The sequence below is a fragment of the Meles meles genome, chromosome 16 (genome assembly GCF_922984935.1).
Source record: "Meles meles chromosome 16, mMelMel3.1 paternal haplotype, whole genome shotgun sequence".
Taxonomy (NCBI): domain Eukaryota; kingdom Metazoa; phylum Chordata; class Mammalia; order Carnivora; family Mustelidae; genus Meles; species Meles meles.
This window is the reverse complement of record NC_060081.1, coordinates 82,088,281-82,154,834: the sequence shown is the minus strand read 5'-3', so window position 1 is coordinate 82,154,834 and position 66,554 is coordinate 82,088,281. Positions and strand designations below refer to the sequence as shown.

At 62.9% G+C, this 66,554-nt stretch overlaps 4 protein-coding genes, 1 long non-coding RNA gene and 1 pseudogene across 9 annotated transcripts in view; 3 read left to right on the top strand and 3 right to left on the bottom strand.

Annotated features, from left to right (window-relative positions):
- Positions 1–3,487, bottom strand: part of ARFGAP1 (ADP ribosylation factor GTPase activating protein 1) — a 12,500-nt gene extending 9,013 nt beyond the window's left edge. For 2 of the 4 annotated variants that reach the window (XM_045980970.1, XM_045980971.1), the window contains exons 1-3: positions 3,363–3,487; positions 469–532; positions 189–298 (exon numbers count right to left, since the gene is read on the bottom strand). In XM_045980970.1, the coding sequence (XP_045836926.1) occupies positions 189–298; positions 469–528 (170 nt within the window). In that variant the 5' untranslated portion in view covers positions 529–532; positions 3,363–3,487. The remainder of the gene's footprint in view (positions 1–188; positions 299–468; positions 533–3,362) is intronic. The other 2 variants (XM_045980972.1, XM_045980973.1) reach the window with 1 other exon arrangement.
- A 16,886-nt stretch (positions 3,488–20,373) lies between these two features.
- Positions 20,374–22,876, top strand: NKAIN4 (sodium/potassium transporting ATPase interacting 4). Its single transcript, XM_045980596.1, has 3 exons — positions 20,374–21,635; positions 21,946–22,179; positions 22,829–22,876. Exons 1-3 carry the CDS (start codon positions 20,685–20,687, stop codon positions 22,874–22,876), a joined length of 1,233 nt encoding a protein of 410 aa, XP_045836552.1. The 5' UTR covers positions 20,374–20,684.
- Positions 22,877–30,931: 8,055 nt separating this feature from the next.
- Positions 30,932–34,633, top strand: LOC123927266 (annotated as a pseudogene).
- Positions 34,634–35,413: 780 nt separating this feature from the next.
- BIRC7 (baculoviral IAP repeat containing 7) lies at positions 35,414–40,691 on the bottom strand. Its single transcript, XM_045980189.1, is given in 9 exon segments — positions 35,414–35,728; positions 36,468–36,686; positions 36,854–36,925; positions 37,173–37,247; positions 37,250–37,363; positions 38,117–38,183; positions 38,277–38,358; positions 38,651–38,750; positions 39,394–40,691. Coding segments are annotated over 8 exon segments (1,071 nt in total). The 5' UTR covers positions 39,761–40,691; the 3' UTR covers positions 35,414–35,728; positions 36,468–36,492.
- Positions 40,692–43,994: 3,303 nt separating this feature from the next.
- LOC123926386 lies at positions 43,995–45,678 on the bottom strand. Its single transcript, XR_006815236.1, has 3 exons — positions 44,792–45,678; positions 44,222–44,270; positions 43,995–44,112 (listed from the first exon to the last, which is right to left on the bottom strand). It is a non-coding gene; the product is annotated as an uncharacterized LOC123926386 (long non-coding RNA).
- A 3,758-nt stretch (positions 45,679–49,436) lies between these two features.
- Positions 49,437–61,164, top strand: YTHDF1 (YTH N6-methyladenosine RNA binding protein 1). 2 transcript variants are annotated; one of them, XM_045981038.1, is made up of 5 exons: positions 49,437–49,705; positions 49,870–49,894; positions 50,861–50,940; positions 56,643–58,157; positions 59,973–61,164. In XM_045981038.1, exons 1-5 carry the CDS (start codon positions 49,679–49,681, stop codon positions 59,997–59,999), a joined length of 1,674 nt encoding a protein of 557 aa, XP_045836994.1. In that variant the 5' UTR covers positions 49,437–49,678; the 3' UTR covers positions 60,000–61,164. The 2 variants fall into 2 exon arrangements, with proteins under 2 accessions (XP_045836994.1, XP_045836995.1); XM_045981039.1 differs by lacking the exon at positions 49,870–49,894.
- Positions 61,165–66,554: the final 5,390 nt, after the last annotated feature.

Here is a 66,554-nt window from a genome sequence, read left to right as displayed (position 1 = left end):
AGAGGCCAGAGCACCAACCTACTGATCAGCACTGGGCGTCCGAGAGCCCCTCCCCAAGCAGGCCGTGACTCTGGCGCACGCGCTGCCCGCGACACCCCTGTGGGCACGCCGAGCTGACACAGCAGCACATGTCAGCCCGTCACCGTGTCCGACAGGAGGACCTCAAGGCACGGGGGCAGGGCACTGACCTGAGGTGCACCCCAAGCCCGCGGTGCTTCCCTGAGCACTCCAGGCAGATCCAGATGCCATAGGTCACGCTGACCCACTGAGGGTTGAAGGCGCCACACTCGAAACACACCTGCGGGGACAGCCATGTGTGACTCACCCAGGCACTCGGGGCCCAGGGACCCCAAAGACCTGACAGGTAGCCCCAAGAGGGAGCAGAGGAGAGGCTGGACCCAGACTAAGGGCAACAGGGAGAGATCTCAGTGGTCTGCTGAGTCTCAAAGCACCCGAGCCGACGCTTACGTTGTTTTCATCCTGCACTCGGACTTCTTTCAGAACTTTCCTCGTTCTGGGGCTGGCCATGATGCTGCAAAGAAGAAACACAAAGTTGTAAAACTCACCAGTAGGCTACTTCACAAGAAAACGAAGGAGTGCAAACACACGACCACACGGAGCTTCAGGGAAATCCCACGCGGCAGCCTGGAAGCTGTGGGGTCACGCCGCAGCTCACTACAGGCAGCACCGGGGAACCGCTCACGGAAGGAAGCTGCCCAGGCGCCTGGGGGCTCAGTCGTTGCGCGTCTGCCTTCGACTCAGGGCGTGATCCCACCGTCCTGGGACCGAGCCCCGCATCGGGCTCCCTGCTCGGCTGGAGGCCTGTTTCTCCCTCTGCCACTCCCCCTGCTTGTGCTCCCTCTCTCGCTGTGCCTCTCTGTCAAATAAGTAAAATCTTAAGAAAAAAAAAAGAAGAAGGAATCTGCCCTCCGTGTGCTAAGAAAAACCCAGAGCCATCTGGGTTCCATCTTGGTTCCAGCCAAAGGCAATGCGGAAGTTAAGAACCTCGTCACTACTGGTGTCCCCTTGGTGCAGGCCTGCACCACCCGCACAGCACAGCTTCGAAGACGTCCCAGTGCGTGACGAAGCCTGCAGCAAGGGGTGGTCTTTCTACAGTGTCCGCAGACTGGCCGCTCAACCGACTGCCCACCCGAGAGGCCGACACGTCGGACTGGGGCCGATGAGCTTCGAGGACAGGGAAGCCCCATTCTCGGCCATTACGCCTTCCTCCCACTCCGCAGCCTGGGGCACGGGGCCCAAGTGGTAGCCCCGACCGCTAAGTACAGAGGCTGGCCTGTGCGAGAGTCTGCAGGACGGCCTCTGCGGGGCCATGCTGGAGGGGGAGGGGCAGACGGCGTGAGCACAGCAGGGCGCGCCTGCCACCATGCCTCACAGGGACACTGCTGGGGCACCACAGCCCCTCACTCGGGCCGAAGAGAAACCCCACTTCTGTCCTTACAGAGCTCCCAGTTTTGGCAAAGCTCAAGTTCAACCACCAGCCCACTAGATTCACAACCAGGAAAACCGACACAGCGGACTGAAGCTGGAGGAGGGGGTGGGAGGCAGCACGGCGTGTCCTGTGCACACGGCCTCCACACGGCCCTGGGCCCCAGGCCACTCTACCGCCACCAACACACAACCCCGCACGTGCCCCTTGGGACCCTGCCCTTCCCTCACTGGTGAACGGAGCCCGTGAGCTGCGGCCCCTGGCTCTCGTGGCAACACGCGCCCGCTGCACAACACGTGGGGACCCTGTAAGTGGCTCAGAACTGGAAGCCCACCCGGCTGCTGGACACCTCGCGCGGCCAGCCTGTCCGCGGAGTGAAGCCGGCGCTCCCTGCTGACGCGCAGCGTGAACATTGCCAGAGGCTCTCTGCGCTGCACCCCACCTGCGACCTCAGGACACAGAAGGAAGTCACGGGCAGAAGCCCCGACTCTCCGCACTACCAAACTTTCTCCGTCTGGAAGGCCAGGACTCCTGCGTTCATCAGGGCCCACTCTGAAGCCGGCTGGAGGAAAGGACACATAAACGTCGGTTCGGTTTTCTACAGCTGAGGGACAAAACCCGGAGCTCACCTGCACCTCCTCTGTGCCCTGCAGTTTTCTGTGCTACGTGTGACCGTCCACCCAAACCACCGGATCTGCTGGGCAAACACCCGAACACAACACCCTGGCCAGACGCGGTCAAGCGGGATACTTTCATCACACTGAGGTCTATGTCCGCACGCGAAAGGCATCAACAGGTGCACACGCCCGTGGAGAGACACCGGGCTGGATCTGAATTCACAAAGCCCCCCGCACACGCTCATCTCCCGGCGGCCACCGGAGAGCCCCCCGTGGGCTGGCGTGTGGGCCCCGCTGTCTCTGGGGAAAACTGTGCCTTCCCTCAGAGGGTCACATCCCGGTCAAAGGGCGCCGGCAAGCAGAAGTCAGACGGGGCTGAGCAGGCTCGGAAGTTCTGACCCCGTAAAATGCAATCAGGCAGACCTGATGTTTGCAGAACGAGCCACAAAGTAACGTGTGGAAAGGAAACGCCCTGGGGACCGGCTTCGGACTCAGCACCCTCCACCCCTCCGAGACGCTGCCTTTGAGACCCCAACACGCATCTTCACTTTCAAAACCACAGATAACGGTTCATCTCGAAAAACCATCCGAGGACTCTTCAGCGCGAGAAACCGAGATGGAGGAACGCGCCTCCGGCGAGGGCACAGAACTTCAGCAGCCCCGGAGCCCGACGAGGGCATTTCTCGGTTCACCGCCTAAGCCCCTTGTCGACGGCGCTCTGTGCGCGCCTGGGCTGGGCACCGGGGGTGGCGGCCGGGCCGCGCGGGTGCCAGGGCTGCCCCAGGCGGGAGGGTGTCGGAAACCGCGGGGCCCCGAGAGCACCGCCCTCCTGCGCGGACGCACCGAGCTGCGGGGAGCCTGGGCGGGCGCGTCCCGGAAAGCGGGCCCGGCAGCCCGGCAGCCCTGGCCAGCACGGCGGGCGCACGGTCGCGGCCCGGGAGCGGCAGGAGGCTCTGGCCTGCCCGGGGCGCGCACCGGGCCCTCCCCGCGCGCTGGTCTGCGGGGACCCGACCGGGGACCGAAAAGGGCCGCTCGAGCCGCTGCCTCGGCCGACGGGGTCGCCCACCGCCCCCGCCGGACCGAGCCCTCGCTTCCCAGGGCGGGAGCCCCTCAGCCTGCAGCCCCGGGCCGTCCGTCTGGTCGCTGCGCCCCTTCCGCGGGAGGCAGGGGAGCCGCGCGGGGCCGCGGCCGCCAGACGCTTCCAGGCACCGAGGTGGGGGCGGCCGCCGAGGGAGAGGCCGGGGGCCCGGGCGGGGGTGTCCGCCCCAGCGGGCCGGGGGCCTCGGGCACGCGCTTACCCGGCAGGGCCCGGACTCGAGCCCGCGCGCCGAGGTCCGCCGGGGTGCGCCGGGGTCCGCGGGGGTCGGCCGGGCTCGGGCGCGCCGCAAGCTGCTCCGGGGACGCGCGCCGGCCGCCCGCCCCGCCGCCACCAGCTTCCGGCTACGTTGCGCCTCGCGGGGCATCACGGAAAGCCGGGGGTGGGGCGGGCGGCGGGGGCGGGACTTCCGCCTTCGCGCGGCGGCGGGAGCGCGGGGGCCTGTGTCGCGGCGGGGACTGGGGGGACTGGGGGGACCGGGGCGGGCGGGGGGCGGGGCCGGCGGGCGCGGAGGCGGCACTTGCTGCCGAGGGCACGGCTCCGGGCCGGCTGGGTCACCGGGGGCGGATCAGGAAGGCGCGGCGGGGACCGGGCTCCCGGGGCGGGGGAGCGGGCCGAGTCCGGCGGCGGTGGGGGCGACCCGGCAGGGGAGGGACCGCCGCCCCCCACCGCACGCATCCCTGAGCGGGGCCGAGCCCTGGGGGCAGGCCGCCGGCAGGGCGGGGCGCGGGGACGAAGTTCGCGGGGCTGCGCGGCGCGGCGGGGGTCGCGGGGGCGGACGGTCCGTTCCGGTGCAGCGGCGGGAGCGGCCTCGCGGTTCGTGCTTGCGGAGCAGCGCGGGCGCCTCGTACCGACCGGCCGCGCCCCTCCCTCGGCGCCGTGTTTTCCGATTCGTGGCGGCGCGGCGGTCGGCGGGTGAGCCTCGTGCCTGCGACGGCCCCCGCTTGGCCGGGCCTGCCGCCCTTGGACGGTGTGGACGCCGGGAAGGAAGCGGCCTCGAAACCCGGGCGCCGTCTCGGGCGCACTGTGGGCTTGTCTCGCTGCGCGCCCGGGATTTAGGCGGGTGGGTGTCCTCCGGCCTCCGTGCAGCGCTGCCCCGCGGTCCTCCAAACCGGCCTGCTTCTGCCCGCGGAGGGTTCCAGTGCTCCGCAGCCTTGTGGACACTGGGGACTGCCAGTCCCTTCAGCGCAGCCGGCGCGGTGGGCACAGGTGGGGTGTCTCTGTGCTTCCCTCCATCGTTGGCTGAAAGCCGCCCTGCGTGCTCGTCTGAACTTCCACCACTCCCAGCCTGCCTGGTGTCCGGCTGGCCTGAGGACCGTCTTGCGGCCCGAGGGAACCCTCAGGAAGAAGCCACTGGCGTTCGCGGAGGGAATGGGCACCGCTAGGGTCCACACGGTGGCAATGAGACGAGATTTCAGCACAAGAGCCTGTGGTCAGAGCTGCAGGCTCCACAGGTTCACACAGAGAGAGCTGTACGCTGGATTTCCGGTGGGCTTCTCGGAGGAGGTGGGCTGGGAGGGGCAGAGGATGTTGAACAGAAGGAGAAGAGAAGGGAAGGCCCTCCTGGGAGGCAGAACTAGAGCCAGTATTTGATACCCACGGGACCAAACAAGCAGTGAAGGCGCAATGTTCAGGTTCCTGATCACAAAGCAGAAGAGTCAACCACCCGCCTGCCCCCACTCTGGGAGGCCTGGTGCTGTGGTCATCCCCAGAGCAAGGCAGGTCCAAGGAGTCCAGAGGGGTGGCCTTCCAAGGTCGGGGCTAACACTCTCCCTCAGGATGTCTGAAGGCTCTTGCAGTGTCCACACAACAGGAGAAGACACGGACAGCCGCAGAGTCTGGTAGGGGCGTGGCGACGGTGCGGGACGCGGAACCGCGCACTGAACACGTTCTCTGCACTATTCAGATGACTTGTTCCTTTGGAACTGCTGGCATCGGTTAACTGTCAGTCACAGTAATACGGTCGTGCTTGTGGTTTCCTCCCCGGGCTGGGAAGCTCTGGATGGGAACAGAACTGAAGGGAACTCCCGGGCAGTGCAGTGAAAGCCCCACAGAGCTGCAGGGTGTCAGATGACCACATAAGCTGGGCAGAAAGGAAGTCACCGAGGTGGGCAGGAGGGCAGGTCACCTGTGAGGCCGCTGTGGGCCCTGGGCCCAGTCTCCCCAATGATGGAAAGAAGTCTGCGATTCCCCTGCAGGCCAGAAGCCCATACTTCTGAACACTTTCCAGAGGCCAGGCCCTGGGCTTGATCAGGACCTTGAAAGCGGCATAGCCCCCATGCTCTGACGTTAACCCACTGTTCAGATGAAAAAACTGAGGTGTGGGGCACCTGGGCGGCTCAGTCGGTTAAGTGACTGCCTTCCGCTCAGGTCATGATCCGGGAGTCCCGGGATGGAGTTGGGCATCGGGCTCCCTGCTCAGCAGGGAGTCTGCTTCTCTCTTTGGCCCTCCTCCCACGACGTGTTCTCTCTCTTGCAAATAAATAAAATCTTTTTTAAAAAATGAAAAAAGAAACTGAGGTGCAGAACAAAGAAGCCATTTGCTCCAGGTCCAAAAGGCAGTTTAATAGTGACAAGGTGTGCACCTCGCTTTTGTACCACCCTCCTCCAAGTACAAGAAGGCAGGGGTGTGGAGCTGGGCATCCCCAGGGGGTAACCAGGTGTGTCTGGATCAGGACGCCCAGCACCTTGTCTGGTGGCCTTGTCTGGACCCCAGAACGGGGTCTCCACCCAGGGGCCCACAGGAATGGCAGGAAGGAAACAGCTGGAGTTCTGCAGGGCCAGTGAGGTCCATGTGTGTGCACATGCGTAAGTGTACGCGTCTGTTGCGTGTTTGCGTTCGCATGTGTGCGCGTCGTGCACCCGTGTTCGTGGGGCGTGCGTGTTGCCGTGTGTGCACGTGCATGTGTGCCGGTGCCTACGCGCGCTTGTACGCATGTGCACGTTGAGCGAGGGTCCGTGCCCGAGCCCCGTGGGCTCAGGTTCTCCATAGCGAGTCACCCAGTCGCAAAGCGACAACAGGTGAGGCAGGGGGAGACGGCCAGGGCAGGGGCCACAACCAGGGCTTCCTTGAGAGGCAGGTCCCGCTGTGTCCGCGCTGCACAGTTGCCCAGGCTGTGACGCGGTGCCCGACCTCGGCCCGCGGCAGCCGCTGGCGGGCACTCCCAGGCCGCTCGGACCCCAGGAGCCCCGGGCTCAGCCGCATTGGAACTCGGCCGCGGAGCCCGGCGGCAGCCCCAGCCGCAGGCGCACCTCCGCAGCACTCGCGCAGGGGCCCCGGACCAAGGCGAGAGGAAAAGGCTGCCTCACCCTCCCTCGGAGCGCGTCCCGGGTGCAGACCCGCGCGTCCGTGTGTCGGACGCCGCGCGCGGACCAGGCGGTTCCCTCTCGCGGCCGCCGGGAGGCGGTGTGGAGCCGCGCGCGCTCTCGGCCGCACTCCCGCCGCGCGCTCCCGGGCCAGCCCGGACCGGCCTCCGCGAGAGCAACGGCCCCCGGGAAGCTCACTACCTACCTCCGAGGTTCCAACCGCGGGAGTCTGGGGAGGGGCGGGACCAATGCGCGTCCTGGAATGACGTTCTGATCCCATCAACGGGGGTGGGGGGGCCCTCGGGGGCCCCCGGGAGGTGGTGCCGGCTTCGGGGTTGCCAGAGCCCGCGGTATCACTCTCCACTCGGCTTATCTTGGAAACCTAGGTGGGGCCCAGCTGGGGCGCAGGGGTGTTTCCCACGCCTGCCAGGGCGCCTCTGGGCCCGCCGGCCTTCCCCGGCCTCCAGCTTAAGCCCGTCTTGAGGACACCAGGGCCTCAGGCTCCCTGAGAAACGGCCCTTGCTTGTCCCCGGGAACTGCTTGTGAGGAAACATGGCCGGAGGCTGAGGAAGCTGCAGGGGTTCCCGCAAAGGCCTGGGGCCGGGACCCCTGGGCTTGGACACTCGGAGCCTCCCGTGGAGCAGGGCAAGGGGGGGAGGGGTGCGCGGGCCACGCTGTGGCCTCTCAGTGGAGGCCAAGGGGAGGAAGACAAGCCCAGCAGTTTCTCTTCTTACCTCTCCCGTGCTCTCAGTCACCACCTGTGGGTCGCACCTTGTGCCCCTGACCCCAGCCAGGAAGAGCCCCACACCATGGCGGGCCAGTCCCGGGCTCGAGAAGGGGCGGCAAGGCCGTTCCCTGTGGGGGCCGGGCTGCTGCCCTGCAGTGCTCCCTTCTGGCCCCCGGAGTGGGAAGCGTTCAGGGGAGAAGGCAGAGGCTCAGTGTCACACGAGGTCACGCAGCTTGTGCTCAGGGCTGTGGGATGAGACCCGGGTTTATCTGGCACAGAACCACTGTGCCCTTTGTCCCCTGGGCTCACCCACTTCTGTCAGGAATTCTCTCACCGTTTCCTGCCCAGGCACCCCCCCAGGCACCGTGAGTCTCCAGAATAAAGTCCAGTTGTCTGGACTTGGCCTTCCTGGCCTCCCGGGAGCTTGGGCTCTGGTCTGGTGACTGCCGTGCCACCTGTCCCGGAACGCAGGCCTTCCTCCCTGCTCTCTGCTCGTGGGGATCGCACCCACTCCTCTGCGTCCTCCTTCCTGCTCTGCCCGGCCCACGCCCTCCTCCTCTCCCCGTCATCCAGTGTCCCTCACACAGGTGACTGGAGGGAAGCTCCTGAGGCCCAGCTGCTGGGTCCCACTTCGCCACAAAGATCACAACAGGTTCAAACCACTGTGGGCAGGAACGGGCTGAGGCTTGGTGTGTGTGGGGGGGGGGGGGTCCATTCACCCACACGGCCAGGCAGGGACATGCGGAGCTGGAAGGACGCACCCCTTGGCCCAGGATGCTGTGCGGGGCCTCTTGGGTCCCAGGGCTGGCCCCTCCAGCGGGTTTCCCAAACCAGCCTACAAGCAGCACCTCCCTCCGTGGCACTTTTCCCTCATCTGCCTTTGCAGCAGGACCTCATTCTTCCGAAGCGCAGACCCACGGTGGACTTTCTCTAACCGGCCCCGCACTGCAAACCGGGGTTCTGTTTTCACCATGACCGCTTTGTCGCTATTCTGCTTCACCCTCACGGTTCCCTGGACGTCCGTGTACAATGGCCTCTCCGCGGCCGCGTACGTGTTTTTATGGCACACGTCTCTGGATCTGCAAGCCCTGGGGAATTCTGACAGATTCTAGCCAGTCGTTCCCAGAATGTTCGCACCGAGTGCCCTGCCGTGAGCACGCCTGTTTGTCGTGCCCTCTCCCTGCCGCGTTCGCCACGCTGCTCACCTCCGTGCTGCTGGAAGCATACGCACTGTCCTGCTGTGCTGGTGGCCAGACCAAGCGCAGGTGCGTCGGACAGGGTGCATCTCCTCCCTAGGACCCCCTGTCTGTTTTCTGTTCTCCACCAGCAGGTGCTTCCTGGAATGGCTTCATCCTGCATCTGGACAGAACACCATGAGCTTGATTTGGGGCTGCCGGGCTCCTGCTTCTGGCCCGTCGGTGGCAGGACGCCGTCCCCGGGGGGAAGGGCTAGCAGACCCAGCCCCATCAGACTCCCTGGCATTGCCTCTGAATGATGCGCGGGAGGCACTGGGGCCGGGTTCTGAGTGGACCACGGGAGGAGCTGGGGCCGGGGGCACAAGGAAACAGGGGACGCCGGAGCACATGGCTGTGCTGATCTGAGACGCTGTGCGTCACAGCAGAGGTGCCCTGTTCCTGAAAGCCCGGAGCTACCCTCCCACTCCCAACCCAAGGAGCCTGCAGCTGCATGGAAGCACACGTGTCTACACTGGATGAGGAATCACCGCTAAGAGTGTGTTGAGATGGGGCAGCATCTCAGCTTGCTCAGTTCCTGGAGCCAGACAGTAATGACCCCACGCTCTGCCTCAGCCCCTCCCATGCCTATCTTAGTCAAGAATCTTTCTAGATGCTCGTTGCTAGACACAGGAAATCCAACTGCAAATGGTTTAACAACAAAGCAGAATTATTTGTTCATGCAATGAAATGCCCAGTGGTGAATTGGCTTTCAGGCAAGGCTCGATCCAGCTGCTCAACAATACTGTTGAGAACTGGGTTTCTTGCCTGGGTTTATTAGTTTATAAAAACTGGGTTTATTGCCCTGCAGTCCCTTCTTTATCCTAGGGTCCCAAGACCCAGCTTCTAAGGCTGCAAACTCCCTGGTTCACATCCACCTTTGTACCAGCGTCCCAGCAAGAAGCCTGGCATTCCCTTGGATTGGACTACCTTGGGTCATACGTCCACTTCCAGCTAATCAGAGGCCCAGAGGATGGTCTGTCCAGCCTGTGGCATCTGAGCCCCAAGCTCTGGCCCTGGAGCCTCAGGGGGAGGTGGCTTCCCCAGGACCAGAAACCTGAGGAGGCAAGATGTGGGGGAGCGACCAGTCCATGTACCCGCACTGCCATGCAGCCCGCCTCAGGGCCCACTGGGGACCAGGCCAGCTTCCCCCAGGAGAGGGGGAGGCAGGGTGTTATGTTCCCCTCCGGGTGTCTAGGGTGCCGGGTGTCTAGGGTGCCGCGTGAAGTGGGAGGGGACAGCCAGCATGATCCGCAGGCTGGTGGCAGGTGGGCGGGGCTCGGCCTGTTTCCCTGTTTTCTCGAGGCCGAGGCCCGGCTGCCGCTGGAAGGGAGAGAGACTGGTGAGGGCGACAGGTGGATTGCCAGGAGAGGTGGGACCTTGGCCTGGGGAGGGGGAGGAGAGAGCGCGTGGCCTAGATGTGGGCATATCCAGTTTGGGGCACTCAGGGAGGCCCAAGCGGCTGACTTGCAGAACAGGAACAGCACCACGGACCTGGAAGGGAGAGGGAGCACAGGCTGGTGACACCCCAGGAGGGACAAAGAGCCGCGAACTGACCCGCGCCGACCCCGAGGCCAGCAGGACCCGTGAGGTGTGGATCAGGAGCACGAAGTGTGGCCCAGTGCCGAGCGTGCGGCCCGCTCCCCGCGTGCGCTCAGGGAGGCCCGAGAGCCTGCGCTCTTACCTCCCAGGCCGCGCCAGCCGTTGCGGACAGAGCCTGCGGGGGCCAGCCTCCTCTCAGGCGCCGGGGGCTGCCTCTTCCAGCGGCTGGCTAGCGGCAGGGGTGAGGGGGCGCCTACACGGCCCCGCCCCCCAGGCTCCTGCTGCAGTTATACTGGCCTGGAGTCCAATCCCGTCTCTGCCGTTTCTGCGCGTGGGAAAGTCTCTGACACCCTTGAGCCTCCGTGTCCCCATCTGTAAAACGGGGACATCGCCAGGCCCTCCCTCGAAGGTCCTGGGATGGGAGGGAGCCCTACGGCAGCTCTGCTTGGGCCGCTCCTCTGGGCAGGGCCTCCCGCCACTTGTTGCCCTGGGGACAGTGGGAGAGAGAAACAGAAGCTTCTCCAGGGGCCTCTGGAGAATAAATAGAACCAAGGAAGTGAGAGGACACCAGCTGGGGGCGCTTCCTGGGCTGCCGAAGAGAGGGCTGCTGAGTCCTCCCCGACGGCCCCCACACACTGATTCGTGCGACGCTTATGTGCCCCATGCCAGAGCCTCCGCTGCGAGAGACAGACAGACGGAGACAGACAGAGATGAGGAAGGGACAGAGAGCATATGGCAAGACCTGAACAGAGGGCGAGGCCGCTGACCTCAGGAAGGACAGTCCGACAGGCCTCGCAGACCTGCTTTCCTTCTCCCTGTGCTTTTCCTGCTTGTTTAACGAGCTCAACGCTTAAGGAAGGAACCCCAGCGCCCGCCTCTGCCCTGCTTTCTCTCTGCAATCCCCCAGTCGCCGAGAGGAATGACGAGGTCCCCAAGGAGACCCCCCCCCCCCGTGCGTATGCTCTGGGCCATCCCGGAGACTATCCGGGAGCTGCAGACCGGGACGGCATGAGCTCTGTGTCCGGGTCGGGGCAGGTGGCCGGCTCATCCTGTGTGTGACCCTGGGCTGAGGCTGGCCCCCCGAGGCTCCTCTCCCCGAAACAGGAAGCATCACCCGCCCGCGGTCCCTGGAGAGCACCGTAGACGGAGCAGACAGTGGTGTGTGGGGTCCCCAACTCACGTATGAGCCCAGCCGCCCTACCCGAGGGCCTGGGACAATGCGATGGTGGCCCGCAGGCCCGGGGACGTGCATGCTGGGGCCACACTGGGGGACGGACGAGGCAAACTAGACAGCCCCCGGGGATCTGAGCTCCAGACTGGGGTTGGTGTGGCCCAGAAGCCACTGTTGCCCCAGGCCAAGGGAGGAGACCCCAGAGCCCCAGCCACTCCAGGGCCACCGTGTGTCTCTGCGGTGACACACTCTCCAAGCTCGTTGCAGTTCACGATCCCTCTTCCCGGAGGCTGAGGGCTGGGGGGCAGGGAGGCTGTGCCAGGGCCCGAACAGGGATCGCAAGCACCAGTCACCGAGGCCTGCGATCTGCGGCCGGCAGAGCTGTGCGGGACACGGGTGGGGCCGGCCCAAGGTGACAGGCCAGGGAATTGGCCTGCACCATCGGGCCAGAGGGGAAGGAGATGGGTTCCCCAGCAAGGTGGGGGGCGTGTCGCTGCACAGGGAGGTGAAGGAGGAAGTCAGCGGAGGCTGGAGAGGGGTGGGTGTGTGCAAGGCTGTCTCCCCGAATTAACAGCCACCTTGGGGGAGAGATGCCCCATTTGAGGTCTTGTTCATCAAAGGCCCTGAGTCAGGCCCGGGAGCTCCGAGGTGGCGGAGGAGGAGAGATGCGCTCTGACCCGAGGGGCCCGCAGCTCTTGCCTCCGAGCCTTGGGCAGGGACCCGCTGAAGAGCAGGGCTCTGTGCTTCCCAGCAGCAGAAACCCACTGGACCACCCGAAGCCCAGGACCTTTCTCCAGGAAGGACAGGGGAGCCTGGGGAACAGGCTCAGCGCACAGACGAGCAGCTGCTGGCCGCAGGGACCTATGCTCAGCTCAGGACCCGCAGTCCCGTGTGAGTGTCTGACCGGCCACGCTCGGCCCCATGCCGCCCCTGTGTCTGAACGGGCCCGGGAGGGAGGGTCCAAGGTGCACCCCGGGGGCCCCATCAGCGTCTCCCCCTGGGTGCTGGTGCCCTGATGTTGTATGTGCACAGCCCTGTGGCTTCATGGACGCTCCCATCCGTGTGACCCCTGTGAGGACAGGCGACCCCCAACAGGAACCCGGGTGCTGTTGGGAAAGCAGGCCCCAGGTCTGCGTGTCTGCCTCGGAGAGCAGAAGGTGCGGGCTGGACATGGGTTCAGGCTGAGAAGCTCCCAGAAGCAGTGAGGGCATCACCGAGTGCGCGGCTGGGGTTGGAAGGAGGCCACACCCATCTGGGGTGTTTGTGTCTGGATGGAGCCAGGATTCCAAGGATCCTGTGGCTTGGAGGGGGCGTGGCAGCATCTACGGTGGGGACCAGGGAGCGGGAATGTGGCCGGGGACATCGGTGGGGGGGGCAGTGAAGCCCCCATGGGGGAGAGTTTGGCACCTGGAGCACGCCTGAGGAGGCTCCCAGGGGCTCACAGCTTGGGCTCCCCTGCGGGTCAGGGACACGAGCCCACCCACACGGGAAACACGTTGCACGCTGTTGGTGGGGGGGGGGGGGGACTCTCCTTTCTGGGCGGGGGCTGGGCACAAGCAGAGAGGGGCTCCTTCTTTTACTCCTCTGTGATCACGGAGACCAGCCAATGCCGTTAACTCTCAGAGGAAGAGCAGAATGACCACCACCCACTGGCGGCCTTGACCTGGTCAGGAGGCAGGGGCCAAGCTGCCTGCTCTGTGTAGTTCTGGGGATTGGCCTCTGTTCTTCTGGGAGTGTTTGAGGATGGTTAGAAATTTCTCCCAGTTTCATCTGAGAACATTTGCGCACGTGGCAATTTCCGTGACTCTGGGCTTGTGGGAACGTGGCACGTTTTGATAGTGAGGATGAGCCAAGCCCACACAGGCGCCCAGGCCTGGGCGCTTTTCCTGTCGTTTCTGGTGCAGGGCGGGAGGGTTCAAGAGAGCGTCCCGGAGCCTCCGCCCGGCCTCTCCGAGGGCAGCCCTCGAGTCGTAGCCCCAGGAGACATGTTCCTAATGCTCGGAACCTGCGAGTGTGACCTTTCTAGGAAAAAAGATCTTTGTAGATGTGATTGAATTAGGGACCCCAATATGAGATTGTCTTGGGCTCCCCTGGGGGGGGACTTACGTGGTGTCACAAGTGTCCCTGTAAGGGACATGGGGGGCAGAGACATAGAGGAAATGCTTCCTAGGACAGATGGGGAGGGACGCAGCCGCCAGCAGCCACGAGAGCTGGAGGTCCTGGCTGGATCCCCCTTGAGCTCTGGAGGGAGCACAGCCCCACCCACACCTTGATCCTGGACTTCCGGCCTCCAGATCTGTGTGAGAATAAATTTCTCCTGTTTTGAGCCCTGCGGATGGCAGCAAGTGAGCACAGCAGGGTTACGCGGGAGGAAGAGGAAAGCTCGAACGCGGTGCTCGCCTGAAGAGCCCTGCTGCGCGGCAGCTCCCCACCGGACGCCCCCAGGAAGAAATGGCCCCACATGCGTTGGGGGTGTTGACATTTCCAGCCTCGTTCTGAGGACTGAGTCCTTTGGGTGGGTGTCGGGCTCCTGGCCACCCCACAGCCGCTCGCCCCTTGCACAGGCCGGTGGGGTCTGCACGCAGCCCGTCTCTGTGCTTTGGTTACAACTCACTGCAGTGCACTTTCCGGCTGCCCTGATCTGGCAGGGGCAAGGCAGGCCAGGGGCTGGGACAGTTGTGTTCACCTTGGGCGTCCGTGTGGAATGAGGCTCGGCACCATTCGGCTTTCCAGAACTGTAGCGCTCAGCCAGCAGCATGTGGAGTGAGGAGCGAAATCTCACTGCCTCCAGGTGGCTGGGTCCCAACACTGCACGGCATTGCCCACTGTGTGACCGGGCACAGCGCGCTCGTCCAGGGGAGGGGTGACTCTGCGCCCTGGGGGTCCCGCTACCTGCCGCAGCAGGGGGCACACCACCAGTCCCGTGCAGACCCCGCACGTCCGAGCTCAGGGTCCCAGGGGCTTGGGCCGACCCCCAGCCCCTCCGCCGAGGACTCTGGAACAGTGCAGGCTGCCAGCTCTGATACTCTGTGGTGCGGCAGGAGGAGGCTGGCCTGGTCGCACCCTCACCTGGTGTCTGATTCCAGGCGGAAGGGCAGACAGTCGCCGTGATGGCCTCACTCGGTGTGATGCCGTCTGGGCCCGTGCACGGTGCCGCGTGCATCAGGGCTCGATTCCTACGGACACCCGAGCTACACTCCGTCATATGGCCACACCACACTTGTAAAGACCTGTTAACCTGTTCACGGACATGTGGGTTGTTTCCTCTTTGGGCTCTTCCAAGTGACGCTGCTGCAGAAATGGGCGCACACCCTTTCCTCCGGCTGTTCCGTTTCTTCTGAGCTGTAGCGCCCCTGGAAATCGGATCCGGCCACCCTGGTGGGTGTGAAGCAGTCTCCTTGTGGTTTTGACTTGCACATCCGTCTCCAGGCGCTTCTGGGAACTCCAGATTCATCGTGGTCTCCCGCGTGGGCCTGAGGCGGTCCCGTCTCCCGTCTGCAGATGGGACTGGACAGCCTCGCCCGCACATCCTGGTGCAGACAGGAGAACGCATCTGGGAGAGATGTTCTGGGAAGCCATGGAGCCAAGCGCTTGCACGCTGCCAGCTGGTGACCTGGTCTGCCGCCCCGTCCCCAGGAGCATCCGAGACACTTTCCTTTTGATAAACCCGAAACCACACTTCACGGCAGTGAGGGCTGTCCCAGGAGACATTTGTCCATGTCTGGAAACAGTTTCGATTGTCGTGACCGGTGGGGACGCCATGTGTCTAGTGCAAGAGCCCAGGGATGCTGCCGGACTCCCAGAGTGCCCGGGCCCCAGAGCGCAGAGTCACTGTCGCCTCGGCCTGGGATGCTGGTTTTGAGAGGGTCCATCACCTGTAACATTTACCCACCTATGGTTTTCATTGAACATCTTCCTCGGAAGTCCCTAGGGAGGACACCATTCTGGGCATTCTAAAGGTCAAGATTTGTAAAGAAGATCAAAAACCTTGGGTGGCGAGTCCAAGTTTCCCATGTGTGACCCTGTCACTGTGCCCCCCCGCCCAGCCTGCTGAATCATCCCCATCAGGAACTGGACTTCCCGTGGGGGGTGCTTCTAGAGGCCCCTTCTTCTCCCCTGCCCACCCCCACGAAGGCCATCGGATTGAGCTCCAGGGACCCCCATGCCCCACTCTGCCTGCTCCCTCCCTCCCGCCCATCAGCAAACACCCCTGAGAACTTTCTCCCCTCCACCAAACCCCGTCCGTCCTCCCAACCTTTCCATTTACTGGGGTCTGAGAGTCGCCCGCCTCCACAGACCCCGGGTCGGGCTCTGCTGTGGCTTTCTCTCCACTTTGCTCGGGACCCTAGACCTCGGCCTTGCTCTTCTGCTAAGTGGACAGTGGGACCTTTAGCCAATATTTATGGGTGAAAACTCTTGGTGTTTTGTAAATCCCACAGGTGGGGGCAGGGATTGAGGGCACCATGGGAACCTGATTTCAGATCACCCCGTGATCACCGGCCGGTAAAGGGGCCGGCGGCCGGGGGTGCTCAGCGTGTGGGCAGTGAGCACTGGTGCCCCTTTGCCCGGCGGAGCGGCTCAGCCATGGAAGCCATCACCAGCGGGGCTGGCACTCTGGCCCCGGACTGCTGGAGCCAAGAGCAATGGCCTGAGGCTGACGTGTCACCTGCTGCGCTGCCCTGGAGGAGGACCCTCGTCTCCACACCCCACGTGCTCTGCTCGGGAACCACCTGCTGGCTCCCCGTGTAGGACTCACTTCCGGAGGACCAGCCTGGTCACGGCTCACACTGACGGAGAACTCTGGGGCTCCCTATGACTTAGGATAAAAGCAAAGCCTGTACCCCCTCACCTGCCTCCCTTCTCTCATCTGTCCCGACCCTGCTCAGTCCCACCTCCAGGCCTTCGCATGGCCGGGTTGTCCCCCGGCCCTGCCTCAGAGGCACAAGACCTATGCCTCAAGCCTGCGATGCTGGGGGCTCCCTAGTGTCCCTACCCCCAGGCCTGGCCCTGCCCTGGCACAGACACAGTTGGAACAGACTTGGCCCCCCTGTCTCCCCGCATTCTCTGGGCCTGTGAGCCCTTGGTAGACCATCCCACCCTCCTCCTCCTCCTGAGTCCTCAGACCTGGGAGGGGACCTCTGGGCTGTGAACCCTGGCCGTGTTGCACCTGGGGCTCCACGGGAGGAGGTTGATGGGGCAGATGCAGGAGGCGCTGGGTGGGAGGCGACAGGCAGGGGAGGGGAGGGCTGCCGCTTCCGCCGACCGGTCTGGGGCAGGCTCGGGGGCTCCGGTTCTGTCCTCGGGCGGCCGCGCGGCCAGTCGCCGCTCCGAGCGTCCTGACGAGTCGCACCACCGCCGCTTTAAGAAGGGTCCCGCGCCCCTCCCCAGCTCGCGCGAAGCCCGCGGAGGGAAGCAGAAGCAGGGAGAGGCGGCGCCGCTGTTCCTCGGAGCTGGGCCAGGGGGTCGGGGAAGCCGGGACTGAGGGGCGGGGCTGCGGGGTGGGACCCGGCTGGCAGCGGTCCGGAGTCTGTGGGGCCGGGGCCCGGGGGGGGGGGGGGGGGGGGGGCGGCCCGGGAATGGGGGGCGGCGGGGCCGCGGGCAGAGGCGCCCCGCAGCCGGCGCGCGGGGGTGGCTCATGTCCAGACTCCGGCCCGCGCGGACACCGTGGGCTGCTGCTCGGCCGCCGCGCGCTCAGCTTCCTCCGCGCTTTCCAGCTGGTGAGTGGCCGCTCCTGCTCGGTCCCGCGGTCCCAGCGCGCAGGGTGCGGGGAGGGCGGGGGCTCCCGGGGCCGAAGTTCGCCGCGGCCCGGGAAGGGTAGGGAGCCAGCGTCCTGCGCGCGACCCCGCTGGCCCCCGCGGCCAACCTCCGTGCTCCGCTGGGCGTGTGTGCCCGTAGGGAACGGGGCCCGCCGCGGGGACCCGAGCGCCGGAGACAGGCGCCGCCGGGCAGGTGCCGGCGAGCGGCTGGACAGGACCCGGGAGGAGCAGAGCCTCCGGGCGGGGCTCCTGTGCGTGAGCGCGCGCTCCCTTTCCAAAGCCAGCGCCAGGCCCTGGGTGAGCTGCGACGGCCCATTTCTAAGGCCCGAGAGCCTGGGGCGGGGTTGTGCTTGAGAGTCTGCGAGTTCCGGAGCGTACGTTAAGGGTGTGTGAGCGGGGCCCTGTCCCCTTGGGCGCGGGAGGGTGGGGCCCCCTCGCCCCTCCTCTGTCCTGGAGAGATGGGGAGGAGAAAAGACGGGCAGCCGGTGCTCAGAGTCGCACCTGGGACCCTTCTGTGTTGGGGATTAGCTGCTCCCCTGGATCCAGAGCTTTGCCAGAGAACTTGGGCACCCCCCACCCCCCATCCCTGACCCGGCCACGTTTCCATTTTGCCCCAGCGGCTCCCAGTCGTTCCAAAGCCCGAGGCACAGGGTGGGGGTGTGCAGTGCTAAACCGGGGTCCCAGGCCGCAGACCTGGGGAGAAGATGCCCAGGAGCCCTGGGGTGTCCCATCTTGGAAAGGAAATGGTGTTTGTCAAGCCCAGGCTGTGGGCTTCTGGCTCGGCAGGGCAGGGGTCTTCCTCTCCCGGAGGCTCAGAGACCCAGGGAGCATGATGTTTGCAGCAGAAAGCCTGGCATCCTGTCCTTTGGCTGTCCTTTGCATGGGGGTGAGGGTTGGGGCGGAACCGGCAGGGGGCTTTGAAACAACCAGGAGGCCCTGTGGAGCCAGCGCCCACACTGGGCATACGCCGGGCACACGTCCGAGCCGCAGGGTCTGCGTCAGGAGCACAGCCGTGCGCAGCCGCACACCTCCAGTCCGGTCGTGGGCCTGGACCCTGGAGAGCAGGGCCAGCGGTGACCTGGCGCGGGGGCTGGGAGGAGCTGGCAGCCAGCCCAGAGTCTCCCCTGAGTGCGTGGCACTGGCTGGGGGGCTGGGGAGGGGCATGAGCCCCAGCCCCTTGATTAGGGTCATGTGGTCAGGAGAGGCGGCTGGGGCTCAGGACGTCACGTCATTCTGTGTTGAGAACAGGTGGGGCTGGACAGCTGTGCCCGGGAAGGCTGTGGTGTGCACACGCGTGTGCACGGCTCACTCTCCTTGCCTTGCAGGGTCCCCATCACAGCACAGGCCCTCGCGCTTGCACCCCCCACCCCCCCGCAGAGCTTTGCCTCTCTGGCCACCCCGGGGTTTGTGGGGCTGTCCTCCGTGGGGCTGGCCAACAGCTCCCAGTCCCAGTCCCCCACCTCGGCTGAGCAGGGCTGGCTGGGGTCTCAGGAGGCAGGGAGAGGCAGGATCTCTGGCCTCAGACGCCTGTCTCTTTCCTCCAAATCTGTGAAACCAAGGACGTTCTGGGGGCCTCCTCTGGGCACCGGGATCCGAGACGGCTGGGAGCTACTGTCTGCGGGCCGGCATGCTACGCAGGAAGGGCTGGGCCGTGGGCTGGCGCGGGCGACCTCTGGGCAGAGACGGCCCCTCCCGCACCTGAGTTAGCTCCGCAAACACCTGAAGGGCTGTGTGGTGAGCCAGGAGATGGGGGTGCTGGGGGAGGGGGCTTCGTTTCTGCTCATCCTTGTCCCCTGGAAACTCACTGCTGCAGTCTCCATTCTGTACGAGGACTCGTGGCCCTACCGCGCTTCCTTCTCCGAGGGAGTTCTGCTGCCTCTTCCGGGATTCTTTTTGCATTTCTAAGATTTATTTGAGAGAGAGAACCTGAGCAGAGGGAGAGAGACCGGCAGGGGACTCCCCACTGAGGGCTGGATCCCAGGACCCTGAGACCATGACCTGAGCTGAAACCCGGTCAGAACTGAGCCGCCAGGCGCCCCTGCGGGGTAGTTCCTTAATTCTTCCTGGCCTTTGCCAGCCGTGACCGAGTCCTGCTTCAGGTGCTGGGAGGAGGAAGCCCCGAGCCCGATGCTTCCTTTGGTTCCTATTTTTGGGGTGCTGTGAGGGGTGTCCCGGGACCCCTCTGGTGAGGCTGCTGTAAGGACTCCCGCTGACACAGTGTCCGTGACACCCAAGTGCTTTCGGGCTGAGCTGATTTTCAGGTTCTGGTGGCCAGAGGGCACGCGGAGGCAGATGCTCCTTCCCGATGGGTCCCAGAGCCCCCAGGGCATGTTGGGGGAGTGGGGGTGGGGCCCACATTTTGGAAAGATCCGTGCAGGCTCTGGGAGCTCCTGAAGCATGTGTCCTTTCTGACCTGAATTGAAAAGAACCATAAGCGGGGTTGGGGGGGGGGCAGGAGGCCAGGCAGCAGCTGGTGAGCAGCCTGGGCCTTCCGGGGCCACTCTCTGTGGGGAGGACACATGGCTTGGAGGCTCTGCTGAGTGTCCCCCCCTCAGGCGCGGGCTGGTGATGGGGATGGACAGCCTGGGAGGGGACAGACAGACAGACTTGCCTGAGCACACGGTGGCAACATCTGTCCATTGGGCAGCTGGGTCTCTGTGCGCCCTGAGTCAGCCCTCCTCCCCCCTTCCTGGCCTGCTAGTGCCCTCCGACCTCCGTCCCCTTCCTGGAAGGCCACCAAGCAGCAACACCCGTAGTCCCAGGGATGCCCCCTGTGGTCCAAAACCGTGGGCACAGAGGACACAGGGCATGGTCAGGGAGGCCAAAGTTGGACAGCAGGCCCCTCAGACGGGAGGGGACGGGGGCCCATGGTCTTCCCAGAAGCTGCCTGGCCCCTCCTCTTCGCTCTGAGGGTGTCCCTGTGAGGGGATGGGCCCGGCCCACGGGTCCCACGAGCCCACTGGGGTCCCAGACTCCAACTGAAGCCTTCTTAGCCACAGTGACGGTGCTGCACGTCCTTCCATACGTGTACTGACCACTCGAGACCGTGTCGGTTACAGACCCCTCATCCTGTGCAGGACAAGCAGTGGGGAGTCTAGTGACCGGCTGGACCCTGGCCACACCCGCTGGGCATTAGGAGCAAAGTGGGGCCAGAAGGTGGGGGCTTGGCTGGCCCTGGTTCTCCTCAGAGACCGCCTGTGTCTCAGGAGACGATGCCTGTCACCTCCTGGCCTCGGGGGGCTGGTCTGGAGCTGCCCATCCCCCGCGGGCCCGTGGGGCGGGAATTCCGTGGTGTGCAGGAAAGCGGCGCAGAGGGAACATGTGCCCTGAGCCGCTCCCAGTCCCCACGCCCCACTGTCTCCCAGGACGGACCCCGGCCCCTGCAGGGCACACTTGGAGTGTCCCCGGCCAGAGACCTGGAAACAGCTGCCGCCACCCCTTTGGGGCCATACCCGGCAGCTGGCCATGCCCAGGATGCATCCCCGGCCACTGGTTAGGGGGCTGGTCGGAGTCCTGTAGGCAGCCGGGGTCGGGGCAGGACCCGGCGCTCCTGCGGGGGTCAGGGCGTTTGTGAAGTCCACGGAGGCCCCCCCGCTGGGCTTGGTCTGTCCCTCATGGCAGTGAGGAGCAGTGTGGTGCCTGGGACCCGTCCGGCCTGCTTGCTCATGGTTCCAGCTCACCCAGCCTGCGGGAGGGACCGGGCGGGAGGGCTTGCTCAGAGGGGCTCTCCTCTGGGACTCGGCAGGTGGCCCCCACGCAGCCCACGCAGCTGAGCTGGCTCTGGGCCGGGATGCTGTCCCCTCGCTGCCGCCGTCGTTCCTGTCCCCTCCGACCTTTGCTGGACGTGCCTCGTCTCGCATGGGTGGGAAGGTGCTGGCAGCGGTGGGTCTGGCTGCGTGTGCTCCGGGTACGGCCTGGCTTCTCCCGGCGAGGGGCCGGGCCCGCAGATCGGCCGAAGGAGCATGTGGATGCGTGTGCACTTGCTGGGGCGGTGACTGCCCTCAGAGCTGGGGGGTCGCCCCTGCGGGTTCAACATCACGTTCCCGGGGCGCCCAGTGGGCTCGGCGAGGAGCACACCACTGCTGACCCCAGGGTCGTGAGCCCTGCACTGGGCGTGAGGACTACTAACGAAACAGAAAGAAAGCAAGGCCTTAAAAACCATCGAGCTCCCTGGAGGTCTCTGAGTGTCTCTGCTTGTCCTCTGTTGGCCGTGCCTGCAGGACTGGAGAGCGGGAACGGCCACGGTCCGTGCAGTGAGGTGAGAGCCCAGCAGACGGGGAGGGTGCTGACTGGAGCTCCACGGGGCCTCGGCGCCCACTCCTGCCGACAGTGCCCCAGAGTCGCAAGACTTGGCCTCACGCGTCCTGCCCTGGGTTTGTGGCCCACTCTGGGGATGAGGGAATCCGGGGTGGGGGGCGGTGCTTGTCTGAAGACGGCCTGTCCAAGCAGAAGGGACACGCCCAAGGTGAGACTTGAGGGCCAGCTGGATGCGTTCGGAGATTTCTGTTGGAAGACCCAATACCACGCCGGCGCGGGGTGGTGTGGTCGGGTGGGAGATGCAGGCGGAGGCTCTGCCCCCCTCAGGCGCCCCCGCTGCCCCGAGGTCGCTGTCCTGGAGCGGCAGGTGTTCGACTTCCTGGGCGATCAGTGGGCACCCATCCTGGCCACCTTTGTCCACGTCGTCGTGGTCATCCTGGGGCTCTTTGGGACCATCCAGCACTGGCCTCACTCTGTCGTGGTGGTGAGTTTGTCGTGCTCCTGCAGACCCCCACGGGGAGGGGGGGCGGGATGACCAGTGGGAGGGCTCCGGCGGCATCGTGTCCTAGAAGCCACCGGAACATTCCCGGGAGTCCAGGATTCAGCCGCCGCAGCCTGAGCCCTGTCTGGGGCGGGCTTGGGGAAGTCGCCTCCAAACAGAGCGTGCTGGCTGCAGACGTGGGGAGCAGAGTCGCCCCTGCTAGTCCCCTCCCAGGGTGCCCTGGAAAGGCAGGTTGGCCCCCACAAAAGACCCGAGTTCACCTTCTCCACCCCTCCCCGTCTCGACTTTCCAGGACGCTGTGTGGGCAGCTATCTGGGTCACCTGGAACGTCTTCAGTATCTGCTTCTTCCTGGAGGTGGGGGGACTGTCGAAGGCCGGTAAGTCGAGGGCTTGTGGCCGGGCCCCTGAGCATTATACACGGCTGCTTGTGGGTCGCTGTCTCTCCTGTGGCCGGTTCGTGGCCCTGGCCCTGGCCCTGGCCCTGGCTCCCAGGACAGCCCTGGCCCACAGGAGGGACTCAGTAAAGGTTGGGGGAAGACCTGTGATTTGATGGGTAGACGGGGGCTGTGGGCACCACGGGCAGTGGGCTTGGAGGAGGGCTGGGGAGCAAAGAGGTGCCGGGGGGCGTCTCGAGGGGCAGGTTCTTTCAGATGCTGGTAAAGCCCACCGGCCGCTCCCTGGCAGGTGGGCACCACCTCTAAGCCGTGGCCTGCCTGAGTGGCGGTTTGGGGCACTTTGTCCGGAAGGTTTTATTTCACCGTTGCCAGAAGCTGAGAGCCAGGGATGCGGGTCGGGCTGGACCCCGGCTCTGCCATGGGGCAGACTGGCCGTTGCTTTGTGGGCCGCAGCTGGGGCGGCAGAGGAGGGAAGACAGACGTTAGTTCCAAACCTAAACTGACAGTGGCGACCAAGGACACGGAGGAGGGCCGAGAGCACCATGAGAACACGCCCTCAGGGTCTGCCCTGGGCAGGGAGGCCTTCCTGGAGGAGGGGTGTAAGCGGCAGGGGGCCAGGGCCAGCAATGGGAGGCCTTCTTGCAGGGGAGTGACGAGGGGGCCTTGGGGTCCCTGCCTCACTCAGCTGGAGGGCAGGTCACCCCCCCTTCACTGGGCCCACACCGGGCTGTGAGTGGGGAGGGGTCCCTGCTGCTCACCCGGTCCCACCCTCACCCCCAGAACCGCGAGCTCCGGACCTCCAACCTTTCCCTGCACCACTCCTGGTAGTATGAGCATGGCCCGGGCTGCCTGCGTGAGGAGCCACAGGCTGGTCTTGGGTCCCTAGATGGCCAGGCCTTGGTGCCAGGCATCGGCTATGCCCTGGAGCATGGCTACACTGAGGCCCTGCACGGAGACCTGGGGGGGGGGGGGGCGGACAGGGCAGGGGAGGAATTGGGAAAGGGGTGGGAGAGGGGCTTACAGGTAAGGAGTCACCCCCACCCCCATCTGTCCCCCAGGACCCTGGAGCCTCAGTGCGCTGCTCTGCAAAATGGGTTCAGAACGGGCTCCAGGCCCAGGGTGGGCATGAGGGAGGGAGCAGGACCGAGCAGAGGCTCTGTGGGTGCTGTCGGTGGGTCGGGACCAGAAGGAAGGTGTCTGTCTGGCCCCTGCCGGCCCTGAAGCCTCCATCACAGCCCCTCCAAGCCACACAGACACCTGACCTGAGGGGGCAGAGACGCAGCTGGGCTGCACCTGCTGTGCCGATAGGGGTTGTGACCCCATGAGTACAACTACAGGGCGCCCAGTGCCGTGTGAGTTTCGGATCAGCGAGGACTGCGTTTCAGCGTTGCGCGCCCTACGCGGGGTTTGTGACATACACGACGTGTATCTGAGTTCATCGTGTGTCTGAGATTCGCGTTTACGCCGGTGTCCTGTATTTTATCTGCAAGCCCTGAAAAGAGAAGTGTTTTACTGCAGGGGCCGGGCGTGGGCAGGAGCATCTCAGGCTCGGGAGCTGGGCCAGCGCCCTGCCCCCTCTGCCCCTCCAGACAGGACGGGGAACGGGGGAAGCTGCCGGGACAGACTCCAGCCATAAGCCCGTGGCTTCTCCAAGTCTGTTTCTCTTCCGTGACCCAGACGGTTAGCTTCCCGCACCCTCCCCACCATGGAGGTCTGGGCACCTGGCTTCTGACCCCCATGGAGGGGCTGTGGGTCTAGATGGGCAGGAGGGAGGAGGATCGAAGGCCCAGCTGCGTGGGAAGTGGGGGTCCTCTGCAGAGCGCCCCTGGCTCGCAGCTGCTGGGGTCCGCCGCCTGCATTCAGGCCCGAAGCTCCCCGTCTCCTGAAGCCCATGCGGGTGCGCCGGGAGCCACTTCTACCCACTCCCGGGAACCCCACTCTCGGGAGAGTCTGAACTCCGCTGCAGACTGCTGCGTGGCGCCCGTGCCTCTGGTCCATGTCTCATTCTCCCTCGTGTCCTCCTCCCTCCCGTGCCTGCCTCGTGTCCCCAGCGTGAGGACGGGGACCTGAAGCCCAGCGAGAGTGACGTGTGGGGAGCGTGGAGCTGAGGGGCCGCAGGAGCTGTGGCTGTGGCTGTGACCTAGGATCCTGGAACATCACGGCTGGAGACAGTGCTCTGGGGGTCAGGAGTCTAAGAAGGGCTTAATCGGCCGGTGCAGGCTTGAGATCACTCACGAAGCCTCCATTGGCGGAGGCTTTGGTCACCTGAAGGCTGGACCGGGGCTTCAAGCACTGGTTCCAAGGGGGTCCCCTCGCGTGCACCCCCCAGGGCTGTTTGGGTGTCCTTACCATGGGGCGGCTGGTCCCACAGGGCGAGCAGGTGGAGAGGGATGGGCAGCTGCATTGCTTCTGAGACCCTGTCTTGGACGTCACACTTGGTCATTTCCGGAGGATCTCAGGTTTGCACAGGTCAGCCCTAGTCAGGGTGGGAGATGACCCCGCAGGGCGTGAGCTCTGGGGAGATCCACCAGGATGGCCCCGTGGCTTCTGCAGGAGCCCAGGCTCTCCCTGCTGTTGGTTCCCTGCAGTGACAAGGCAGACGGGGCCCAGATGCCTCCCTTTCTTCCAACAAGGCCCAACCTCTCTGGATTGGAGCCCTAGGGAGGCCCTTTCTCCCCACCATCTTCTCCAGAGAGACAAGGACCCATCTGAAGAAGAGGAAGATGGAAGCCCACGGTTTGACTTAAGGCCAGGAAACTGGCTTCAAGATGCTCAGAAGAGGCCATCGAGGGGTGGGGGTGGGGACCTCATTCCAGGAGGGGTCAGGAAGGGCACCTGCTCCATGCCCTCTTTCAGGGCTTAGGTGGCTGTGGACACAGCTGTCTGGTCAGCAGAGCCCAGACTGGCTTTGCCCATGAGCATGTGGCCTGTGTATTCTGGAAAGCATGGCCCCATCACCAGGCCCCTCAAAGCTGGGGCTGGGAAACCCCTGTGGGCTGCAGCCCCTTCCTCTCTCTCAAAGCTTCCAGGAGCGTCCTCTAGAAGCTGTCCCCGGGCCCAGATGGAATGGGTGTCCCTCCTCCAGGTGTCACCTTCGGTGGGCTGTGTACCCTGTGGGTCTGGAGCTTGTCCTGAGCTCACACACCCAGGGGCAGAGCCTGTTACAGGGATGCTGTCTGGCCGAGGGTGCTGCTCCGTGGGGGGTCTCTCAGGGACCTCGTCCTTTTGGGGGGGGTGTCTTATCCATGGATGCATGTGTGAGACAACGAGACTGGTTGTGAGTAGCAGAGGCAGAGGTTAGGGTTCATGGAAGGAGCATGAAGAAACAGACTGTGGACTCCAAGGTGGTCAGACAGCCTGGAGGGCCCTGGAGGAAGGGGGGTCAGGGAGCTCCTCCGAGGGCAGGCCGGCCGCACAGCCATGCGCAGGTGCTTCCCTGTGTGAGGAAGGGAGAGGCACTGGGAGGAGCTGGGCCATTGTCCTTGAGGCCCCTGGAGCTGGAGTCCGTGCTGGGCTCCTCCCTGAAAGGGACGCCAGCTGCTCCGTGCGTGGCCAGGTCACGCCAGCTGGGCCGGTGGTTTCTGGCGTTTCAACCCTTTAGTCTCCCAGGGACTCCATAACAAAGTACTATGACAGGCCACTGGAAACATTTGTTTTTCTCCGTTCCGGAGGCAGGACTCCAATATCAAGGTGCCGCAGGGTCGGTTCCTGCCAGGGGCTCGGGCAGAGGGTCTGTCCCAGCTTCTGGTGTCGGATGTCCCCACCGGCAGACGTGACTCTGTCTCCACACAGCCTTCTTTCTTGTGTTTTGTGTGTCAGATCTCGTCACTTTTCCTTAAATCTCGGCATCTGGGGTGGCCTCGTCTTAATTTTGTCGTCTCTTCAAAGAGTGCTTCCAAATAGGACCGTAATCGCAGGTCCTGGGGGTGAGGTCTTGACTGTGTATTTCTGAGGCTACAATTCAACCCACAACAGCAACTAAACAATTTCTCGGGGTCACACAGATGGCTTCTGGCTCCTGGAGGACGCGTGTGGCAAAGCGCTGCCCCCTTGGAGACCAATCCAGGCCCTTTCCGAAGCCGTGTGTCGTGCAGCCTGTGGGGGTGGTGCAGGGCTGGGTAGGCCGGGCACAGGCACAGCCACAGGCTTTGCTGGTCCCTGGGGAGGCCGGGCAAGGAACCTCCTGACCTGATTGTCCAACGGGACCCACTCACTCCTGTCCTGCCACACTTCCGCCACAGAACCTAAGGCCTACCAGGTGGCTTTGCCCCAGGACCTTGGAGCGTGTGTCCAGGTGAACCTCCAACCTCACAATGGAGTCCAGCCTGGCTAGCGCTTCTCCAGCCCTGGGCAGTGCTGAGGCCCTGGGTCGGGCGGGCGCCGCCTTCGTGAGCCACTTGAGCCCCGTGTCTCAGCTTCCTGTTCTGTGGCTTGGGAAGCACGGGGGGAAGCACCTGGATGGGGGAGGTCAGGTCAAGGCTCCGGTGAATGTGCATGCAGTAGGAGCTCAGTCCGTGTTGGCCAGTAGCTCCATGAGCACCACAAAGGACACACGGAGCAGCTCGGGTGTGTCCGCCGTGTCCCTGGAGGGAACTGGTCAGATCCGGAGACTCCTGACTTTGCTTGGTGTAAACAGTGGCGTCGACATCCATGTGTCCAGGCGGATTTACAGGACGGAGGTTCGGCATCCAGCAGCTGACACTGGAAATTGAACTCTGCGTCTTGGGCTATGCTTGGCTGCTCGTCTGGTCCGCAGCATGAGAAAACAGGCAGCTCAGGCGGCCTGCACACTTCCGGCATTCCCTCCTCTCTGGTTTTTATAGGCCCAACGGATGATCAGACTGGGGCATTTGGGGTCCCCATGACCAGAAGCCAGAGCCGCCCTTCCCTCTGGTGCTGTAGACCTCACTCACTGGTATAAAATGAGGGTCATGGTTACCTGAAAATGCTGGGAACCCAAGTGGCTTCCTTGAAAGGAGAAAGAACCAGCTTGGCAAGGACACTCCTCCATACAGTTACAGAAATTTTAAAAAGGCAACGAAAAGGAAACTGGGGAAGAACAAAGGAAGATTCTTGGTGGGCGTTTCCAACATGCTGCTTCTGGTGCTGGAGGAGAGTGCCGTGCGCCGATGGGAGAGACGGGTCCACTGCGTTGCAAGGATGGACTTTCATTCATGAAATTCGAGTTTCTAAATACTGGTTCGCTGGCACGTGCTTTGCCCCCCAGGAGCCAGCCCTCTGATGATTGTTCTGGAGGGCTTGGAGAGGCGAGCCCTTAGCTGGCTGGCTGCCGTCTGGCTGGTGAGGAGAGAACCTGCCATGGAGGCAGAAAGCCTACTGCCGGTGGAGCGGGGTCTGCAGGTACCATGGGCCTCTGGGAGCTTCGGGGAGCAGCTGAGGGTGGGGTGCGGGGGACAGACAGGAGGTGGGAAGGCAGAGGTGGGGTCATGGGGTGTCCTTCCCCAGGACTCCGTGGAGGAAGAGCAGTGGGGGTGGGTGGGAGGGAGGAGGTTTCAGCACCACGGCCAGCTCCAGCCCGGCCCTTCCAGGGACACCAGGTTCCTGTAAGGGTTCCAGAGGACTCCTCAAGCTTCCCTCTTGAGGGGGAGGAGACCGACTTGTGGCATCGAGGGGGGAACTGTTGGGCCTGATCTGTGTCTGAACATACCAAGACCCAGAGCTTACGTAAACCTATCAGGTCTCATCGTCGCGGATGGAGGGCCGGCCATCGCCGGGGAGGCAGCTGGAAATGCGTCCTTCCCCTCGCTTCCAAGACCGTGCTGCTGGCCACCTTCCTGTCTACCCCATGCCATTTCTTACCCACCTGGGTTATGCTAGTCTCACAGACAGACCCCACCACCCTCTCTCAGAAGATCTGCTGTGCCGTCTCTCTGTAGCAGCCCCCCCCGCCCCGTGAAGCACATTTTCTCTTTGTCCCCCCACCCCGACCAGTCAGGATCCCTGAAAGACCGAGGTGGTGCCCTTTGGTTGGGTTTATGCCCGGGGGCTGGTGAAGGGGCTAAGTCTGGGTGCTATGTGAGGGACAACACAGCATATCCCACTCCCTTGGGATGTGTAGGCACCGAGCCGTTGCCCTCTGGCCTGTAGGGGTGTGGGGAGGAGTTACATCTAGGCAGAGCTCATTGGAGCTGTCCCCCTGCCCCTGGGATGCAGAGCTGCAGAGAACAGACCGAGGGGTCCACGCTTTGTTTCTCTCCTTCCTTCTCCTGCTGGACTCCCCGTTGGCCGACCCAAGCAGGAGGACACTGGAGAGTGGACACCATCCACACCACAAGGGGTGGGGAATGTGGAGCAGGGTCAGGTAGAGCACCCCAAGCCACCGCCATCAGACTCCTGCTCCCAGCTGCATCCTTGGGGTGGAGACCGCTGCTTGGTATGGGAGATGCTCGGATGCCCGACAGCATGACCTCACCATCCTCAGCGGCCTTGCAGCTTCCCAGCAACTGTGGAGGAGGCTGGCTTTGCTTCCCTGGGCAGAGCCTCAGGTGAGCTGGGGCTGCCAGCCTCTCCCAAGACCCTGTGAGCACACAGGGCGGTGGGCATTTCCTGGGAACCTCTGGCCCTGGGGCACTAGGATGCATGTTAGAAATAAGCAGCCCTGGCGGCACCTGGGTGGCTCAGTGGGTTAAAGCCTCTGCCTTCGGCTTGGGTCATGATCTCAGGGTCCTGGGATCAAGCACCACATCGGGCTTTCTGCTCAGCAGGGAGCCTGCTTCCTCCTCTCTCTCTGCCTGCCTCTCTGCCTACTTGTGATCTCTGTCAAATAAATAAATAAATAAAATCTTTAAAAAAAAGAAAGAAAGCAGCAGCCCTGCTCAGGGCCCACCCTGGGCTCTGGCTGCGAGTCGGGCTGGTCCCCTCGTTCCCATAAGGAGGACTCAGTGCCCCGATGGCGTGAATGCCACCCTCGGGAGCTGTTGACCCTTGCTTACACCCCTGGCCTGGGCCACACGAGTGCAGAAAGACCGGACCACGGGCAGCGCCAGCCCCCTCTGTCTCAGCTGGAGCCCTTTCTCCCACAGTGGCCCTGGTGTCTCGCTGTCCACAGGGCACCTAATGCCCACCTGCCCTCTCCCCTGAAGTCTGAGTGTCCTCCCATGGGCCTGGCTGGGGAGCCTCTGCCCAGTGAAGCCCCTGACTCCCTCAGGGCAGCAGCCAGCCCTGTCCACACTGCCCAGAACTGCCCGCTGAGCTGGGTCCTTGGCACCTGCAGCCGAACCATCCGGCCTGGCTGGCTCTGACTTCTCCAGTCGGGTCTGCATGTGGGCACCTCCTCCCCAAGAAGGAGAAAGCTGGTGGCTGGTTACGGCAAGAGGACCCCACAGTGACGGCCGGGCTGGAACTGGGGCCAGGGGTTCGGTCTGGGGGTCCATCAGCTGTGGTCGTGTCTCTGAAGGCTTCTCTCTGCACCTCAGCCTCCCGTTGAAGCAGGTGGTCATCTTCCGGACTCACCCACTGGCCAGCCCTTACCCGGCTCACCTCCCCGAAAGGAAGTCAGATGCCTCTTGGAACGTCGAAGCTGAGGAAGTCCCACAGACGCGCTCTCCTTGTGCGTTTTACAGATGAGGAAACAGGCCTGGCAGGGGCTGTGGCCTCATGGTCGGGACACCCTGGGGCTTCTGTCCCCCGTGCCTCGAGCTTGCCTTGTCCTCATCCCGGCCTCTCGGTGTCTTTCAGTTCCTGGCCTTCGTCTACGCCTGCTTCATGGTCAGCGTTTTCACCAAGGAGGACCGCTGTATGTGTGCGGCCCCCGGGTGCCCCTGGGTGCCTCTTGGTGACCTGGCCTGGACCGTCCAGGCCGTGGGCAGGGAGCAGAAGGTTGGACACAGAGGTGGTGACTCTGCGTTCTCCTGGACTTCTGCTGGCAAAGCCTGAGTCCTCGCCTCTTAGGTGGATCCGCCTGCCCTCGGGGGTCCGTGTCTGAGCAGAGGGGAGGATAGCCCAGCCACCTAGGAGCAGATGAGGGGGTCCCTGGGCTTTGGGCACCGGGGCTCAGCTCACACCTAAGCCCCCAGGTCCAAGGGCTCCCGGACTGCAGGGCAGGCCTCACCATAGCCCCCACAGCAGCCGCAGGCAGAGGTTCAGCCCTCAGACCTGCGGGGGGGGGGGCCGCTCCGTCTCCCGCAGCCTGAGAGACTGGGCCCTACTGGCTGTGGGGCTGTCAGGCCTCCGCGCCGGCCGGACCCGTCTGAGGAGCACTTTTGCTTTCTGCTCACAGCAGGGACCCCTTGACCTTCCTCTGATTGGCAACATCTCAGGCATGCTTGCCAGGCCTGACTGCCCCCGGCTCTGACCCGATTTCCTGGAAAGACTCTGCAGAAGACAAGGCTGGGGTGGGTTGGGTCTGGGTGCACCCGGGGGCCATTGCTCCCATTTCCGGGGCCGAATGGCTTCCTATACTGGGAGACCAGACCAGCTCTGGACCAGCTCCCAGGCCCCCCAGATCTCACGCCACGTGACCCCCAAACCGTCATTCAGACCACTGCCCGCTGGGAGAAAACTAAGGGGAATTCACGTATTGGCTACATGAAAACGTTCCAGCACGGGAGTCAGCCCTGGGGGTCAGAAATGCCTCGCCTCCGCCCAGCAAGCCCAGCCACCCGGCTGCGCAGACACAGCTTCAAGGGGCAGGTGGCTGACATTCGTGGACGTGGCGAGAGGCCGTGATTGGGCCACAGTGAGGCGCCCCACAGCCCTGAGGACCCAGACCGGCCCCGCAGGCTGCCTCCCCCTGCTGAGCTGGTCAGTGTCCACCGGAACGTTCTGCCTGGGGAGTCACACTGTCCATCCTCCAGAGGGACATGGCCAGGCCTGGGCAGGGCCTGGGGCGGTGCCTGCCCTCCCCTTGGGGCCCCCCAGGCTCGTCCCGTCTCTGCCATCAGCAGAGGTTTGTGGTTGGACGTGCTCTCTGTTCTGCCGTCTTTTCCATTGTTTGGGTCTTGTTTTCTTTCAGTGGATTTCACGGGTGGATTTGACCCACTTCCTCCCCACCGCGTCAATGAGAAGCCTTCCAGCCCCTTCCAGGCGCACTAGTAAGCATGGCCAGCAGAGCCTGCCCCTGGCTGGGCCGGGCTGGTTCGTTTAGCGGAGCCGCGAGCTTTCTCTCCTTGTGGAAGCCTCACCAGGCATCCGTCTGCCTCTCCATCCATCTGTCCGTCGTCTGTCCGTCCACCTATTCCTTGTTCCCCGAGACCGGTTCCGGGCTGGCTCTGCGCTGGGTGTGGAAGAGCCGAGACTCTGGGGCGTGGCCCCCACCCGCTGGAGCCACGAGCCCCACAGAGTCTACGGACTCGGGTCTGAGACGGTTTTGTGCTGGGGGCCCGGAGAGACCTCCTCGCAAGAGAGCGATGTCTTCTCGAGGGTCTCACTGCGGCAGGAAATTTGGGGTGTTGGAATCAGACTTCTTTCCTCTTATAAAGACGTGTCCAGCGCGCGCAGAGCAGGCGCCCGTAGCCTCCCCGCCCCTCCCGCAACGCTCGACCCCAGGATCCCCCCGGCTTGCCTGCCCGCCATGGCCGACAAGGAAGCAGCCTTTGATGACGCAGAAGAACGTGTGATCAAGGAAGAGAACAGAATATGGAAAAAGAACACCCTTTTCTTTACGGTTTGTGATGACCCATGCCCTGTAGTGGCCTAGCCTAACTGCGCAATGGCTTCCAGATGTAACCAGACCAGAAGGGAAAGACTTCCGCATTCATCGACTTGTCCTGGGCACACGCACGTCCGATGAACAAAACCGTCTTGTGACAGCCAGTGTGCAGCTCCCAACGATGATGCTCACTTTGATCCTTCACACTACGACAGCGAGAAAGGAGGATTTGGAGGTTTGGGCTCAGTTAGTGGAAAAATTGAAATAGAGATCAAGATCAACCATGAAGGAGAAGTAAACCGGGCATGTTATATGCCCCAGAACCCTTGCATCATTGCGACAAAGACTCCATCCAGTGATGTTCTTATTTTTGACTATACAAAACATCCTTCCAAACCAGACCCTTCTGGAGAGTGCAACCCAGACTTGGGTCTCTGTGGACATCAGAAGGAAGGCTATGGACTTTCTTGGAACCCAAATCTCAGTGGGCACTTACTTAGCGCTTCAGACGACCACACCATCTGCCTCTGGGACATCAGTGCTGTTCCAAAGGAAGGAAAAGTTGTGGATGCGAAGACCATCTTTACAGAGCACACAGCAGTAGTAGAAGATGTTTCCGGGCATCTGCTCCAGGAGTCTCTGTTTGGGTCAGTTGCTGATGATCAGAAACTTATGATCTGGGATACTCGTTCAAACAATACTTCCAAACCAAGCCACTCAGTCGATGCTCACACTGCCTATCTTTCAGTCCTTACAGTGAGTTCATGCTGGCCACGGGATCAGCTGACAAGACTGTTGCCTTGTGGGATCTGAGAAACCTGAAACTGAAGTTGCATTCCTTTGGATCACATAGGATGAAATATTCCAGGTTCAGTGGTCGCCTCACAGTGAGACCATTTTGGCTTCCAGTGGTACTGATCGCAGACTGAATGTTTGGGATTTAAGTAAAATTGGAGAGGAACGATCCCCGGAAGATGCGGAAGATGGGCCACCAGAATTGTTGTTTATTCATGGCGGTCACACTGCCAAGATATCTGATTTCTCCTGGAATCCCAATGAACCTTGGGCGATTTGTTCTGTATCAGAAGACAATATCATGCAAGTGTGGCAAATGGCAGAGAACATTTACAATGATGAAGATCCTGAAGGAAGCGTGGATCCAGAAGGATAAGGATCCTAGATATGTCTGCACTTCTTGTGATTTTAGACTCCCCTTTTTTTCCTCTCAACCCTGACATTGATTTAACACTGGTTTTGAGACACAGACTTTGTTTGGCTATCCCTCTATGATAGGTACCATCAACGATGTTACTAGCCCAGACAGAGGGTGTTTTCTAAATATTAACTGGGGGACTTGATTCAGTAAAGCCATAGACTTATATTTAGATTTTCTTCAGGAATTTTCTAGTAACAAAGGTCTGAAGTAGCCACAGAAAGGGGAATATTGGGTGTGGTTATTTTTCTTCCTAGGCTGTATCCCCAAGTTTTACAGACTCCTTTTAAGTGAAGGCTAAAGTGAGGAAGGATAGAGCCAAGTGAGGTAGGTGTCTGAGCCATGAAGTATAAATACCACAAGATGTCGTTTTTATTCAGGAAATCGGGGAGATTCAAGTCATATAAATTCCTATTCTAAAGTTTTCACACCTGACTTTCCAGGTTGCACATTTCCCTATGTAGACCAGTCTCCTCTCAGTTTCTTCAGTTAAGTCAAAACTATGTGTTCCTCTTTCCCTGTATATTTTTGCTTGTTAGTGTATTGCTTGAGCTGTTTTCATATTTCTTTCATTTCTGTGAAATGGTTTTTTTTTTTTGAACTTGGGACCACCAAGCTGTAAAGTTGTATGTTTTTACCTGACAGTCATACCACAGGTAGACTGTCCAGTTGAGTTGAGAAGAGTGAATTGATATCTTGTATTCGTTTTAAAATTAAATTAATCCTGGGTAAGAGTTGCTTTTTTTTTTTTTTTTTTTTTTAGGAGTTAGTCCTTGACCACTAGTCTGGTACCATCTCTATTTGGGTGACCTGTTTCAGCAGCAGGCCTGTTACTCTCCATGACTAACTGTGTAAGTTTATAATGGAATAAATTGCTTTTCTACGTAAAAAAAAAAAAAAAAAAAAAAAGACGTGTCCGGGACCCTGCATGCCCCCAGGCTCAGGATGGGGGTAACTGGGCGCTGCCCACCTCCTCTCAAGCAGCCCTCGCCAGGTCCCACATACAATCCTGGAACTTGGGGTCCAAGAACTGGGGTCCTCGTCATCGTGGAGCTGTGCTTCCCTTCCCACTGAGGCCCTCGGACACAATCCTGCCCTTGAGGCAACCCCTGTGCCCATCCCCGAGGGTCCCCCGCCCTCTTGGCAGCCACACCCTTTCCACCCTACAGGTGAAGGCCCATCTCAGCCAAGGGCCGTCAGGGGTGGCAAGCGTCCCATCCCTGTGACAGGAGAGCCCTCGCTCAGGCCACCGAGCCTGGGCAGAGGATGAGAGCAGACTGCCCCGGGCTTGCGGGGCTCTGGAGGTGTTCGCCAGGCTGGGAGGGCCTTGCAGGTTCTTCCTCCAGCCACTGGAGCCCGGGTGGCCAGGACCTAGGGTGGCCCCTCACCCCACAGCCCCAGCTTCGTGGCCCAAACCCTGCTGTCTGCAGACACAAGGCGGGGGTCCCAGAAGCCCCACCCGGGCCAAAGGCCAGGAAGCCCTCTGCTGCTGGGATGTCATCCCCTTTGCATTTGGGGCTCTCCGAGGCAGCGGGGGCAGCTCCTGCTGATGGCTGACTGCCCCGGCCTTCCTGCCCCTGTGCCACGGGCTGCCGCTCAGGGCTCTCTGGGCTCTGCTCACCCCTCCTCTGCCCCCACAGGCCTGCGCAAGCGAGAAGCACCAGTCCCTTCTGCGTGTGACCTCCAGCCCCAGGGACCACCAAAGACTGTGGGGAGACTCCCTTGGCCTCCCTTCTGCCTCCGGGGACAAGTGACCAGACACCAGCCAGGCCATCGGGGCCAGGGCTAACCTGGGGATGGCTACAACTTCAGAAGAATTTATAATTTCTTTTTCTGAAAAAAAAAAAAAAAAGGGAGAGACGACACGGAAGAATGCAGCAGCCCCGGGATCTCTGTCGCCCGCACCTGCCGCTAGCCCGGCCGCCACCTGAGGAGCCCTCCCTGGGTGCCTACCCCAGCCCCGCTGCGCCTGCCCCCCGCCCCAAGGTTGCATGCCCTGCGGCTGGGGGAGGGGTGGCTGCAAGGACTCAGGGACAGGAAAGTGTGACCCCACCACGAAGGTCAGTGTAAACCCACAGTGACCCCCCCCCCCCCACCACTCGGAGCAGCCGGGTTCCTGGCAAAACACGGCAAACCCAGGCTGCTGTGACCTGTCACCCAGGCAAAGTCCCCACCCGCCCCGGGGGCCGCTGATGGAGCCCTGGGGGGGGGCGGCTGGGTGTGGCCAGGAGCAGAGGCCCCCCTCTGACCAAGAGCAGGGTCCTTCTTTGTCTTGGCCAGCGGTGCAGTTCACAGAGGGGTTTCAGTCCTGGTCCTGCAGCAACCCCAAAGTGCCCCCGCGTAGAAAGTAGAAAGGACACTGCCCCGCAGACCTCCTTCCCCGAGAGGCAGGATTTGGTGGACATTTGCAAGCTCAGTGTCAGAAGTGACCTGAGGCTAGGTGGCTTTAGAAGTCGTCACAACGCTGAGAAGAATGAGGGAGAGGAGAGGGGACGGAAGGGGTCCCGCCGGGCGAGGAGGCATGTGAGGGGACATGCGGGAGCTGTGTGGGGGCCCTGCTGGTGAGCGGGTGGCGCGGGGCCGGCAGACCTGGAACAGAGGCTGCTGAGCGCGGTCCAGGGAAAACCCAGCACTTTACTGTGAATCTCCAAAAGCGCCGGAGCGCCAGAGAACCCGGCTTCAGACGCACCCCCTTCGCCATGCCGTCTGCAGCTCCTTCCACCCTGGTCTGCGGCTGGGGACTGGGGACGGCCCGTTCTGCTGGCCAGCTCAGCTGTCCTCAGCAGGCCGGCCCTGTGGCCCGAGGGATAGGCGGAGATGGGCAGGGCGCCCGCGTGGCAGCCAGCACCGGAAGCACCTGGGAGAGGAGGAAGGACGAATGGGCTATGCCCTGTTGGCTTGTCCAGGGACCAGGGACCTCAGCCTGCAGGCGCTCCCTCCCCAGCCACTGGAGCCTCCCCGCAGGTGCTCGGAGACATGGGGGAGGGGCACAGAATCCCTTGACCACCAGGAGGCCATGCTTTCTGCCAGCTGTAAAAATCAAAGGTTCACACTCCCCTCCCACACCCATCACGCCCTCCCGCTTGGCCTTGGCGGCCAGGTTCCTGCCTCTGGCCAGGCCCCTCCGCACAGCAGGGCACCGCCAGAGCTTCCTCCCCTGGGCCTGGCTGCAGCCCACACACCCAGCTGGACAGGCGGCCTTATACCCACCCCCCCCCCCCCCCCGATCACTGGGGAAATCAAGGCGGAGCTGGGCCTGGCTGGTTCGGTTAAGTTGCCCCAGCAGAGCGGTGGTGGCCAGCCAGGGTGCTGTGTTGAGAAGGAACCAGGGCAAGGATCTGAGCGTCAGGGGAAGGTAATGGGCTGATCAGCCCCACCTGCCAGGGCCGGGGAGCTGGATGAAATCCGATGTGCTCCCTCCCACCATCCTGCCATGCTGGCCCGCCCTGGAGTTAAGATCGCAAGAGATAAGATGCGGGGGGGGGGGGGGTCACCATCCAGGCCCTTCCAGACATATCTGAGGCCCACACGGGGAAGGACGAGCCCAAGGCGGGCCAGGCTGGGCTCTGCCTGTGGGCAGCGCCGTGGCCACTCACCACTCACTCACTCACTCACCGTGGCCTAGGACAGGAAGGTGCGCACACAGCTGCGGACGGGGGCCCTGCAGATGGGGCACCGCTGCAGGGCCGGTGCGCACTCGGCGCAGACCAGGTGGCCGCAGGGCACGAAGACAGTGCCCACGGCGCGGTCCAGGCAGACTTTGCAGGTCCGCTCCTCCTGCAGCCGCCGCAGCTGCTCTCCCGCATCCCCGGCTCCTGCGGGTCGAGAACCCAGCAGTGGCCTCTGGGTCTGGGCTCCCCTCTGCCCCGGAGGACCCCGTGTCCACCCCAGACCTCTGCCGTCTGTCCTGGGCTAATGGAGGAGGACCGCTCCCGAGGAGGCAGGGGAGCTGGCCCTGCCCCCAGGTGGGCCCCACCCTCACCTGCCTCCCCGGCACCCTCTGACTGGACCTCTCTTCTGGGCACGGGCAGCTCGGGACCCGTGTGGACAGGAGCTGTAGGCGGTGCAGAACGGAACAGAGGCTCTCCAGGGGACGTGAAAGCCCGCCCAGAGGCTCTGGCAGGAGCCCACCGGGCTCACAGTCTCCTCCTGCCCCCCCCCATGGCATGCCGTAAACCCCAGCGCCCACGCCACCGGGACGTGTCCCCGCAGAGCCTGCACGGTGGCCGTGGGAGCCTGTACCCGGCTCTGGGGGCTGCGCCCAGAAGGGATGAGAACGGAGAGGCTGGGGTGGGATGTACCTCTGGCCCCCCGCCCGGCCCCGTCGTCCTCCAGGAGCAGGTCTGCCGCCAGCCGGGACGCGGAGAGGTCAGCCGCCCCGCCCAGCCGTCCTTCCGTGGCAGCGGGTTCCGCTCGTGGCCCGGCCCGAAGCCCATGCGCAGCACGGCCTGCACCGCTGGGCACTGCCCCATGCGGACCACTCTGGCCGTCCCTGGCACCTGCAAGACAGGGAGAGGGGCACCGGACTGAGGAGAGGACGGCTGGGCTCGGGGGGCGGTGCTCAGGGGCATGGGAGAGAGGCGGCTGCTTGCTGCTGTGGCTGGTCCCCAGGGGCCTTTCAGGCCATCACGGCCGCCTCATCGATGTTCCAGGAGGGACGTTCCCCGTGATTCAGACGCACCACGACACCGAAAAGACAGTCAAAGCTCATTGCCGAGGCCACTGGGGACAGAACCCCGCCCAGGGCTGGGTGCTGCTCCCAGAGCATCCTGTAGCCCGGCTCAGTTCCCGATGGTTGGCACCGTCCCCATCTTGGGGCTCGGGGCGATGAGGTCAGAGGACAAAGTCACTTGCAACAGACTTAGAAAAGCCGGGGTCTGAGCCCCGGAGCCCCTCGGGCCCTCACCCTGCAGTTCTGGGCTCAGTGTAGACGGCAGCCCCTGCCCCCTGTGGGCTCACGACCACAGCCACCACGGGGGGGCAGGGGGCACCTGGTACACCTGCATCTCCTCTCCACGCTCCCGTGCCGGCCCTGGGGTTGGCGACGCCCACGGTGGGTTGCTCGGTGGTGGCAGGGGACTGCTTCCTCTCCCCTGCAGCCCCAGACACAGTGCCCCCGCACGCAGCCCCCTGCCACCGGAGCGAGCCCAGGTAGCCCCCTCACAGCTGGCTGAGCAGCCTCACTCTCCCTGCACTGATCGCCTTCACCGCGGGGCGGGCCGCAGGCGCCTGGGGAGCAGAGCACAGGGCAGGCACCACGGCTCACCTGAGGAGATGGCAGGGGGCCCGTCTTCTGGCTCTTCCGATCGGTCCTGAAAGGAGCCAGAGAACACCTGTGCCTAGAGTAGACGGGGGGGGGGGGGCGTGAGGACCCCCCCCCCGACCCAAGGAGAGGCAGGACTCACCCAGGAGCTGAGCAGGTGGCAACGGGCCTCCTGCACACTGCGGACAAAGTCCCGTCCTCTCGTCCGGAGCAGGAACTCACACCTGGAGGAAGTGGGTTGGGAGGCCCCGTGGCACGGCTTGGGCAGCAGGAGAGCCCCTCTAGCCAGCCTTGTGCCCCCACGGGGCCCGGCAGCAGGCAGCTGGGGGTCACAGAGGGTGAGGCCCTTGCTGGGAAGGCTGTGTTGGAGACAACTTCTGTGGAGCGTCAGGGAAGGAGCCGCAAGCGTGCTGTCCTCAGACGCCCCCGCCCCCGGAATGCGGCGCCCCCGCCCCCACCCCGAGAAGGGGAAGCTGGCCCGTGCCCAGCCCTAGGAGCGGCCTGCAGGGTCCTCACCTGGGGAACCACGAGGCATGCTCTGTCCAGGGGTCATCCCCTTGCTCCCAGCTCTGTAGACCCCCGCAGCAGGAGAAGCACCTCACTTTGTCTTGCTGGCCTGGGTGGAGCACGGATGCTGGCCCTGCCCACCCCCGGTCTCTCGGCACCCACCCGCTCGGCCAGGTGTGCCCCCCCCGGGGCTGAGGGGGCTCCCAGGTGGCCTTCCCTTGTGTGCCTAGGGCTATCTGGGGTCGCTCATGAGCCCTGGGAGCACCCAGGGTCTCTGCCCCCCTTTGTCCTTATTCTCAGATTCCACATGCACCCCACGTTCTCAGAGCCGAAGTGGGGATAGTAATGCCTGGGCAGCGGTGTAGACTTTCACTCAGGGGCATGAAGTGTCTGCAGGCAGAGAGTTAGGGGCAGGGGCATGGCCTGCATGGATGTCCCAGTGACGGAGAAGAGAGCGTGCCAGGTGCCTCCTATCTCTGCCCCCGCAGCCCTCACCCTGGGGATCCACAGGGTCCACGGGTTGGGGGTGCTACAGGCCTGACCCTGGACTCCAGGGCCCCGTGGACGCCCCACACGCTTTCCAGCCCAACTCCGCCTGTGCACCGGCCACCCAAGGGGAGATTTCGAGGCAGGGGACAGGTGCGGAAAGGCCGCGGGACCCCTGCCCCCTCTGTATGGGGCCCAGCCCCGCCCTGCTGTGGGGGGAGGGGCTCCAGGCCCGCAGGGTCCTCAGTGGGGCCCCCAGAACTCACCAGTGTAGAAGAAGCCTGCGGCAGCCAGCCACTCAGGCCTCACCACGGCGGTCAGTGGCCAGTCACAGAAGGAGGCCAGCCGCAGCTCCTCAGAGCCCATGCTGGGGAAGGCCGGTCTTGCCGCTGGGGTGGCCCTGGCCCCCTCCTCCTCTTCCTCCTGCCCTGAGAGGGGGCGCGGCTGGCCCAGGATCTGCCCGTCTATGTGGTCCTGCCCCCCCCAGGACAGGGCATGGCTGGCGGCCTGGCCCACAGTGTGGCCACACGGAGAGAGGGGTCCACCACGCCCCTGTGTGGGACCGCTGCCAGCTGCCCAGCAGCTTGGCTCTGGGCCCCAGCACCAGCACTTGGCTCTGTCCTCCGGCCCCATAGCGTAAATCCCAGCCCTGACCAGTTCTGCCTCGGCGGTGGGGCTCACGGAAGCCAGTCCCGGAATGTGCCCAGCCAGCCTGCCTCAGGGCTCCTGACCCCTAGGCCCCGCCAGGGGAGAGCAGTGGCCTTTGCCTACAACAGCTGGGGGATGAGGGCGGGCCCAGTCCTGCCCCCCGGATGCACCAGGCTGGGGAGCGGCCAGGGGGCTGCTGCTTTCTGGAAGGGGCCAGTGTGGCAGCTGGCGTCACGCGCTCTTGGCAGCAGGAGTGTGTCACGGGGCTCCCAGGGGTAGGGGCCTTGCTCCGCTCCACAGGGGTGGGCGGTGACTCTCAGGACAGAGCGGGAGGGCTGGAGCACGGACACCTCTCCCAAGGCCACAGAGGGCTACTGCTGGCTGCAGGAGCTGGGGGAGGAGGGAGGCGGGAGAAGGGGCAGGCGATGCTGTGGGTCAGCTCCAAGTTCCTGGGCCAGACGCCAGAGCCAGCCTCTGGAGGTGGAAGGTTCCACTGACTATGCAGTCAGTGCTCCCCCAGAGGGGAGGGCACCCCCTCTCTCAGGGATGACACCAGGCTCCCAGAGACAGGGTTGTCTAGTGACGGGCTGGTCCCTGGAGCAGTTTCCCTGGACATTCTGCCCTGCACCCTGGACCAGAGGGGGCATAGAGACGTTCACCGGCCGGTCAGAGCAGACGGTCTCAGCAGGTCAGTGGACAGCTCTAGCCCTCGAGCCAAGAGGATCGGGGACAACCGGGCTTGTGTCCTTCCCGAGGCCCTGCAGAAGGGGCTGGCCTGAGCTCGCCTCTGTCCCTCCCTCAGCCTCAGTGTCCAGGTGGGACTAGGCTGGAGGGTGAAGCCACACAGTGTGGGCTCGGTTTTCCCATTGGAATTGCAGCCCTGGAGGTCACGTGACCCAGACGCTGGGGACCTCTGGGGAAGGGTCGCAGTTCTGAACACCTGCACCTGTTGCGTCAGACCCACTCTGCTGCTTGGGTGACCCGACTGGCCGTCCCACGGCCCTCCCTGGTGCCCCTTGCTCTGCCTCAGGACCAGCCCACCTCCCCGGGCCTGCCTGGGGCACCTCTGCCTGGCTGGTATGCATGGGGTGCTCCCACCGCTGGCCAGGGGTCGCAGGTAACCTGCACTTACCCCAGGCCCAGATCAAAGCCACTGGCCACGTGGGGCAGGCTTCCCTCAGACCTGGTCATGGCCACACGGTCTCCACCAACCAGCTCAAGCCCAGGGATCCCAGTGCCTCGAAGCCCAACACTTAGGAGACACAGGAGAGGCCTGTACCCAGGGACGCGGGAGCTCCCAGGTGGGCAGGACAGGCTCTGATGCAGAGAGGATGCAGAGAAAGCCGGGACCGGGTGTGGGAGCAGCGGCCCTGGACTCCCCCACTCCCGCAGCCCCCACTGCCCCTGCCTAGGAGCCCAAACCTACTCCTTGCTTCCTGGGGCAAACCTGACTCTTCCGTCCCCTCCGGCCCCAAACCCTTTCTCATCCCTAGCATGCTCTTCCTGGCAGCTCCCATCTCCCATCACCACTCTGCTCACAGGGCAGCAGCCCTTTAAAACAAGTTTGTGACGATTAAAGTGAGGAACCAGGCTCCATACGGTCATTGCTGACATTGGGGGCGGGGGGCAGGGGGCTGACAGTGGGCAGTGGGGGCAGGAGGCCTACTCTGGCCTAGGGCTGGCCGCAGAGCCATTGCAGGGCGGCAGGCAGGGTGGGCCGTAGCACAGCAAGGGTCACAGAAGACCTGGGAGGTGGCGGAGGGATCTGGGGTCTAACTCAGGTTGGACCTGGCGGGGCACCTGCCGCAGCGGCCCTCCCTCCCCTTCGGCTCCGCAGGCCACGGACCCAGGGGAAGGGAGCCCGCACTCGTCCACCTGCGCCTCACGTGCGGGGGAAGGGGCTGCCGCCTTCCAGGAAGCCCGTCCCCGTCCTGGCTACACCAGCTACTCCGCCCGGATGCTGCCGGGGTCCCAGAGAGGCCCTGAAACCTGCTCCTGTCAGAGGCCCAAAGCCACCCGGGTCCCTGCAGGAAACCCCAGTGGAGGGCGTGGCTGGGAAAGCAGGCGGCAGCTAGCGGGGCGGCTGCACCCCTGCCCCACCCCTCCCGGCTCCCAAGGTCAGGGTGACCTGGTGGGCGATGGGGGAGGGATGGGGCACAGCTCAGGGGCTGTGGGGGTTGGACCCCCGATGGAAGCTCTCAACATGTTGGTCTCAGGACGGCGGGTCCTTGCCCCCTCCACACTCCACTGTCCGGGACGCAGAAGGACCCTTCGCTCGGGTCCGCCTGTCTCAGGGTGGGAGCTTTCCCCAGGGGTCAGCCCTCTGCCCCTGGTCCACCCTGACCCGCAGACGGACAGGGAGGTGGGGACCAAGCCTCCAGACTACTTTTCTCATGGCGGGGGGAGCCCTGCAGCCCCTAGGTTGGCTTGCATGCTCTGGGGCCAGGGGCCAGGATGGGCTCGGGGGCCCTCCCCGTTGGCCCCGGCGGCAGAGGCGGCTTCCCCTGGGCCCCCCGACCCTCTGGCTTCGGGGCAGGCGAGGTAGAGGCAGCATCTCTCAAGCCGGGACATCCCAACGGGGCATCCCAGACACCTCCCGTTTTGCTGATTACACGGTGCAAGGGAGGACGCGGCTCAGAAAGGAGGTTTGCCGCCTGAGGCGAGGGCACCTTCCTCTCCACACCCAGGGGCAGATGTCCCACAAGCTCCGCCAGCGCGGGTCTGTGTCTGTGCAGAACCGCCAGCTGGGGCAGAACCGTCCCGCTGCTCTGAGGGTGGGCGTGGAGCCCAGCAGTCCAGCCGGCTGCGGAGGGAGGAGGAGGCCGGTGTCCCCGGCCTTGCTCATCTGCACCCATGTTAGGGGTTTCTGGAACAAAGAGCTTCCGGCGAGCGGCTTACGTAAGGGAAGAGAGGCGTGGAGGTAGAAATAGCAGTCACGTGTCGTTCTGGAACTACGAGAATGCTGAAAGCACAAAGTGACAGTCACTGTCTGAACTCTGAACGCATTTGGTGGCGCTACTGGGTCTGTTTCTGGGTCCGACCTTGCCCTGAAGCTACAGGAGGTGTCTCCAGGAGGGGACAGTGCACGTTTCTGTGGTTTCAGGCCCAGCAACTCAGCAGCCTCCAGGCAGAGGCAGGAGCCCCGCCCCGGACCCCCAGACGTGCTCCGCCTCCCCGTTACCTGCCCCCGTTGCTCAGTTAACTGTCCGTCTTCACACACGAATGGGTGTCTGTCCACGCCTCCGACAGCGGGCCGCCTAGACCTCGGGGTGCCCTGTCTTTACTGTGAAGGCCTCCCGGGTACGATGCTGCTGGGTGGGAGACGGGGCGAGACAGCCGCAGGTCACCCCAGTCGTCACCGACGGGGTCTGAAGACGACCCAGGACCCACGCAATGTGCTCCTGGGGAGCAGATGAGACTCCTGTCCTGCCCGAGAGGTTCAGAGGCAGCTGGGTTTGGAGGGTTATACCCCTGGACTGAGGCCTTCTCCCCACTGGTGAGTGGGGCTGGGCTGTCAGGGGGCAGAGGGGCCGGCACCCCAACCACAGTCCCCGCCTCCCCCAAGCCCACACCCACCTGAGAATGTTCTTGCTTGCAAGCTGTGGGAACGCTGTCCACGCAAGCACTGGTCTTTCCTGGAGATAACTGGGACCAGGACGCCTGGGCAGCTGTATCGGCCTACTGGTACCTCCCCTGGAGGGAGGCTTCTGAGGCAAAGGAGGCCAGTCCACACAAGGGAGGGGGAGGGCAGCTGAGTCCCTGGCACTTGGGCCTCCGGGAGGCTCAGCCGGGCCGAGCTTGCTGCCCAGGCCTGGAAGCATCCCAGGAGCCCCTCTGAGACAGGGCAGGAGGCCTGCTCTCTGTGCACCCCCTCTCCTGGCTGAGAGAAGGGCTCCATGAGCTTTTCCCACGGGGGTCTGGAAGCCCAGCTGCCACAGGAGCTCCCCTACTCTGGCCCCAGAGCCAGGACTGCAGATGACCACACAGAGCACTGGGCAAGTGCAGGACAGGCCTGTAGAGGCTTTGGAGGGGGCGGAAACAGGCGTGGGAATGCGGGGGCAGGCCACTGGTGCTGGGACCCCTGCCCCCGCGTCCACGCTCCATCCAAGGGCCCACGTTGACCCGGCCCTACCGTTGGACCCGGCTGCTGGCGACGTGGGACTGTCCTCGCAGCTGCCGCCAGCAGCAAGCACACGCAGCCTCGCGGCCGCCAGCACAATCTCACTGAGCCCGGCCAGCTGCGGACTGGCCGAGGCGAGCAGCGTGGGAGGGCGAGAACCTCAGCCGAGAAGGTCCTCGGGGCCTAGAAGGGTGCCTGGCCACGGAGCCATGAGGACCTGTGAAAGGAAGGTGGCCGGGGGTGGGGTGGGAGGGAAGAGGAGGGAGGTTGGATCTCACTGAAGGTGCTTCTGAGTCTACTCCTCCTTCTTCACCCCTGCATTTTACCTTGAGTTGTCCCGGGGCAGGCCCTGGGTAGAAGTGCTTTTTGGGGTTACTGCAGGAAGCAGAAGGAGGGAGTGGGTAAGTCACTGATACCGGGGTGTCGCGGAGGGGTCACTGCCACGGCAGCCCTGTGGGGGGGGCACCCCGGCACGTGGCACGTGGGCTGTGGGGTGAGGGGGCTGGAGGGAGCCGCGGGCAGAGCCGCCAGAGGCCAGCAGGTGGCCCGTGGGAAAGGCAAGCTTCCCCTGCCTGCTGAGGGTGAACGTGTGGGACCTCCACTGAGCTGAGGGCCCAGGGGACCCTGCCCGACCCACAGCTTTGGGGCTGCCTGGGTGGCCCAGCCGGAATGACCTCAGGCTCACTGAATCAGACTGTTTCCTAGCATGTCTGGGCCCAGGCCTGGGCAGGACCACCGGCCTCTCAGTGAAGACGGAGCCAGGTTCCCTCCCGCCCCTCCCCGAGCCCAGCTGCCCCTTAAAGCTGAGCCAGGAGGATGGGGGATGGACTGAAGGCAGGGGGCACGGCTTGAAGGGGAAGGAGGGGTGACGAACAGCGGCCTTCTTGTCCCACTACCTGCAAAGCCTGAGATGTCCACTGGCCACATGTCCTCACTCAGCACTGCTGTCTGCAACCACCTGGGCATCATCTCGAACCTTGAAAGATCCCGTGTCTGGGCCCAGATCCCAGCCTAGGGACCCGGGCAATTAGCTTTAGCTTCAGGGAGGGCTGGATCAGGGAGCTCAACCCACCTTTGGGAGGGGGCTCCCGGGAAAGAGCTGACAGGCTGCACCGGTACACAAGTCCCAAATTCCCCAACCCCATGCAGGCAGAGCTCAAGGGCTAAGCGGGTTACAGGGGTGCGAAACGTCTTTCTTTCTATCTCTCCCTCACTTTGGGTTTTCAGGCTCGTGAGGCGGTGTTGCTTGGGGCAGGCCCCTCACAGTCAGGTCAAGCGCAGATCCTGCAGATAGGTCATGACTTGGCTGAGTCCCAAGGTCCCCCAGAGTGAGCGTGAGGTTCAGGAGAGCCATAGGAGGGAGGGCCAGACCACCCAGGAGCCCCGGGCAGGCTTGGGAGAGGAGGTGAACAGGGGGCTGAGTGTGCCTCTCAGAGACCGGGAAGAGCATCCCAGGCAGAGGGGACAGTGCGGCCGAGGGGACTGTGGTTGGTCTCATGGGACCTTGGAACCAGCCAAGAGGGGCTAGCTGAGCAGCGCTTGGCTGGTGATGGTTGCCTGAGCTCCACAGACCCCCCCCCTTGGCGAGTTGAGGTCCGGCCCCGGGGGCTGCACGCCGTGTGTCATTGTTGCTGTCAAGACTCCTGGGCGCAGGGGACAAACTCAAGCCTTCAGTGGAAATGAAACCTCTCGGTTCTTGTGACCAAAAGCCCAGAGCCGGACTGCTTGCGGCTTGTCAGACAGGCCTGCTTTTCCCACTCTGGGCCCTGCCCTCGGCGTCCCACTGCTTCCAGGCCAGCGTGACCACTGACAGCTCCTGCAGGCCTAGCTGAGCACCGGAGGAAGCGTCTCATCTCCAGACCCAGGCACTGTCTTGGGCTGGGGCTTCGACAGGGCCAGGTGAGGCGCCCAGGTCCCAACCATGGACACCGTGGGGAGTCTCCCCGGAAAAAAAGCAGGACGCGCCCTGCTCTTCATTTCTGCCCCACCTGCCCCTCCAGGCACCCGGTCAGCCCCCACCCCCAGTTTTCTGGCCACTGGCTTCTGTGGTCCCCCTTCTTTGTGAGTCCTCATGGTGCCAGAGGACCTGTGACCCAGGCCTGCCCTCAGGGCATCCCACTGCTCTCAGCAGGGCTAGCCTGGCATTCACCATCTCGATGTTCTTAATACTTTTGTCTTTGAACTTGTGTTTTGTAAAGTGACATCCTGTGGGATGATGTGGCATGCGTTGGGGGCTTGGGGGTCTCCCTGATCCCCTTCCCCTAGGACGGATTCTCAGCTGCCCCCTCCACTGTCCTCTGCCAGGTGACTGATACTGCCCCTCCCCCCAGCAGGGGTCTGCAGGGGCTCCCAGTCACAAGCGTGGGCTTGGGAAGCCTGTGAAGGCCTGTGTTTCCCCTCCAAGCATCTCCTGCCCCAGGGAGCGTGACCTTAAGCAGCAAATACTAAATGCCAGGACAGGCCCTGGGAGACGGCAGAGGGAAGAGAATGCGAGCCCAGGCTCTCACCATGCCCAGAGCCAGCTGTGCTGGGCCCTCCTGGGCTGAGAGCTGCCCCCGGCTGCCAGGTGAAGTGAGGTCCCCCCACCCCACTCCCCCAGACTGAGCAGTGCAGAGTCCTTGGCCACAGCTTACCTCATCTCACTGCCAAGGTCAAGGTCACCTGACTTGGGACAACAGTGCCTGGCACCCCCCCCCCCGCAGTCTCCTCGACCACCAGCAGGGGGCATCTCATCTTGCCCCCACAGCGGTGAGACATCTGGGGAACCGCCTGGCACTGTCCTTGGGGACCGAGGGAGCAGAAGCTGCTGGCAAAGTGGAGTTAAGATTCTAAAAGCTCAGCTCCTGGAAAAGCAGGGAAAGTTGCGGACCGGCAGAGGCTGGGGAGAGGTGCGGCTGGGCCCTTCGGGGAAGTCACGCAGAGGGGCCGGAGCCGAGGGTGCCCCTGAGGACGGGACAGGCTGCTGGGTGCCAGAAGCTGGTTAATGTCCACCAGCTGGCCATGGATTCCCGGTGGGGCCCTGGTGAGCTCTCTAACTTCTGGGGGCTCAGCTGCCCCAGGCCCCCAGAGCTGCTGGTGCTCAGTGGTCCGCTGTCATCTCGCACCGCCACGTGCCTGGCTGTCTACCCGCACTGCACACAGCAGTGGGTCCCGGCCTGGCCTGGCCACGGGGAGCTGCCCTTCCAGGGGGCATGCGGCTGCCCTTGTGTCCTGGTTGCAAGTCTTAGCCAACGAGCTGCTGCCCCCGAGCCCCCATTCTGGATGGCGCCCCAGAGGCCCTCCTGAGGCCAGACCAGCGGCCCCTCCTGGCTGTCTCAGCTCTAATGGAAGGTGACCTGTTTACCCCCGTCTGTCTCCCTTCTGGGTCACAGGGCGGCATCTGGCTGATCCAGTCCCTGTGCCTGGTCCCCGTACACAGCAGGTGCTCAGTGCCGTAAGCAGAGCCGCTCTCCAGGCTGCGTCAATGATCCCCAGTCCCCTTGCCAGCTCCTCAGGGTGGAGACTGCTGCCTAACTCCCAGCACCCCACATAAGCAGGTGCTCAATTAACATTCATGGAGTGAATGACGGAATGAAGTAGTTAAAAAGAGGAGGTTTCGAAACCGTAAAACGCTAGACTCACAGGAGGTAAGAGAAGGTTACTTCCGGGGTGGGGGGGCACGTGTCTGGAGAACATGAGCAGGTCTTTTGGGGATGAAACAGCTCTACAGAAAGCTCCGCAGAGACGGGGGTTTCCAGAAGGAGACCTGCTCAGGAATATACTTGGAGTTTAGCTGAGGAGGTGACCAGAGAGCGAGACGCTGGTGTGGGCGCTTTCGTTACCCACTGGGTGGACAGGTGTCCTCGTTTGCAGGCCCCCAAGGCCAGTTGTTGGGTGAGCTACGGCCAACACCCAGGGGAGAGGCGTCCAGCCAGGTGGTCAGGGGCACTCAGAGCCACAGCCCTTAGGTCCCGCCCCCCAGCTTGGATGAACCCGCGCAGCCTCTTTTGGCTGCACCCGCCACAGCCAGTCCACCCGGGCTGGGCTGCTCACCGCAGCCTGAGCCTGAACAGCCCAGGAGTGACCTCGGGAGGTATGAGGGGAGCGGTGGGTGGTCCCTGACAGCTTCAGTGAGATGCAGAGCTGTGTGCGGGGGAACAAGCCGACAGACGCAGGGGCACGTGTGCCGTCAGGGTGGAGGGCGGGGGAGGGGGACTGCGTGTGTCTCCCACCTGTGCCTTCAAGTACCAAGATAATGTTTCAGCTTACCGCGCGCTGCCCCTGGCCCGAGCACAGCCAGGTCCTGCCGGACGCCGAGCCGTCTGCATCCATCACATCTTCCTCTTGCCCTTGTGAGCGGCCTGCCTTTCCCATCCTTAGGTCAGGCAGGGCCCCGGGAGACCCAGTGACGAGCAATGTGGCGCAGCAGACTCCCCCATGGCCCACCCACCTGCCGGCACCATCTCTACCTCCCCCTGCAGCCGCCAGAGATGTGGTCTGGTACCCCGCTGACCCTGCCTCTCCGGCGCTGGTGCAGCTTCTGAGCCTGTCTTGGGATCCCACGATGACCCTAGCCGTCCCCATCCCCCCTGCTTAGGGCCTAACCTGCCTGCTGGCGTCTCCCTTGGCCCTGCTTTGGGGACAATCCTCTGATGCCCACCTGCCTGGCTCCCTACCCCGAGCCAGCATTCCAGGCCTCTCTCCTTCAGCAGAGCCTGGGGTTTGTGAAGGTTACAGCAGTGTGCAAGAGGGAGGGCTGGAAGGAAGAAGAGAACCGTCTGGAAGCCAGGGCGGGAAGTGGCCCTAGGGGCTCTGGAGCTGGGGGCCGGGTCCAGGCTGGGGGCCCTGCACTGGGAGGGGTGGGGTGAGTGAGGAATAGAACTGAACTCCGTCCGGGGGCTGTCTGTCTTCAAACGGAGACCAAAGGCCCCTTGTCCCTTCTGGACTAGGGCCCAGTGTGGGGCTGAACCCTCTTTTCCTCCCCGTGGTTAAATCGGGGTCAAGACCCTAACAGGCAAGCGGGAGATGAACCGGGGAGTCCCTGGAGACCCAGGAGAGCGCTGAAAAGCAGGACCCTCTAGGAGGCCCAAGCACAGGGTCCCCCAGGAACAGCGGTTGCAGAGCTGCCCTCAGGGTGCCCCTCTGAGGGAGGTCTGCGGGGCGTCTGGGCCGGGCTGGAGGGTGGTCAGTCGGGTCCACCCTGCCGTGAGCGGCTTTAGGTAGGTGGCCGTGGTCCTACTCGCCGGCTCTGCTTCTTCAGACCTCGGGGACACGCACAAGGCGCCAGGGGCTGAGGCTGCAGGCGCTGGGCCCGGCAGGTGCACGCCCGACGAGGCCGGCCGCCGACCACCCTCCGCTTCCCGCTCCGCCCGGGGTGGCCCGGCTGGACGCCGCCCACTTGACTCCCCGGGCTCGCCCCGCCCCCGCCGCGCGATACCAGGACCGGGGCGCGAGATCCGTCCCGCCCGGCGATGGCGCGCAGGCGCGGCGCGCGGCGGCCCGTCGGCGCTCCCGGCCTGCCCTGCGCGCGCTGACGTCGCGCGGTCTCGTCCCCGCCGTCGCCGCCGCCGCCATTGGAGTCGGCGCCTCGTCCGTGCGTCCCGTCCAGGCTCGTGGCCCTGCGCCGCGCCCCGCGAGCGGCCCGCGCGCCCGATAGTCGCCGCCGCCGCCGCCGCCCGGCCGGCGCCCGGGGAGGAGGCGGCGGGCCCGGGGCCGCGAGAGCGCGGGTGACAGGCCCGGCCTCGCGGGGAGGCCCGAGCCGGCGGGCGCCCGGGCCCCGCGCCGCGCCGGGCTGTTCATGAAGCATGTCGGCCACCAGCGTGGACCCCCAGGTAGCGGGGCCGGGGCGCGGGGCCGGGGCCGGGGCGCGGGGCCGGGGCCGGGGGAGCGCGCGCCCGTGGGGGCCGGAGCGCGCCGCACGCCGGACGGGCGCCCGTGAGTAACTCGGTGTTTCCCTCTCCCCCGGTCCCGCCCGCGCCGGCCCGCGGCGCCGCAGAGAACAAAAGGACAAGATAATAAAGGTACGGCGGGCCGGCGCGGGCGGGCCCGGGAGGCCGCGGACCCTGCGGGGGGAGGAGAGGTCCGGGAAGGGCGTCGGGAACCGGAAACTTTTCTCCGTGTGCTTCCGGCAGACCGAAGTCGGGTGGTCGCGGCTGGGGAGGGTCGGCGGGCTTTTCCAGGAGGAGCCGGCGAGCGGTGGTTCGAGCGACCCCTCGCGCCTCCCCAGTGCGGGAGGGGGCGTTGGCGTGGGGGCGGGCGGCGGGCTGCAGGGCCCGGTCCGCGCTCGGCCAGCTGGGCCCGGCGGCCCCCGGCCTGGCTCTCTGCCGCTCACGCCGTGACCTTGTGGCTTCGGATAAGCCCCCCGCGCGCTGTGAGAACCCGTAAGTCACCCCTCGTGTCTGCTGGGACGGCGGCGTCCACGCAGGCTGTGTTCCTGGGGTGTAAGCGAATCCGGGCTGCTCGTGTTTACGTGGGAAGAGCCCGCGGGCTGGACTTACGGTTCCTTTGCTGGTGCGGCTGAGCCTTGTAGCGTGGGAAGTGCGCGCGCAGCCGGCGCCCTGGAGCTCGGAGCCCTGCTGGGCTCGGGCCTCCCCCGGCCGCTCCCCCGGCCGCTCCCCCGGCCGCTCGGGTCTCTGTCCTGCGCGCACAGGGGGCCTTGGGAAGCACCGGTCTCTCTTTGGCCCCGTAGTCTTCCCAGCCCAGAGCCTCTTTACCAGAACCACTTACAGGTTCTTGCGTTACTTTGGTCTGCACCTCTGTCTTGTCACCTTCCGTCCGCTTATGAGTAAGTCTTTGTCAGAAACACCAAAGTCCTGGAAGTTCTGCATCGTCGTGATTATGTCAACGTCCGTGCGATACCGACCGTGTCCCTTTTCAGCGCAAGCAGTGTCTAGGAATCGATGGGCATAGACGTCACTGCTTTTGATCTCTGTGCTCAAAAGTCGTCATTTAAAATTCAGATAATCTTTTTCAACTTCTTGTTCTAGTACAAAATGGTTCTTTGCATCAGAAGGATACGGTCCATGACAATGACTTTGAGCCCTACCTTTCCGGACAGTCAAATCAGGTGAGTTTTTGGTTTTTTCTTTAAGAACACATATTTCTTTTAGGTTTTATTGACTTTTGTAACGCACCGTTAGTGTTACGTTTCCGACTTCGTTATCCTGACAACCGAGAAGCAGACGTGAGGTACTAGAGATAGTGTGCTGACGCCTTGCTCGGACGATAGCCTGGAGCTGAACACGGGGCCCGGGAGCCGGGGGCTGCGGGGTTCTCCGGAGGAAGCGGTGTCCCCTGGGGGCTGCGTGCCCGCGGACTTCTGCGGGCCTCCGCGCCGGTGGCGTAGTGACGCACTGCTTTCGATGGAGTGGGGGTGTGCGTAGTTCTCTGCAACTTTCTGGTGAGTCAGTAGCTCTGGACCTTGGAATCGTGGTGTAGGAGAGCATCTAAGAACCAAGCCGTGGAGCCAGACTTTGGCTTTGGGTTCGAATCGTCAGCGCTGACTCGGTGACACTTCCTCAGGTGCCTTCCCTGTGCCTCAGGTCCCTCCTCTGTGGCGCTGCTTGGGGCGACTGCTCATAGGATCGTGGGGAGGGTAACGGTCCGTGGGGCTGCGTGAAGCTGCAGCCGGTAGCTGTGTGGCCCCGTAGGTCGCAGCTGCCGACTTGGTAGACACGTGGCTCCCCGACGCTTGGGACTGAAACACCTGTGGGGCGCGGCGTGTGTGTAGCAGGGTGTTGACCAGCCTTCCTGGCCTTCCACCGCAAGACGCCATTAGTGACTGACTGCCCCATACACGTACACCTGTGGGACAACCGGAAGGGTCTCAGCACGTGTCCTGGGGGCCAGCTTGCCCTGGTTAAAGCCACCGGGCTGGTTGGAGTAGGTTTAAGTGACGTCTGCCGCTTTTTAAACGTACTGTGTTTGCTTTAGAATAAAGCCAAGCTTTGCCTCTTCTTGCGGAGGAATAAAGTTATTCTGTCTCTTTTTTTCTTAGTCTGCTCTTGTTTACAGTGTCTTAGAACTTCTTAGAACTTTTCTGCATCTGTGTCCTTGTTGCGTTGAGCAGGTCAGTAGCACAGGCACCCGGGAGACCCTTTTTAGAGCCGCCCCTGGGCGGGACCAGGTGCCGCAGAGGAGGCCTGCCCTGGCCTCAGTGATGTCGTGCTGGAGGTACCGGCGAGCAGTTGAACGGACTTGTTTTATTCTGCTGCCTTACTTTTTTTACGTGATTTGAGTACCATGGCGGTAGCGTGTCCTGTTTAGCCAGAGAAAGGCGGTGGGGGATTGTTTCAAATACACTTAAGAGGTTTGTATAAGGCCGGGGCTTTCATGTTGTCCAGGAGGCCTTCGTTGGAAGTGGGGCAGGTGATTTTCGGTCAGGTCGCTCAGCTGTTCACCCTGGGGAAGCCAGTGCGAGGGCTGTCATAGGCAGACGCTGCCGTGAACCGCCTCAAGACAGCCGCTGTGTGTCCTGGCTGTTAGGGTGCAGGGTTAGCAGCAGCTTGCTGTAGAGTAAATCTGTGTTCTTGACTGAGCACGGATTTTCCGGAAACACCCCTCTGTTGGAGTGTGGGAAGCAGGTAACCAGGAGAGCTCTGAGATCCTAATTCTCCCGGTCCTCTTGTTCTGCGGGTGAAGAAACGGGATCGGAGAGGCATGGTTTACCCGGGTGGTGGGACCTGTTTATGGCAGAGCTTGGTTCCCCCCTGAGGGGTGGGCTGTGTCTCTCCCCGCACATGGCAAGGGCTCCTTTTGTGCTCACTGGTCATTCCTTCCTTCGGTGGCGGAGGCACCATGCAGTACGGCCTCCTTGTAGACGGGCCGCTGGGAATTGATCCAGTCCAGTCCGGAACTCCGCTGGTGAAGATTCCTGCCGAGGGTAGCTCCTGCATGCTGCTCGGCCAGGTCTTGGATCCGGGGTGTGAGTGCTACCGAGCGAGGGAGAGAAGTAGCTTGGGTGGCCGGGAGCGGCACCCCCGCGCTGTGCTCGTCTTCAGCGAGGTGTCGATGTGCGCCCGGCTGCACGCGGGTAAAGGGTGCCGCTCTGTGAGGGGCTCTTCTGTGCACCCGTGCCTGGCCGCCGCGGGGAAGGCGGTGGGTAGAGCTGGCAGTCCCCGGTACCTTGTGGTTTATTTAAACCCAGATGTTTGCCGGAGCAAGTTGGAGGCCGTTTCTGTGTTTGTGTTCGAGGTGATAATACATGGGATGGTGGGGACGTGTTTCAGAGCCTCTCCGGTAATTTAACTGGGAATGCCCCGAACACAAGTGTCCCTGGGGCGGGGGTTTTCCCACAGGAAGGCCTCGGGACTTCGCTTCTGCTGCGCTTTTATTCCTTCGTAATGGCCCCCAGGACCCTCCTGCATAGATGTAGCAGCTCGGGGTCCCCTTGTGTGCCGTGGAACGTGCACTAGTCAGTTTTAGGGGGAGGGAGAGCACTGGGGAGTCAAGGGGCTCTGGGTGGGCATTGTGGGTGGGGGGCCTTGGGGGAAGGGCTCTGGTGGGATTGTGGAGGCGGGGCTCTGGGTAGGGTTCTGGGGGGGCTCTGGGTTAAGGGTTCTGGAGGGGTTCTGAGTGGGGATTCTAGGGGAGGGGCTCTGGGTTAAGGGTTCTGGAGGGGCTCTGGGTGGGAATTCTGGGGGAGGGGCTCTGGGTGGGATTCTGGGGGAGGGGCTCTGGGTGGGATTCTGGGGGAGGCTCTGGGTTAAGGGCCCTGGAGGGGCTCTGGGTGGGATTCTGGGGGAGGGGCCAGGCAGTGTGGGCGCTGTGGGAGTTAGGGGCAGCTGGGAGTGCTCAGGTTATACTTAGTCGTCAGCAGATCTTTGGTCTGGTCACGTGGGACGGGGACAGAAAGGAACAATGGTGAACTTTCGTAGTTTTTTTCAGTGACTCAGTTGTGCCGTCAGTGTCCGAGGACATGTTCGCTTTATAGGGGCGTTGTGTAAACTCTCCTGTTCTGAGCCTCAGTGTTGGTCGCTCGCCGCTGCTTTCGCTTGTCCTGGAGCGCTCTTCTGGAAAGCCATGCCAGCCGTCCGCCCCGCGCAGGAGGCCTGCTCTGCACTTGGAGCGGACCTCCTGCGTGCTGACGGGGTGCGCCAGGGTCAGGGTGTCCTGAGCGTCCGCATCTCTTCGTGGACCTGGGTGAACCAGCTCTCCGAAGTCATCTCATGGTTAACTTGGTGCTTTGCCGGGAGTATCTGTCTGGTCTGGAGAGGTGTTTGGTTTGTAAAAGACAAACTTGTCTTGAAAATGGTGCTCAGCTATCATCCAGGGTTTCCCGCAGGTTTGGGGGGGTTTCACCCAGTAGCACAAAGCCAGGCTACACCAATGCCATGTCAGCGGCACACGTCACGTGACGAGCCCATGAGCCCCGCGGTTCGTGCCAGTGGCTTGCTCTGTGGTGGGCTTGGGTGACGGGAGAGGCCGGTGAGGAGCGCGTGGTCTTGCGGGCTGTGGCCTCCAGTGATACCAGCCAGTCAGTGGGGACGTCACGGAGTGCGACTGGCAGGGCCCGGGGGGATCCTCGTGTACTTCTTGTTTCCTTGCTCAAAACTACGCGCCTTGAGCTGAGACAGAGGCAGACGTCCTCTGTGTCAAACCGTGCTCCATGCACACAGCCCCACCAGGCGAGGGCCTGCAGCCACGGTCCTCTTGTGCCGGGACACACGCATCTGTAGGGCCTCTGTCACGTGCACCTGCTGGGCCTCAGAGCTGCGTGCCCTGCGCCCATGTCCCTTTGATCTCCCTGTTTATGACATTTACTTAAGCTTCAGTTTTGGTCACTCAGAATGAGTATTTTTTTTCTTTTTTTTTTTTTTAGTGTGGCTCACTTAGTGTGAAAAAGTTTGAATTTTAGAATAGATGATTTTCTTTTATGGTTTTTTAGTGGAAATGACATAGGGCTAACAGTCACTGACTTTGAAATCTGTGTTGTCTGGAGGGCCCGTCTTGTTTGTTATTCTGGGCGAGGCCTCAAGGAGGCACCCGAAGCGTCCAGCACTTGGCATTGTCTTTCCTCCCGTCGCCTAATTTTGCCCTGAAGACGTGTCAGCCTCCCTTTTTTCGAGGTCGTGTATTCAATCAAAGGCTATGATGAGAGGTCTCGTGTGTGAGAACATCGGTCGGGGACGCGGTTTTACCTTGTGCTTACAGAGATGTGTTGCGTGGCCGGCGCGCTGAGGGGAAGCCTGGAGTGTGTGCCGCACCTGCGGCCCCGGTGCCCAGACTTCTCGTTGGCAGCCCCGGTGCACAGCGCGGAGTAGGTTGCTTGCTTGGAGTCAGCGAGCCAGGCTGAGCCGCGGCCGGGCGGCAGCGCATCTGTCGGGAGCAACTGTTCTGGGCTGCATCTGGACGGGTCTGGTGAGGCCCCGTCAGTAGGGGGTCACATCCCAGGTCACCTTCACAAGAGAGTGGAACGTCATGTTCGCTGGCAGCCGGGGGGCTGGGTCACCACAGTCACGTGTTGCTCCGTGACCGCTGGGGGACCAGCCTGTTCTCCATAGGGTTCTCCGGGGGTCTGCTGAGTCACTCCACGTTGCCACTGCAGGGAGGCAGAGAGACTCGCTTGTCTGGTCCTCCAGCCCCCCCACCCCGCCCCCAGCTGCCTGAGCCCAGCTCCCACCTTGGTGGGTCCCTGGGACCGGAGTGGCAGCAGACACCTTGCGCCGGCCGGGTCCCAGGTCTGCTCGCCTGAAGATTGGTGTGGGGTTGGAGGAGGAGGTCTCTAGCCAGTGCTCTCCATGTGGAACCTTCTGGTATTTGGGATGGAAGGTAGGGGAGAGGATGGGGACCAGTCAGAAGAGGGTGTCCAGACTAGGAAGCTGCTGCTGCCCCACTCTTGTTTTCCTTTACAGCCTTTCCACTCTTAGGTCAGCTGTCCCGGGCGGGAAGCCTCCCCCCAACCCCGAACACCCTTCAGGAAACCATTTAAGTTAAGTCACCAACAGTGGCATGGCCTGGGAGGTCCAGTTCTGGCCAGACCACCAGTGAGTCTCCCAAGGAGGTGCCTTGTCAGAACTGCTGACCAGGTATCAGTCTGTGCCCTGGGCCGGCTTCCGGAGACTCTCAGAGGAGTCCCTGCTGCCTCGAGGGGTGGTTTGGCTGCCGCACAGGTGTTTCCTGTGTCCAGGACTCCAGCTTGGTTGGAGCCCGAGACAAGGGGCTCTCCAGCCCAGAGAGCAGGCAGGACGCGGAGTTGGCGAAGGAGCAGCGGGAGCCACTCTGAGAGCCCAAGGCCCCGGCCGGGACAGGGTGGGGCTGTGAGATGGTGAGACCCCCGGGACTCAGAAGAGGGGGCGGGCCGTCAGGAGGGGGGGAGGGGAAGGGTGTTGCAAGTGGGCGGGTCCCCTCAGGCCTCTCAGACCAGGTTGTGGGGCTTGTCTCCCTGAGCGCCCCCGCGTGGCCTGCGGCTCGAACCCCTCGTTGCACGTTGAAAGCCGTCTCACCTGCTGTGCTGGCGTGCGGGTCCGCATCGTGCCCCGCATCGTGCCGGTCGGCGGGTTCGTGCCTCTCTCTGGGTTCCTTTGGGTTTAAACCGTCCACTCCTTGAGGGGAGAGAGGGGGTTCCTGAGTGGGCTGCAGACAGCCCATGGTAGAGTGGCTGAGCCTGGTCACGTCGCCTGCACCCAGAATGTTGCAGGTGGCCACCAGGCCTCTCTGACCTGGCTTTGTTCTCCGTCGGTGCTCCAGGGTCAGCGGTACCCACGCAGGCAGTCCCCGCCGGGGCGCGTCTCGCGAGCGGTCTAACGTTTCCTGTGCTTGTTTCCCCAGAGTAACAGTTACCCGTCCATGGCGGACCCTTACCTGTCCAGCTTTTACCCACCGTCCATCGGGTTCCCGTACTCGCTCAGTGAGGCGCCCTGGTCTACCGGAGGGGACCCTCCCATCCCGTACCTCACCACCTACGGACAGCTCAGTAACGGAGACCATCATTTCATGCACGATGCTGTTTTTGGGCAGCCCGGGGGCCTGGGGAACAACATCTATCAGCACAGGTTTAATTTTTTCCCTGAAAACCCTGCTTTCTCAGCCTGGGGGACAAGTGGGTCGCAGGGCCAACAGGCGCAGAGCCCTGCATACGGGAGCAGCTACACTTACCCGCCGAGCTCTCTGGGCGGCACGATTGTGGACGGGCAGACGGGCTTTCACGGCGACAGCCTCAGCAAGGCCCCTGGAATGAACAGCCTGGAGCAGGGCATGGTGGGCCTGAAGATTGGGGACGTCACCACCTCTGCCGTCAAGACCGTCGGGTCGGTCGTTAGCAGCGTGGCGATGACTGGTGTCCTTTCTGGCAACGGTGGCACAAATGTAAATGTGCCGGTTTCGAAGCCGACCTCGTGGGCCGCCATCGCCAGCAAGCCGGCGAGACCACAGCCGAAAATGAAAGCGAAAAGCGGACCTGTGATCGGGGCCGCCCTGCCCCCTCCGCCGATAAAGCACAACATGGACATCGGCACGTGGGACAGCAAGGGGCCCGCGCCCAAGGCTCCGGCTCCCCAGCCCGCCCCCCAGCCCGCCCCCCAGCACCAGCCGGCTGCGCAGCCTCTTCCCGCCCAGCCTCCCCCGTCGGCCCAACCACAGCATCCGAACCCTCAGCTGCCGCCCCAAACCCGCTGGGTCGCCCCTCGCAACAGGAGCGCGGCTTTTGGGCAGAGCGGAGGGGCTGGCGGCGACGGCGGCGCTGCTGGAATCGCGCAGCCCAGCTCTGCCCCCGCCGCGGAGCCCCACCCCGTTCTCGAGCAGCTGAAGGCCGCCCACAGCTACAACCCGAAGGAATTCGACTGGAACCTCAAAAGCGGGCGCGTGTTCATCATCAAGAGCTACTCGGAGGACGACGTGCACCGCTCCATCAAGTACTCGATCTGGTGCAGCACCGAGCACGGCAACAGGCGCCTGGACGGGGCCTTCCGCGCCGCCGGCAGCCGCGCACCCGTGTACCTGCTCTTCAGCGTCAATGGCAGCGGGCACTTCTGCGGGCTGGCGGAGATGAAGTCGCCGGTGGACTACGGCGCCAGCGCGGGGGTCTGGGCTCAGGACAAGTGGAAGGGCAAGTTCGACGTGAAGTGGATTTTTGTCAAGGACGTGCCCAATAACCAGCTCCGGCATATCAGACTGGAGAACAATGACAACAAGCCGGTCACCAACTCCCGCGACACCCAGGAGGTGCCCTTAGAAAAGGCAAAGCAAGTGCTGAAAATCATCGCCTCCTACAAGCACACGACCTCCATCTTCGACGACTTCTCGCACTACGAGAAGCGCCAGGAGGAGGAGGAGGTGGTACGCAAGGTGGGTCCCCGGGCCGGGCTCACAGCCGGGTCCCTGACCGCCTCTCCCCGGAGGCCTGCGGTCGCGGGAGGGTGTGGGCAGCACCGCCTGGGCTTCCCGGGCGTGGCCACCAGCGGTGACGTGGACATGGGTGTCCCTGTACGACTTCGCTGGTTGGAGAGGACGTGATGGTTGCGACCACAGTGCGCACTTCTGTCAGGGACACCTAGGAGCGGCGTTCTGCGCCCGGGGCGGGCCAGCTGCTGGGGTGCAGACCCGGCCCTAGTGGGCTGGAAGCGCTGGTCTAGAGGCCGTGGCTTCCGTCTCCCTCGAAAACCCAGTGTCTTCGTCTGGAACTCGGCATCCAGGTGGTAAGGAGGGGCTGGGCTGGGGAGGTCTGCAGTGCAGGCGTTTGCTAACGGTGAGGTAGCGTCGGGGCCCAGAGTGCAGGCCTCGCGGTGGACCGTGAGCTGGGCTCTGCCTCGCGCCCCGTGACTGGGAGTGTCCTGAGCCGGGGCTGGTAGAGGCCGCTGGAGGGACTCTGCGTGTGCTGTAGGAGAACAGGGCTCAGATGCCCGCGATCTGGCTCAGAGATGGGGAAAGTAAGGACCACGTAACACACTTTGTAAAGCTGGTTTGTCTGAGAGGGTTCATCCCAAGATTGATTGATTGATTGATTTTTTAAAGATTTTATTTATTTATTTGACAGGCAGAGATCACAAGTAGGCAGAGAGAGAGAGAGAGAGAGAGGAGGAAGCAGGCTCGGAGCAGAGAGCCCGATGCGGGGCTCGATCCCAGGACCCCGGGATCATGACCTGAGCTGAAGGCAGAGGCTTTAACCCACTGAGCCACCCAGGTGCCCCTCATCCCAAGATTTGTTACGCTTTTCTGGTATTAAAACATCGTTTTTTAGATTACACGTCCATTGAGAGTAGATGGGTTTGCGGCCTGTTGTAGCCGAAACGCCATCACGGGGCGCAGATGACAGGGATCACAGCGCCGTCTGCGGTTTTAGAGGCTGCACCGGCCGTGCCAGCTCAAAGCTGGTAAGACGTGAGCAGGAGTGGTCCCTCCTTCCTTGGTGTGGAAGAGAGGTGCTTGTCGTTTTTTCCAGTTAGAATTTGTTTTAACTCTTCAGGTATAAAATAAAACAACTGAACTGCTAACTTTGCAGGGATAGGGCAGAAGTCATTGGTAATAAGCTGAAGACCCTTAGTGGGTTTCTGGCAGTGGCCGTGCGTGGCCGTGATTTATCTTAGATCCTGTGGCACGCGGGTCTTTTCCCGAAGCTCACTGGGTTCTGGATGTTGTGTGAGGTTAGGGGTAAATTTCTGTCCGTGACCCAGTTTATGTTTTAAAGTCGGCGAGTCCTAAATGTACGTTAGCAAGGGGGTTTTGGGAAGAGGAAGTCTTGAGTTGGTCCGTGGGGTCATGCCTGCCGGCTTTGAGCTGTCCCCCAGTGAGCTCGGGAGAGGGTTGAACTGCCGCCAGCCCCGTGGGTCCGTGTCTCAGGCTGATTTCACTTGCAGCGTCATGAGGAGGGGCTGACTGGGCTTCTGACCCTATCGATGAGAAGCCAGACAGGCAGATGTGGGGCGAGCTGGGTCTGTGCCTGGTGGAAGGCACCTGGCCAGAGGGGCCTTGCCTCAAGCAGGTGGATGCCGTGGGTGGGTGGCTTTCAGAGGCCCGGTCCCCCCTGCTGCCGTGGCCTGGCCGGTGCCAGCGGGGTGCAGCAGTCCGGGGCCGGGCCACAGCCCGCATAGCCTGGGACCTCGTTTCTGAAGGAGTATGTGTGGCCGGTTCACGCAGTTTGTTAAACTCTCGTTCTTTTCGCAGGAACGACAGAATCGAAACAAACAGTAAGGATGAACCAGCCTCTGTGTTCTGACACTTGGCCGAAAAAGTTTAAGGGAACACGTGCTTGGTGCTGTCGTCTTGTGCAGAGCCCGACTCGTTGCATCTTCACGCCCTTTGTCTTTTATTTTTGCCCCGACGGATCTGCGTTTGTTTGTGTTTTTCTACGTGTTATAGTATCACAGAGCTCACTAATAAAGGAGTGTGTTTTCCGCTTATCGGTCAGACCTGACGTGAAACACAAGCATCCTTCACGTCAGAACGTCCCAAAGGTCCTGTTGTCGTTCGGCAGAAGTTACGTTCTTGCTCTGAAGAGTCACTGTCATTTAACGTCTTTATAGGGACTTCTTTGTCACCCTTTCTTACTTTCTAGCAAACACGAGAAACCGTGGCTTATTTTGTCATTTCCTGCGTTCTGTTAAAATACTTTTCAAAATGCTGAAATCAACTTCGTTCGGCCGGTTTGCCGTTTTTATTACCCGTTATCTGTCTGAAATGCTAGTCTGTCCACTTGATTTTTCTACTTAGAAAAATAGATTTGGGTTCTCGGATTCGGTGAGCGTGCTGTGTTGGCACGGGGTGTCAGGCCCCTCGCGGCTCCTCGCCCCGGTGGGGCAGACGGGGGGCGGCTGGCGGAGGGTCGGACTCAGTGGTCTGCGGGCTCAGCTGCGTGTGGCCACCCCAGCCCCCCGCTCTGCACCTGCGGATCCCGGTGCCCGCCTGAGTTTGCCCACGAGGCCGAGCTTCACACGTAGGATCTGCTGGGATAGCTGGTGCTGTGACGGGTTTCGTTTTCCTGTGGCAGGGGTTTTAAGAAAAAGCAAACAAAAAATCCTTTGAGAAATGGAATTTGCTGTCCTGTGTTGGGTAATGAGGGACCTTGAAGAGCTCGCTGCCGCCCGGAGTCTGACTTGGAGCACGAAAAGGTGCTCACGCCCGTCGTTCTGGCACAGTCTGCGCCCGCCCGCCGTAGGGATCCGACTGTTCGAGAGCAGATACCTTCTGGAACCTATTTACTCCAAAAGACCCTCTCAGTCAAAGCGTAAGCCGTATTGTTTAGACTTGTATTGAGAACCGGCACTCCGAGCTGTTGGAGGCGCACGGAGTCGCGGACAACATCGGGTAACTTTCCTCTGGAGAATACAAGCCTTAATAAACAATACCTATTTAGCAAGTCTGCTGTCCTGTCGTTCTTTACCCCCACCCGATTGGGCGAGGTCTTGCTTGGCCGCGTGGGCGACGCTGGTTCTCCTGTCTGCGGCAGGGAGCCCGTGGTCTCCGGAAAGAGAGCCCCATCCCGACTCCACTCACCCTGCACTGTGCTCCGTGGAAGAGCTCAGAGGAACGTTTTTCTGTTTCTTTTTTCTTTTTCTTTCTTTCTTTTTCTTTTTTTTTGTTTTTTCAATTTTCTCCAGCCCAACGTGGGGCTTGAACTCAGGACCCTGAGATTACTTGTTGCGTGCCCCGTGGGCCGAGCCGGCCGGGAGCTCTTGAAGGTCCACTTCTCACTCAGAGTTTGTAGCCCCTCAGCGCACTGCGAGCCTTTCCAGGCACAAGCCGAGTTGCAGGAGGTCTGTGCACGTCCTCCGCCCGCTGGATGCCAGCGCCGACCTCCTTCCTCCACCCGCCCGCCAGCCGCAGCCCCCAGCACGGTCTCCAGTCAGCACGCGCATCGGGAAGTTCAATGCTTGGGCCGCCTGTGTGGCTCGTCAGTCTGCCTGAGCGTATGTCTGCCTGAGCTCAGGTTGGGTTCCCGGGGCCTGGGATCAAGCTCCACGTTGGTCTCCCTGCTCAGTGGGGAATCTGCTGCCCCCTCTCCTCCCCACTCATGCTCTCTCTCGCTGTCTCTGTCCCTGTCTCTATCTCTTTCAAATAAAATCTTATCTTTTTTTTAAAAAGGAAGTTTAATTCTTAATTTGTTTTAATGTTGTAAAATTTATAGGTACACAAACCTTAAGAGTTTGAAGTTTGAGGGGCGCCTGGGTGGCTCAGTGGGTTAAAGCCTCTGCCTTTGGCTCGGGTCATGATCCCAGGGTTCTGGGATCGAGCCCCACATCGGGCTCTCTGCTCAGCGGGGAGCCTGCCTCCCCCTCTCTTTGTCTCTACCTGCTTGTGATCTCTGTCTGTCAAATAAATAAATAAATAAAATATTAAAAAAAAAAAGAGTTTGAAGTTTGAGATAGAAATAAAGACACAGGATGTGAACAGCACCGCAAAACACCTTCTCGTGTGCTCTCACGGGTGTGCGCCGGCGGGGACCCAGTCGTCGGTGTGAGGGCGTGGCGGGTGAGCACAGGAAGCCCAGCCTGGCTCCCTGGCAGGTGGTGCTGGAGGTTTTACACTCCCCGGCTGCTGAGTGTTCTGCCCGTAGCAATGAAGCTCTGTATTTGCTCAGAAGGGCTTCTCGGAGTTTGTCTTGGGAAGTGCATTTCAGACCTTGGGTGCTGTTTTCTTCCGTGGACTTGGCCGTCAGGCTCCCTTACAGGTTAGGTGGTCCCTAGCCGAGCCAGCTGGCTAAGTAGTGTTCCTGTCTTCAGTTGGGGCGAAGCAACAGAGGGTCCAGGGCTGTCACGGGCATGCAAGGACAGGCCAGATGTTCATTACGAAGGCGCAGAGGCTGGGACGGCCACTCCTGTTCGTCTAATGAGAGCAGTTCTTTACGCGTCACCGAGTTGGAAGGCTCCCTCCAAACCCTGCTGGCCAGGTTGGCCCCTGGGAGCAGAAGTCGGGGCTGTCTCCCGCTCCGGCCCTGGAGAGAGGAAACCACGTCCGAGGCAGGAGAGAACGTGTGTTGCGGCGGGGCAGGCTCGAGGGCTGCACGCAGTTCTAAGCAGGACAGGTCTGCTCATGAAGGGCCGTGTGACAGTAGTATTTGCCCCCAAGGCCAACCGGGTCAGCTCCGGCTCACCCAGAGGTGGCTCTCTCGTCTGGGCATTAGCTGATGAGAGGGAGTGCTGGAGAGTGCCGGCTGGACGCGCCTGCTCGTGGCTTCTCCAGCTGGGACCTGTGCTGCCTGGTGCCTCAGGCCCTGAGATGGAGGCAGTCCTCTCACTCGGGCAGGAGGAAGGCAGGTCCCCAGCTTCGTTTCCTGCTTGTGGTCAGGGAGGGGAGTCCTTGTTGGGCCTGTGTCGGCGAGCGTGGTGGGCGTTGGCAGGGTCCCGGGGCCTGCACAGCGGTCATGCAGGTGAACTTCTGTCCCCCTCCTCCCTGGGCTCTCCCTGCCTGTTCTCTGTGTGGCCCATCACCTCTCGGTCCGCTTGCAGTTAAGATTTGCACGTTTGGGTTTTTTTCCCCAAAACCAATGTGTGAGAAAAGGTATTTGCACAACTGTCCTCCATGACATTTTTACTTTAATTCTGTGGATGAGAGGAGGAATTTTTTCTCAGTTGAGAACAGCCAGGGGACCGTCTCCGAGTCCGTTTTGTTTGCTGGAAAGCCCCCCCCCGCCCAAGCCCCTGGAAGAGAGTCTGGGTGAAGATGCGACGGTAGTGGCCGCTCCCTGGGAAGTGACTGGATCCCTCCTCCCCGGCAGCCAGGCACAGGCTTCGGTGCTCCCTGGACGGCAGGCGGAGGGTCAGCCCTGCACACAGAGGAGGTCTCCTCCCACTTACACCACCTGCCCTTGCACGAGAAGAGCCAGGAACAGGCTTGGACTGCGCCCTGCGAAATGACTTTCCTGGAGGGCAGCTCTGGGAGTGACCTGGGAGGTGCCCCGGCCTGCTGGCAGCTCAGGGCACGAGGGACGTCTCAGAGCAAGTTCTCGAGGCCTTGCAAGGCCACACTCTGGATCACCCGGACGGTGTTTGTGGCCCCTCCGAGAGTACAGTCTACCCTGAGTCAGAGTGACCAACCTCTGCCAACAGCTGGCTGCAGCTCACGGCTCACGGTGACACATGCCGAGTGCCCCTGTGTGGCGACCCCAGCTCCTTGTCCCCTTCCTGCCAGCTCTGAGGCCTCCACACAGACTTGGGCTGTCCAAGATTAGGCTGTCAGCTGGAAGCGGACGTGACGGACACGTGTGGTGTCCCATGCAAGGTCGACGCAAACACCCACGTGCCACGCCCCGTGGGAGAGGGCTTTCCTGCCAAGTGGTGGGCTCCCGTGCCAAAGGCCTGGCCTGCTGAGTGTGGGCGCAGGAGCTGGGGGCTGCGTTTCTCGTTTTCAGACTTTATTGGGAGCAACGACAAGTTTACAGAAGGGTCGCAAGAGCGAGAATGGTGCAGAGACGCCTTTGACCGGGTTTGCTCGTTAGGGTTTTGCCCCGTTTCCTTGATCGTGTGCTTCCTGTGTGTGTAGGGTTTGTGTATGGATGTGGGTGTGCACGTGTGTGTGCAGGTGTGTGTGTGTCCAGATGTACAGGGTGCCGGGGTGTGGTGTATGTGTGCATGCAGGTCACGTGTGTGGAGTTGGGTGTGAACAGTTCTGAGGGTGTGAATGTGTGTATCCAGGTGTGCGGGTGTGTTGGGTGTGTGTGTGGGTGTGGTATATGTAGGTGGCCTGTGTGTGTAGGTGTGCAAGTGTGTGTGCAGGTGTGTGTGTGGTCTGTGGGTGTGCATGTGTGCTGGGTGTGCGTGCGTGTGTGCAGGTGGTGTGTGTGAGGGTACGTGTGTGCTGTGTGTAGGTGTGCGTGTGTGGTTGTGCGGTGGTGTGCAGGTGTGTGCCGGGTGTGCGTGTGCGCACGTTTTGGGCACTGAGGTCTGCAGTGGGTCTTGCCCCACACACTGCAGTGTGACTTTGGCCACAGCTCGTCGGGCTCTGGAGCATGGCAGCTGTGACTCTCATTGGGGCTCCGTCTGACCCTAGTTTGCTCATTAATGCGACAGTGTCCTGCACCATTCTGGGGAGGGAGGAAGCTTTTTGGGCCGGGCTCTTACGCTGCATCTGGACAAAGCCTTGAGGTGGACACCACTGGCCCTCCCGCACCCCTGCTCCGGGAGAGGACACCTACACGCACAACCTTGCAGGCCTGATGGGGAGGCCCTAGGGTCCCTTCCCACCCTTGCAGTTCTCGTGGTTTGTCCCTCGGTGGCGGCCTCTGCAGACGTAGGTCACGGGCAGCCGGTGATTGCTGTCCCAGGGCCAGTGCTCTGTGAGTGCGTCTTTGTGGCCAGGGAAGCCCGGCCTAGTTGGCCTCTGGACGTGGATGTGGGTTTAGCCTGGGGACCGGCACGGAGAGAGGGGGGCACCTGCCGGCAGAGATAGGTGCCAGGGGTCCCAGGGCTGGTCTGCCGGGGTGCTGATGCCAGGAGAATGCCCCCTTCCCTTTGACCTGGGCCCGCAAAAGGTTGCTGCTTCCCGGGCAGCTGGTAGCACCACGGAGCCCTTCCTGCGGGCGGAGGGTGGTTGACTTCAGGCCTGCCCCAGCTGGCACTGACCCCGGCTTGCGGGAGCCGTCATCTGAGTGCTGTCCCCAGTGACGGCTGTCATCTGCAGCCCCGCCGTGGGTTTTGGTGACGCAGCGTGGGCGGGACGGCTGCTCCCCGCTCCAGTCTGGGTGTGGGGCCGGAGCACGTTCTCCTGCTACCCCGGGAGGATGAGGTCCTGTGCTTCGTGCCTGAGTCCTGCGACAGTCCCACCAAGACCAGAGGGACAGGGCCTGTGGTTCCTCCCTTGCGGCTGGCTGAGTGGCACCCTTCGCACACGTCCCCTCTCCCCTGGACTGATGTGTGGCGCAGGCACCTGAGTCCTGTCACCACACGGTGTCAATCTGCGCCTTCCCGCGGGGCTCTTCCCTCCCGTACCCCTGAAGCCCTAATGTCACTGGAAACTGGAACTCAGTCCCTGGGGCTCTGACCGTCAGCGACCTTCAAGGGAACAGGGGTCAGTGACACGGTCCCTTGCCACCAAGGACCACTGGGCCAGCTGGGGGACGAGCCGCTTCCAGGGACCACAGAGTGTCAGAGAGTGAACCGCCGGTGGCCTGCTGCTGCAGGAATGCCAGAGGAAGGAGGGGCGCAGTGTGGGTGGGTGCTTGGCTGGGAGGTCTTCCTGGAGAAGACCAGGATGCAGGAGGAGCCAGGGCTGGGAAATGCTCGGCGCCCCGGGGCAGGGGGCCAGAAGTCTGTGGTCTCCCCGGCAAGGGCGGGGAGGGGAGCTGTGGGGCAGAGCAGCTGAACCCGCACCTGGGGGCCTGGGTGGGGAGGGGTGTTTGAGTGCAGGCTGGGGAGCGGCAGGCGGCTAAGCACCTGCAGCAAGAGGTCAGGAGTGGACAAGGGCACCGGATCGTGGTCTGAGGGATGTGGTCAGCGCAGCAGGTGAGGAGGCCACAGCTGGAGGGCTGTGCCCAAGCTGCTTGCTGGGACCCTGAACAGTGGTCCTGTCCTGAGCAGGCTCCATGTCTGTCTCCACCCCGAGAGCCAGGAGTGGGGTCCCAGCCTTCTGGGGACTCCTGGTGCAGAGCTGGTTCTGCTCTTACCTGTGTCCACGGTTTTACTGGCCATAGAGGGATGCCACCTGGTGGACACCAGGATGGGGTTGAGGGGAAGCCCAACCTGGCCTGGAGGGCAGGACCTGCCTGGAGAGAAAGGTCGGCTTTGAGCAGCCCAGGATGACGGCCAGGGTTCT

Bases quoted from the DNA above. Each gene is read 5' to 3' on its own strand.
- NKAIN4 (XM_045980596.1), top strand. From the start codon at position 20,685: ATGCTGTCCCCTCGCTGCCGCCGTCGTTCCTGTCCCCTCCGACCTTTG. The intron at 21,636-21,945 runs GTGAGTTTGTCG...TCGACTTTCCAG, and splicing joins GGCCTCACTCTGTCGTGGTG to GACGCTGTGTGGGCAGCTAT. The intron at 22,180-22,828 runs GTTGGGGGAAGA...CCTCACCCCCAG, and splicing joins ACAGGAGGGACTCAGTAAAG to AACCGCGAGCTCCGGACCTC.
- YTHDF1 (XM_045981038.1), top strand. From the start codon at position 49,679: ATGTCGGCCACCAGCGTGGACCCCCAG. The intron at 49,895-50,860 runs GTACGGCGGGCC...TTCTTGTTCTAG, and splicing joins AAAAGGACAAGATAATAAAG to TACAAAATGGTTCTTTGCAT. The intron at 50,941-56,642 runs GTGAGTTTTTGG...TTGTTTCCCCAG, and splicing joins TTTCCGGACAGTCAAATCAG to AGTAACAGTTACCCGTCCAT.